The 72,089-nt window shown below is 37.1% G+C and overlaps 2 long non-coding RNA genes across 2 annotated transcripts; one reads left to right on the top strand and one right to left on the bottom strand.

The window, feature by feature from the left end:
* Positions 1 to 22,233: 22,233 nt before the first annotated feature.
* Positions 22,234 to 70,837, bottom strand: LOC138104672 (uncharacterized). The gene is made up of 4 exons (XR_011148212.1): positions 70,709 to 70,837; positions 63,538 to 63,657; positions 23,310 to 23,379; positions 22,234 to 23,199 (listed from the first exon to the last, which is right to left on the bottom strand). It is a non-coding gene; the product is annotated as an uncharacterized lncRNA (long non-coding RNA).
* Positions 38,173 to 44,745, top strand: LOC138104671 (uncharacterized). Its single transcript, XR_011148211.1, has 3 exons — positions 38,173 to 38,352; positions 38,814 to 38,933; positions 44,078 to 44,745. It is a non-coding gene; the product is annotated as an uncharacterized lncRNA (long non-coding RNA).
* Positions 70,838 to 72,089: the final 1,252 nt, after the last annotated feature.

Genomic DNA, 72,089 nt, shown 5'->3' with positions numbered 1-72,089 from the left:
GCAATGCATATTTGTGCGTTAAAATTTGAAGTAATTTCCACTTATTACACATACCAATATTGATTGAATTATAAAATAGTCTATGGCTATTGTGAGCAACAATATGGAAATGAACTGTCTTATTGTTGCATTTTAATTTAATATGTAATTAAAATTACCAACAGCATTGCGATTTTAGTTTTAATATGGTTTTGGGAGTGATGCAAAATGACAGACAACATAAAAGTGAGATGGTTTGGAAAAAGAGTCATCTGAATCTGGTTGTAGTTAAGTAAAGCTGGGAACATCCTGACCTTCCACACAGCCAGATGTGGAAAATACACTTCAAAGTCTTCAAGACAAACCTAATGGTATACAAGATTAATGGATGCTGTTCCTGAAGGACATAAAGGGCCTTATAACCTTGGAATCCATGAAAGCAAGGCATATATGTGAAGTGCAAACTGATATTTTCTAAATAATCTGGAAGAGATTATATTTCTTATCTATAGCTGGACAAATGCTTTAAGGGAGGTTACTACTTCTTCAATTAGTGTTTTCATTTATTTAATTTAGCAATCCTTTAACACAGGCTTCATCTTTTACTCAGGTCATGATGTGGTTAAGTTTTACCAAAGTAAACTAATTATAAACAAGTGTTTTTAAAATTTTAAGTTAAATATTTACAGAATTTCCATTATTTGAAGTTAATGCATGCAAACATTAATTTCCACTTACTGGTGTAGTAAACAGACAACAAAACAATTTCATTTAAAATCTAAATTCAGTTAAAATTTAAAATTAAAAAATTCTTCAACTTTTAGCAACAAATACAAATGAAGATTTTTTTTTTTTTAAGACAGGCTATCACTTAAAAAGCAGTATATATTGAAAAAAATTTTATAACTTATTTTATATTACATCCTGATAGAAAAAACTAAAGTTAGTAGAATTTCTTATTATGAATTTTTCTGCATTTTTCAGGCATTATTAGATTTAAAATGCTGGCATGTAGTAGGATATTCACCATGTTCTAATATAGCTATATACCTTACACAAAGGCATCTTCTCCTTCGGGTTTCATATTTAGAACAACCCCAGCCAGAAATGGCTACACAATATTCCTTGTTACAAGGAATAACATGGAAACGTGAAGATACAGTTCACAACCAGTCTGCCCAGATGTGCTATTAACATCAAACTTTTAGCATTTAATCCTTTTCTTTTTTCCACTTTAAAGGGGGGGGGGGGGGGGGGGGGGAGAGGGGTGGAAATGCCAAAAACCCCCCCACCAAAACACAAAACCCCCAATAACCACAACTCATATCCAGTCAGTTCTACTTTATTCAATAAAACGGAGGAGCGGGTGACTTGAAGAATTGGTAACAAGACATGAAGTTTTTTATCTCCATGGGAATGATTTGAACACAGCTTAGGTTAATAGTGACTGAAATCTGTCCCCAGGAGACTGTTGCTCAAGTGAAAAGCCTGTTGATCATTTTGGTGCAATGTCAGTGCACTGTGTAAGTGAATCTTAGTAACCAGCATCACAGCTGTCATCTCTGCAGCCTCTGCAAGGAGGATAGAAAATATTCCTGGGGAATGAAATACTGACTCAAATAAATCATCCCCTTGGGAGCCCTCAGACACACTGAAATAAAAATGCAGGTGAAGCTTTCATTATGGCTTTTTCTGATTTTGTACTTCCATGTTCACATGTGAATTTGCCTGGTTTTGGTCTAAAGCAGGAATGAGTGTGCCAGGCACAGCAAGGAGGCCTAAATAGTAACCCATGTAACATTACAGTGGGTCAACTTTGCTAAGGGATGAGCTTTTAGCAATTCCAGTCATCAATGCACGTATTTCCATTCGACTATTTATCCTATCCACATCAAGTAAAGAAAAAGTCACTCCTCCACCCCACCTTCTCTGTAATTAAATAAATGAATTTGAAATAGAATTATTGTCAGACAACTCAGCAGTTCTGTAGCTCTAATGGAAGCTTTTCCCCTTGGACCCTCCTTGCAAACACTTAAGTAAATTAACACAGGATAGACAAAGCCATACACAGATCAAGGGATCAAATCATACTAAATGGCATAGGACCATTTAATGTCCTCCTGTTAGACAGAAAATGAACCTTTGCTTCTGTTCTCTCAAGGTGCAGCCCCACTGTAAATGCTGTCAGATCAGAATAAATTAACTCTCTCCACCTGTCAGATGATCTATGCACATATTCCCCTTCAACAGGACATTTATCTGGCATGCGGAACCAGAAAACGTGCTCCAATTTGGCTTTTGAAATACTAAAGCAATTTAAAATAACCTAGTTATGATGCCAAGTTCTCTCCATCATATACCCACTTTGCCTGTATCTTCTGAAGAGATTTTCTTAGCCCTGTCTGCTCCAAAGAAACTTATTCAGAAAAACAAAAAATCTGCTGATAACTTCCACACTGTTCTGTATTGCTTCTTCACCTATTTTGACTTCCCTTCCACAAAGGCCTGGATTTCTGAAATGGTGGAGCTCTCCCCATTGATATCTTTATGCCTCATTTTGCCTTTTTTAGGTGATAACATACTGTGTTGCTTTTCCTTGTCTGTAGTTCTGAATTTTCAGAAGTTAATGTGGTTTACTGTCTAAATGTGGGTATAACTGTTCCACTGAGGAACAAGACAATTCATCAGCTGCTCTGAAAACTCCTTTACAGCTGCAAGAGCATAACAAGGATTGCCCTCTCATGAGCGATGCATGTGAGTGTACATTGCTCAGGAAAAAAAAAAAAAACAATAAACTACAAACAAAAACCACAGAAGCAGGGCTTTTAGTTATGGGAAGAACAAGTCCTTCAGTACATATTTGGCATCTCAGACAATCCCCATCAGCAGTAGAGGCATCCCCAGCTGGGAAATGCCATGCCGCACCCCAGCAGCAGAATTTATAGAGACCAGCAGTGGCTTTTGTCCCTTTTCAGGATAGAACCCAGTGATTCTCTGATAGCATCTCCAGAAAACATCATGTGAGAATGTCTGCTGCTGCTCCCAGCTGGAGAAGCACACAGCAGTGTGTGGGCAGAACAACTGTACACCTCACAGCCAGCCAGCTATGGAAGCAGATAAATGTCCTTCTCTGCAACGTGGGAGGTCGAGCCGCCTCAGCTCAAAAGAAACAGTCTTCCTCTGCTTAATAGCCCTTCAGCTGAGATTCATTAAGGAGCAGATAAGAACAGCATGATGATGGCTTGGAGAGGAGCATTTTACATCTTTGCCTCTTCTCTGTGCTGGAAGGGGCTTTGCTAAGCTTAAGGCAACTGCATGCCTGGTGCTGTGCCAGAACAGACAGTCCTCCCTCCCCAGCACAGTCAAACAGGCATCTGACTTACATTGCCCCAGCTAAGAGAGCTACTTGAGTTAAATACCTTGAGGCAGGGACCTGATTAATTTCAAGGCCTTCAAGGTCCTGCTGGTTACAGGAATCGTTTGTCTCACATTAGCAAAAGGCAAGGTCAAATGTAGGTTTGAATGTGTGGTATCCCTTCAGTGTTTGCTTTTCGTTAATCTGGCACTTCTTGCTACTTTATGAGAAATGTATGTAGCCAAAAAAGGGGACTCAGCAACTACTCACAATCACTTCAGCAGCATCTTTTAAAGAAATGGAGAAGAGGGTCACTTCTTGTTTGTGTGTGTGTGTGTTTGATTTACTTTTAATAATCTTCACATTTGCTAAGATGGTGGCACAATACAAGTTTCTTCAGAACGGTATCTTTGCACAGAGCTGTGAAATGTAAAAAGCTAAGATGCTGTGAAACAAACATCTGTAATTATAATTCATAATATTCCCTGCAAAATGCTTCAGGCCTAAAAAAATAGTCAAAAAAGACAACCAGACAAGTCCACTGCGATCTTACTTCAGTTTATGATGGCCTGGCCCCCCCACTGAACCATCCCCATCCTAAATGATGCAGGCTAACCTTCTTTCTTTCTCATGCTCTTTGTTTTGTGCTCCTCTCAAATCAAAACTTGTCATCTGCTGTTTGGCTGCTGTCTTTGGGGTGGGGGAGGTTTAGTTGGTTTTGTTTTCCTACTGGATGTGTGACTTTAGCAGCAATCTTTCTTTAAATTATTGTTCTTCATTTTTGAATGACTGATTTCTTGCTGCATACATGACTCATGTCAGCACTCACTTGTGGGATACAAGTGCTGGAGGCCTTGGAAACAGCAAAAGTGAGTCCATGCCAGAGGAGGACACCCAAAACTCAGGTGCTGTTTGTTCCTTGGGACATTAGAGCATTGAACAGGAAGTGAAACAACCTCATTTGCAGCCTTCCAATCTCCATATTTCTCTTTCTGCTCCTATTACACAGAAGGAAAACCAGCTGCTTATCAGCTCATAGTTTGCTTTGCTGATTGTGGTTTTGGCAGATGAATGGGATTTCCTCTTTTGTGCTTCTTGTATTTCCCGCAGTACCAAAGTCTATTAGAGGGGAAGAGTACTGAATATTAATTCCAGACACTCCATTGTAAAGTTGTACCTGGCACTCCTGTTCAGATGCATTAACATTCCAGTTCAAATACATTAACATTCCCAGACCCTGGTCTGACCTCATTTGTGCTGATTTTACACTTATATAACTGCTGACAGCTCAGGAGTTGTCCTTAATTTACACTGAGCTGCTTTTACTGTGTGTTTGCACTGTTTACAATGCTTGGTTATTTACTGTACTTCTATTTATCATCCTATTTTGTAAAGAAGATTTGTATCATTTATCTTGCAAGGCTGTGGCATGCATCACAATAGATAGCATATTTTTAATTATTTTCCTTACAGTTTGATTTCTTTTCATTCTTTCTTTTAATATTCTTTCTTTTATTCATTCTTCTTAATCAATATTTGCATAACTTATGTAAAACATTTGCTCTCCATTGTTCTGCATCCCTTTCTAGATCTGCTAAAACATTTCTCATGTGAGGATCAGAAATGTCCAATGGCATTTTTCAGTCATGATGAAAGCCAGCAGCAGAATAGGGACAACCAGCTTCCCAACTCTGAGCCAGGAGACCACTTTTCCTTGCCCTTTTCACTGTTCTTGGCTGCTTTGAATCCTCTGAACTTCTGAGTTGAATAAGTATTCGCTAGAAACTGATGAATAAATCTAATGAACGTTCTGTGACCAGTCAAATTCATGTGCTCTTTGCTTTCCTTCATTTATTTATACCCGGGGGAATAAAATTACTTTTTTTTCTAAGTTTTTAAAGCAAATTAAAGGTAATTGACAGCCCTGTGCTTCTTGGTACTGATGATTATTGAATGAGAGTGAAATGAACTGAAAAGCAGTATTTCCAGACTGATCTATTCTAATTTCCATTTTTCTACAGCTAAAGAATTGGATTTATTAGCACTCTTCAGCCTTTAGCTGAAAGAGAAGGAAGCAGAAAAAAAATTATCTGTGAATATCTTCAAGTTTATTTTTTATATATGTGTTTTGAACACATTCTAGAGCTTCTGATAACAACATGTAGACCAGATAAGACTAGCAGGAAATAACAACAAAAAAATCTGAGACAAAATACTAGATAATTCTTGGGAGTAATTTCCTCAGAATCAGACAACTCCAACATATATTTTATCTTGTTTAGCATGCTTTTAAAACAAAATATAAATTGTCTCCATGCAAATGCTATTTCATGACAAGAATAATGCTAAGTAGTTATGTTCTTATCATAGCCCTGTATTGTCTTGTCAGCTGCTGGCACTCTTTAAGAATACCTTTTTCCCTGAGTTTTTTGTGTAGTGATTCAAACACAGCTACTGTTTTGAGCTGCTTTGTGCTTTGATTTTAAATATATTCAGCTGTTTCCCGTTGGTTTACAGTGGCTGAATTCTGTAATATATGCTTCTTGGGTTCTCTGTTTTACCAGAATTGTCTAAATTACTCCCCAAATCACGAGCTGCAAATTTGCTTCAAAGAAATCCCTGCTATGTTATGCATTTCCATTTTTGTGTTTCATTGGGGATTTTTTTCATTTTAAAAAAATCCATTTTTTTCCATAGGGTGAGCATACAGATTCCTGTGCAGATTTATGCACCTATGTATGAAAATTCAGACTCAGCAGAATTCCCAGCCTGCCACCACCCACAATCCTGCAGTCAGCTATGAGTAATTACAGTTGATCAAATGTTTTCCATATACAATTTGTGCATAGTAAGGGACAGATTTGAATGTGGTCAATCAAATTCCAACTCTGCTGACATCGATGGAATGAGGTGAATTGACAACAATTATTGATTACAATGCTTTCCCACTAAAGTTTTTGACATCAAACTACTAACCACTGGCAGGCACTGATAACTTCTATTGTATTTCACAGGTGTATATATTCGAAGAATTCTTTCCATTCTAAAAGTGCTAAAATATTACAAAAGATCTTACCAATAATCTCCAGTAATCATATTGTTCTTTTAGTCATTATTGTTATTACTGTTAATATTACTGCTTCTAAAGATAATTTTATTCTCTAATCTGTTGCAAAATCATGAACAGATAATGCAGAATTCATTATTTCCTATCTTGTCATTATTTCTAGGACTGACAGCAACTTATTTTAAATTACTGGGTCCCAAGAACACCCATTTTCTTTAGAGAGTTTATCAAACATAGTAAACTATGATTAGCAAATGCTAATCTTTTGTATTAACTGAAGAACTGATGTTAAATCAAGTTAATCTCATTGTCTATAAACAAGTCTTTGACACCTTTTTAAAAAATGATTGTATCTTTTAGGGAATTTCGTCTCTCAGGCTGAGAGATAAAAAAACAGGCAAACTTGCTTGTCTCTGATTGTTGACAATATTAATTCTGATGAATTTAATTGCAAGATGCACCTAGGTTGGAGTTGGATGGCAAATATAACTCCTGGCTATTAAAAGGGATGTAGAAGGCATCCTGGGATTTAGAGGCCAGTCTGTAGTCTATGGTGAAGCACAAGAGCACTGTGCTCTTATTCTCTGCACACACACCTGTTAGTGAGATATCTGCATGTTGTGGGGGAGTTAATGTATGAGAGACGATCATCATGCAAGGCATTTCTTAGTAACTTCATTCCATTTAGCCAGATAGTTTGCCATAGAAACAAAGATATAAATCCCAGCAAATCTAAAGAAAATAATTAGCTGCAGTTTAATTTGGGATTAATAAAATCATTATTTACTATTTGCTGTGTTGTTGCCTCTGCTGTTTGATTTATGGCAGATAAATTGGTTCTCTTTAATACTACATTTTGAATTTTTTTAGGCAGACTTGCTAATGTCACATTGTACCTAAAAGCATGTTGCTGTACAGTGAGCAAATCTTTCCTTGCCTGGGGCTGTGGGCCTTCAATTTCTCAGAGTCAAACTACATAATCACTGCAGTCCCTAAAATACATACCTAGTCTTGCAAGTTGCTCTTTCTACCACTGCTGCAAATTATGGTCCTTCATTCTCAGATTCTTTGAAAATTTACTTCCCCCCAGAGAAGAAAAGTTTTTTGTAATACTCCAGGGAAATGGATTAGCCTTGACCTGAAGGTCCTGGAAAGTTCCCTGCATGCTTGTGTGGGCAGTTTCAATAGTGCACACAGCACAGGTTGAGAAGCACCACAGAAATCAGGAGACACAACTCAGAGCTGTGAACCTGTTTCTATAGAATTCCCAAAAAAAGCTAAGATGATTCAGGGATATTTTGCACCTAGGAGCTTTGTTGCTTTGTCTCAGTGATTATGTGATTTTACACTGATAATCAATTAGCAATGATGAAATCACGATCATTTTTTGTTTTATTGATGAAAGAAAGACTTTCACATTCAAAACTAATAAAATGAGGAGAATCTAACTGAATATAGTTATTCCTGTTCTGGGGAGAGGATGGATAAGAGATTAGTGTGTCAATATTTTACATTTAAGTGGGCAAAATTATAATCTGATTTCCTTCAGATATAAAAAACCTTGCATGTGATCTGTGTAGCAAGGATCATTTAGGGTTTATGTGAAAACAGCTCAGAATAGCATAGTTCAATCCTTTCTTCTTTCTGACTGGATTGGAGCATATTTGGCATTAGCTGAATTTTTACTTCTACAACTATTATTATGACACCTAAGAAAATTTTCAATAGAATACTGCTGAAAAGCTCTTTCCACGGAAAAAAGAAAGACCATTAAAAGAATCCAGGAGATTAAGAAAATCCAGTGGTCTACTAAATAGCTTACTGAAGGACTGATCTTCAGAGTCCAGAAAACAATAATTACAAAGCAAAGGCAATAGAATAGCATACAAACAAAATAAAACTGCTTGGAACAGATTACATGGAGGTTGAACGTTTGCATTCTAATTTCAGTAAAGTCACTGGCAGTGCTGTCACTGTCTTCAAAGACTAAAGAGCAGGATTCCTGGAAAAGAAATTCCACTTTCTGTAAAGGGATACAAATTATCTAAAACGCATGGTCACTGCAAATAACAAAGTGGGATAACCCACATTTTTTTACCATTAATGGAAAAAAACTTTGCAACTTTTCAGTAAACAAAGGCTGTATTGTTATTTATGCTGTTATCTAAAATTAAACTTTGAAGATATTTGTGCCTGTTAGTGGAGAAACAAACATTCTGACATTGATGTGGGGTCAAAGTCATAAAACTGTGTTTGCTATACTACATATTTACAGATGAGAAAGGGAGTAAAAAATACTTGAATACTTAAATATCCTTCATGTGTTGTTTATAGGAATTCTATTTAATGATGAAAAAAGAAAGTTTATTTTAGATTTAATAGTAAAATCAGTACTTAAATGCCTCCAAATCTCAATACATGTTAAAACATCAAATTGTTGTGAGTACTGGAAAGAGAACTTTCCAAAAAAAAGGGACTTAGCCAAATGGGACAAATATGTGTGGCATCAAAAATTATTTTATCACAAGGAGCTGGACTTTGGAGATTACACTTCTGAGGTCAATGAAGTCAGTTGCATCTTGCACTACATGCAGCTTTTCTTGATCCTGGGTCTCGGGAAATGAAGAACCTTGAAATGAGTTCCATATGCCAATGGACCTTGTAGGAGTATAAAACAAAGAAATGGTCCTTTTCAGCCTGAGTTCTAGTCCTCTAGGCCTACTTTAAGGTTTCAGATTTCTTTTGTCTCAGAAGGCAATAAATCAAAGAAAGTAGCTTGTAATATTGTTCTTCTTTGCACAAAAAAAAAAAAAAGAAAAAAAAAAAAGAAAAAAAAAAGGAAAGAAAATCTCACCACCACCAAAAAGACAAAAAAAACCAAGAATCACCTTGTCTAGCTTTATGCTCTTATCTGATGTGACTTGGACATCAGTGCTGGTTAGCATTTCTTTCTTTGGAGGCTAAAATAAATGCAAAAATTCCACTTCCTCAGTAATAATTTGATTTTATCAGCCTGAGCCGATGTGTTCAGTCCAATTGATTCTCCTACTAATAAGGAAAATGGCTTTCCTCAGACCTTTAGTGTGTTCAGACCTGGTGGGAGCCTGCATGGCCATCAAACAAAGACTACTACAGCACCGAATCTATTGAGCAACTATCACAAGCCCACTTCAGTGATCTTTAAATGAGGTTCCTTTTTATTACCTGTGCTCCCAGTAGGCAAAAAGTAGATTGAATCAGGATGAAGTAAACTGCTCTGTTTAGTTGGTGCAAAAAACTAGAGTGGCTGAGGTGGATAAATTACATTTTTTTTTAAATTAGTGCACAGCAGCTCTTTTTTAGGTAACAAAAGGAAGGATCAAAGGTTATTGCCCAAGAGATTGATAGTTTTTCCCAGTGCAGCAAGAAGGACTTGTGAAAATAAAAGTTCCACTTTTCTATGATAACTCTAGATGGAGGAAACTAACCTTGTGTCCCACTTCTTCTGTAGAGCTCCAGCATTTTGCTTCAGCAGACTTTTCAGAAAATGGCCCAGGAAGTTTTCTCACCCAGAAAATTGTTCAGCGAATCGAAATTGAAGACCTTTCCAAAGCTTAACCTGTCCCAGAGCTTCAAAATTTCATTAGGAATTAATAATTAGGAATGAAGAGCTGAGCCTACATGTCAGTCACAGAGGCACACTGATGCCAGGCATGGTGTCTGGCTGCCCACAGCTTCCCCAGCCAGTCCAGTCCCCTCTTCTTCCTCAAGACAGCTGGGCCATGCGAGACCTGTTTAGTTAGAATCAGCCTGGCAGGCCCTGCATTATAAAATAATCATAAGAAAGGAGATAAAGCAAATGAAAAAAATACACATCTGTCATTGTGGATGGACTTCTGAGGACAGGATTTTTCCACAGCTTTGCAGATAAGCACAGCCATGCATGCTCTCTCAGGCTGAAAGCAGACATATGAATGTTCCTGCCTTATGGATCTCCTCTTATCTGCTAACAGTTGATTTGTATAATGCTGTTTGGTATCTTTCACTGATCTCTATTCTCTTAGCAGCAAACAGGGGAAGGATGTGACATTTAAAGTTGTTTCTATTTTCAGGTGTTGGGAAGTGGGGAATCTATATGAAAAAGGCATGGGAGCAAGCACACTGGGATTAGGCTGCGAGATATTCAACCTGAATACTGACATCTCCCTTGAAGTCAGAGACAGTCTACAGAACTGGTTTCCTCCTCACTTGTCAGTGTACACAGACTAATGTCAACAGGAGTCTGAATCTTGGGGTTTCAGCTGCCTCACTCCATTTTTAAATTGATGTATGTATTTTCTGATGCTTTTAAATTAAAAACAAAAAATCTATGTCAGGTTCTCTGTAGCAGTATGGTAGCTTTCATTGATAAAGCTGGCCAAAAACCATCCTGTTAAGGAAGCTTTATAATTTTCCAGTTTATGGCAAAAAATAATTTTGGAGGGAAACTTCTGGGCAGTGAGAGGCGACCAAGCCTCAAAGTTAATGCCTCCATGTGAGAAATGAAACTCAAGACTAATATTTAGGAGAATTAAATAAATATACATAAAAATATAACATAATTTCCCCATGATTCTCTCGAAGTATATGCAGTTTGGAGACAATTTGGAAATCATCCATTTCATAACCAACTAATATGGAGCTACACAAAAATCAAAGAAACCCTCAAAACCCAACAAAAATGCAGCAGAAAAAAATACTGATTTAACCTAAAACAAAACTTTGGGACAAACATTTTCAGTCCCAATAATTGCCATTTAGTGCATTTGAAAGTCAAATCTCTCAAGTGCCACTAACTTTAAGTTCTGTCCTGAACTTTTATATAAACACAAAGAATTGGTAATGTTTAAATTTTGGTATTACAAGAAAATGAAAAACAAAATAGGAGAGATGATTATACTATAAAGTTTCAAGCCCCCATTATTTATTTTCTGTCATCCTTACTCTGCCTCAAACATTTATATTCTCAGAAGTAAAGATAAATGTCCTTTGGTATATGCATTCCCATATTTTTCCAAAAAAAGAGTTTGACCATAAAAATCAATATGTATCTGTTGATACTGGATAATGATTTACTATATTTTTTCAGTACGAAATTCCCTATTTAGTTTTTGAAAGCCCTGTTTTCAAAATAAAATATGAAATTAATTATTATTCATTTAACAAGGTTTGTTACTGTAATTCAGACTGAGTCTGGCTACACCTCATCACAAGTGTTCCATGTACAAAAATTTAATTTCTCTGTAAGGACGTATACTACACACCTCCTCTATAAATGTATCTAATTTAATGAGTTTTTACTACCTGATAAACAGTAAGCTAAAATATATTTCTTTCCAAAGCAAATGAATAGCAGTTTCACATAATTTAATGGCATGTAATAAAGCACTGATCTCTTTTACACACAGAGTAAGTGCATCACAGAAGATACCTGTTATCTTCATAATTTTACTAAAAAATCAAAAGTCATTATTAATTTTTTTCTACATTAATTATTATAGCCATTAATCACAATGATCTTGCTTAGCATTCAGATTACTAGAAAGTATATCATAGCTTGGAAATTCAGTATTTAATTCCAGGAGGATTAAGTCAATTAAGGAGACTCAAAACCATTATTTTCATAGCAATATAATGTCCAATTTTCACCTTGATTAATAGTTTATAGCTTGAACCTTTTACTAGGTTTCCACTTTGTTTGATTTGTGGAAAAATGCAGGTTTTGCAAATTTGGTTTTTTTACTTATGAATATTTCAGCCCAATGGGAAAAAAACAGTGCCTCTTAAAAACTGAGCACATAAAATTACAATGAGGCAAAACTTGCATGTGTTTTGTCTGGGTAGACCAGACAGAATGCTCATTACATAATAGATTTATTTCAAGTACATCTAGGACACATAGATAGAAATAACTCAGAAGTCAGGTCCCAGCCTGTTGTAGGACAGATAATACCATATCCACTGCATTTTCACATTCAGGCAGAGGCCACATCTTGTTAATTTTAACTTAAATTCTCTGTAAATACTTCCTGACAAATGAAATTGTAAATCTTGTAATTTACTATCATAACAAGAAATGCTTTGCTCCAAAAATATAATGGCAAAGAAATGTCCTTCAACAACAGGTGAAAGGTTGCATATAAAAAGACAACTCAAATGGCACCCCAGGCACAATAAATATTTATGATATCTTCTTATTTCAATTCCAGTTTTAGTACAGTTCTTACCTTCCTTCATTGCACACAAACATTGCTGATGACAGATTCTGCACCTGGGGTGGGGCATCCCTGGATGTATGGACAGATTGGGGAATGAGAAGCTGAAACAGTGCTGTGGAAAGGGACCTGGGGGTCTCCTGGTCAATGGCAAGTTGAACATGAGCCAGCAGTGCCCTGGCAGCCAGGAGAGCCAACCTGGGGTATCCTGGGGTGCATCAGGCACAGCATCACCAGCTGGGCAAGGATTGTCCTGCTCTGCTCTGCACTGGGGCAGCCTCACCTCAAGTGCTGGGGGCAGGTCTGGATGCCACAGTACAAGACTAAAAGCTATTAGAAGCACCCAAAGGAGGGCTGCAAGTATGATGAATGTTCTTGAGAAAAAGCCATACAAGGAGTGGCTGAGATCACTTCATCTGCTCAGCCTGGAGAAGAAGAGACTGAGGTACTTTGTAGCAGTCTGAAACATTCTCAAGAGAGGAAGAAGAGGGGCAGGTACCAATTTTTTCTCTGTGGTGACCAGTGATAGGACTCAAGGAAACAGCATGAAGCTGAGTTGGGAGGTTTAGTTTGTATACCAGGAAAAGGTTCTTCACCCTGAGGGTGGTTGGGCACTGGAGCAGGCTCCCCAGGGCAGTGGTCACAGCACCAAGCCTGACAGAGTTCAAGAAGCGTTTGACCGTTGCTCTCAGAGACATGGTGTGACTCTTGGGCTGTCCTGGGCAGTACCAGGAGTAGAATTTTGATGATCCTTGTTAGTTCCAACTCAGAATATTCTATGATTCTACAAGTCTATGAATGGCCTTAATAAAGGTTTTGCACAAAATTCAAATCCTCTGAAATTATTTATTCCTCACTAATACAAGCCTAGTTGTTCCATTTTGTCATGTGGTAATGACACCATCACAAAATCATCCATAATGAATTTGTGCCCCCATGTAGTCCTGTTTAAATCAATGTGCTCTTTCTTACCTGCATAACTAAGCATGCAAATTTGCAGTACTGTTGCCTGGTAGAACAAAATCCCGCTTGACAAAAGTGTTAAAAGTCAACATCTTATTTGCTGTTCTAAAATTTGGGATCAAATAACTTGTATCAGAATAAGTGATTTCAAAATTGTTTTGGAAGTGAAAAGCGAAGCTGAGAAACAGCAGACACAAGGTGGCATTTGAACTGCAGAGAAATCTGTACCAAATCCTCATTTGTTTCAATGGAACAGCAGTTCCTCCACACATTATAGTAAATCAGAAAGACTTACTGTGAATTTCAGGCACCCTACAGCTTTGCTGAACAGTCTGAAGTATTTCATAAAATCCTCCAAAGCCTCTGAGAAAAGGTACTGGGAAATGACTATAAAGGTCAAAAGTGAAAAGAGAAATGAGAGAAGGGAGAAAAAAAAGAGACACTCATCCAGAAGAGCGGACGTCAGGGTTGAAAACAGGTGAGGTGCACTGACAACTGTAGAAAGAGAGAGGTCTTGCTTAGTCAGAGCTCTTTTTTCCTGCGAATGAGCAGAAAAGAGAGAATGACTGAGCAGCTCTTTTCCACTTTTATTTAGGTTGCTGCTGAGATATGAGTATGTTTTGACTTTCAAGAATTTTGACATAAGTGAAATTAGTATGATGTAAAAGAGAACTTTCTTTATCTGAAAGAAAGTCACATGTATCCCACTTCTTATGTTGTAAACTTCTAAAGATTAAAATATGTAAATGGTCAGAAGCTTTATCCCTTGTAAATCAGATCTAGAATGGACAAAGGCACCACCAAATACATTGAACAATGCCAGATTGCACTGCTGAGAAGTTGCACTGGATGACCTACTTGGCCTTTGCTGCCTTTAAATTATGTAATGCTCCTTAATGCTTTGTTAAGGTTTTGAGACAAAGCCAAAGGTTCCTAAAAACATTTGCCAATCCTTTTAAGAGAGCAAAATAAATAAACCCTCAAAGATCCTCCCAGAAAATCTCTGTGGCTGGTGGAGGAGAAAGTGCTCCTTCAGGGAGGGCTTTCTTTTCTGCCTTTATATTGAACATTTCCTCTGTAATGCATCTAGGGCAATGTTTTATAAATGCCTCTTAGCTGTATTTTTAAATCCCTGCCAGAATGAGGTGCACAACTGCTGCTGGAGGGACATGAGTGGAACTGAGCTGAAGGGTACCAGCAGATGCCTGCAACAGTGGTGGCTTGGTGAGGCAGCAGCTACCCCCACAGGGTGCAGACAATGCAGAAGAGGGGCTCTGGAACCTCAGTGCCAAAAGCTGTGCCTATGGCCAGGAAGTGTCAGGGAGTGAGAGCCGGGGCCAGGAAGGGTTTGGAAAATATTTGGGCAGAGGACAAGGAAGGCTTTGAGATGGGAAGAGTTCAGTAATGGATGGAAAAAGGATGGGCTAGAAGGGCTTAGAGCAACTCTGAGGCTGAAAAGATAAGGGACACGAGTCCTGAGGCAACTGAGGGAAAGCTGGGAGGCCACTACTCTTTTCAACCTCTCAAAAAGATCATGCCAGCAAGAGCACTTCATGCTCATGCTTCATGTCAATGCACGAAATTCCCTGGGCATTTTTGGAGTAACTCAGACATAGCCAAACTGCATAAGGTTTTCTCATCAAGACATACCACAGGTCCTCACAGTATGTCTAGCAAGACACACTCTATACTGGCTATGACATGAAATACCATCTTAGTCCAAAATGTACCATCAACAGACCCTATAATGCACTCACTGCACTAGCTAGTATGTGTCACAAAATATCACAAATGAGCTTGGAAGATAGTGGGAAAGTAAAGGTCCTAGAGAGCATCATAGAAGAAAAGAACAAGGCATATTTTGTGGAGGACCCCATTGCTGCACAAGCTATGGGACATATCCAACCTGCTTGTATGTCAAGAGCAATAGATGAATCCAAAGATTCTAGGACCTACCCCAGAAAGAGGTTGCCCTGAAAGTGCAATTTGTCTTTGCTTTACTGATGGTCTCATGCATTTTTCACTCTTAATAATTGACTGACCTGTGCTACACCTCATGCAGATCTGTCCTTTAAACTGAAAGAGGGTAGATTTAGATTAGATATTAAGGAAGAAATGCTATACTGCAAGGCTGGTGAGATACTAGAACAGGTTGTCTAGAGCAGCTGGATGCCCAGCCCAAGAAGTGTTGAAGACCAGGTTCAGTGGGGGTCTGAGGAGTCTGGTCTAGTGGAAGGTGTCCTTGCCCATGGCAGAGGGTTGTAACTAGATGATGTTTAAGGTACCTTCCAACCCAAACCATTCTGCAATTATGATACGAGACTGTCACCTGAGACTACAGATTCATTTGTGGTGAGAAGGGACCAAAAATATATGGATTTGCTGAATGGACCACAGGTATTCCTTAAAGAGAGCCATCTAACGGGATGTTGTAGGTGCAGGACATCCCTTTTCTCTTTCCCAGGTGTGACCTAAGCTGGGAATTGCTGGGCACTTGGCACGCTCCATATCAGCGTGATTCACAGGCTGCCTAAGGACATTCTGATGGGCCTGAAAGGGCAGCTCCTTTCTCCAGCCTCCTTCAGCCACACTGTGGTCAGGATGTCCTCGAGAGCACTCCTGGAGTCAGAGGCACTCCAAGGATTCCCTTTGAAAGCCAAAGAAACCTTTGGGGGTACTATAGCTGGGCAACACAGACAAAGCCAGACGCTCCTCTGTTGCTGATATATCCAAACACCCACTCAACACAGACCCACTATATCTACAGTATCTGTGCCATGCAGAATTCCTCTAAAACTCCTGAGGCTTGCACTGCTTTCATTTTGAGAAATACCACATAAATAATAGATGCTTCATCTTGAAAAAGAGGGAATATATTTCAAGTGAGCCTTAATATATATTAATATACATCACTGATAGCTTCAAAAATGAACATTTAGAAAATTAACTTCTGTTTTTATTTACTTTTGTACTGTTTTCTCCAGAGAAAGATAAATGTTGAAAGTAGGTTCAGGAGTAAGTACAGTTATTTGATGGAAAGAGAGGTGATATTTTATATCTAAACACATATAAATAAATACTTTCTATGGAATCACTGGTGTAATAAAATTCATTTAATTACCCTTATAACTGTTTGCATATAAGCTGGAGGAAAGACAAAATGTATATATTCCTGCATGTTTCTGCAATCTGCATCTGTATCCCAAAAGATCCCCTCACAATCCCTATGTTGTAGTCTGTGGCTTCATTAAAACAGTGTACAACACTCTTCCATAATGTGTGTGTGTGTGTGCTGTTGTGAGGAATAGAATCCTTTTCTCTGTTAAACAGACTGCTATATAAAGCAGGAGAACTGAAATTAGAGGAGACTTATTTTCTTTGCTCCTTTGAAACCCCAACACCACATTCCTCTTGATCATTATGCTAAACCTGAAAAGGAAGACTTCTATTAATAAAAATTAAAACTGGAGAAAATATATTACACCATCTCTATGCCTGTTAAATTAATAATAGGCAAGTGATGAACAAAAAATTGTGATTCATTATGCATTCTATGACAAAAAGAATAATTTATAAATTCAATGTAATGTTATTTCTTCTGTAATAGCAAAATGAATCATCAGCTTTTAATTTTCTGCTATAGCTATCTAAACCCTTTTAATAAGGGGTTTATCTATCTCTTGAGGTGTCTAGCAAAATCTGATGGAAGTTCTCAAATTTTAGTTATGACACTACTTATCAGCTAAGAAACTGCAACAGGTTAATTGCTTTCAAATTCCATTATCTCTTAATTAACTACAGTTATATATTACTCCCTAAATTTTCATCTTAGATTTTACCATATGTCTAGCTATATTTGATCTACTGGACTTCACAGAGTATGCCTCACAGGCAAGTAACACACAGGATTTTTTTGGTGGAAATAAATGAATTAATTGTCATAAACTCCAACACCCAGGTATATTTAAAAATTTGACACTGTGATAAAGCTTGTTAAAAAGCAAACCAGTAATAAATAAATATTGCACTGTAACCTATTATATATTTTGGAATGCCTGCTGCTTGTTTCTTAATGCTGCAGCTTGAATGTTTTTAGTTCCTGTAGAGGTCATTGGAATTTTAAAGACTAGTTAATATGGCACAGTTCTAGCTCAGTCTCCAATACAGAAGGACTTACAGCATCCTCCTGGCAAAGTTTGGCATGCCAGTCATAACCTGACTGTGTATCTAGCAGGCCCACTATTTTGAATGGGATATTAAACAGGATTTGATATATCTATATTTTGTGTGTGTCACACAGAAAAGACAAAACCAAGCTGGCCAAAGACAAATCATATGGCGTGTCCTGTAAGAAAAAATACCCAATATTGCAGAGATTTTGCCCACTGTTATGACCTGTATCCCCTGCGACAGTCGACACTGAGACTATATGACTACAACCTGAGAGATCAAGAAAACAATCATGATGGATGGATAACAGGTCTGGGATTTGTACCCTGAAATTCCTAGGATTTTATCTGATTTTAGCCTTGGATCTTTAAACTAAATCTCTTAGAAAATGATGCTTCCACATACTCTAATGAGAAAGTGTGAAGTGCCTTCCCACAAAAGCCCACCTGTAGCTGTAGAGAAAACTTTATCTCTCCACCTGACACACATAGAATAGGAATCCAGATGCTTAAAAATGCTTTTGAATTCTCAAAACATTTCATTTGTTAAATGTTTTCAACTTGTGATGGAAGCCAGAATTTTTATTCTGGGAAGCTTAATAATTAAGGCACCCTTTAGAATCAGAGAAGATACCAACATAATGTATTAACATTTTTTCATTTCTAATGTATTATGTACTTGTATTATACATTTAATTACTGAATTATGACTGAGATCCTAGTTTTGTAGCAGACCAGCAGGGGAAGATACTCCTGCTCTGGTAGAACTATTAGTATCTTTGACAGTGAGGAATGAATAAACTCCCCAGGGCAGGCTGTGCTCTCTTGTTCTGTATTTGCATTCTGCATTGCATACTCGAAGCTCAGCTGAGGACCAAAGGTTCTTCAGTGCATCTCTGGCACAAGCAATGCAGATAATCCCATTATCTTCCACCTCGCAGTCTTTTTCATGTTTCTGTCATCATGGAGAAGTATTTAACATAAGGTGGAATTTATCTTGCCTAATTTTAGCTCTCTAAATGTCAGGAATCAAGTATAAGCTGATTGCTCAAGGCAACCTGTAGTCAGAGGAGAAAGACAGGCTTCTCCACGCAGCAATTCTTCCCACCCAGCTGTAGGAATCCAAGTGAACTGCCATGCTCTGACAATTTCCATCTCTCTTTCCCTGTTTTGAAATAGGAGACCAAAGGCCTAAGATTAAAGTGACTGCTCAAAAAATTATGTATTCCCCTAAAACTCTAGTCTTAAACCTTCTAAAATGGTAAAGGAACTGTATTCTTTATTTTTATCTTCCATATCTACCAGTTTTAGAAATATATTAAGATTATTAAAATATTTTTCTTTTTCACTTTGCATGGCTGTTGTGTTTGATAATGTAATTCCAGCACTATTCTCCACTGCTGGAATAGCTGAATAAGAGTTTTTTCTTTAAATAAGAATCCAAGATGTATTAGGATATTTATTAATGCAAGGCCACATTATCCTAAGTAGCATAATGTTTGACTTGGAACATTATACCTGGGAATGCTATCAAAATTAATTCTACTCTGGTGTCAATGACTACTGATGGGAGCTTTTTCAGTCATAATGAAGGAAGAGCAGTAAAATGTTAAAAAACAACATTGATCTTCAAGAGCTAAACAAACACTTTCTAAAAGACTTAGGGATGCCATTGCTAGCTTTCCTCAAAACTCTGGTAGTTACAGAAGACATAATGATCTGCTTTATCCAAAAGTAAATCCCTTTGTTTTGAAGGCACTAATGCACCACAGTAACTCTATGATGATAAGGTCTGTAATAGCAGTGTAATAATAAAGGCTCAAAGAAGTAAATAAATGCTTTCACATTGGAGTGGGAAACATCATTTTTCTTCTGATTTATGATCTCTAGTGAAAGGCCCGGTCCCATGGAGCTGAGTAAATAGTCCCCAGGGGTTGTTTTACCTCTCACTGTATTATTGATGTAATCAGATTTGACCTTGATATTTGACACTTTAAGAAAATTACAGAAAGGTCTTGCCCAGACACTAATTTCAGTTTGACACCTCACTGGCACTTTGTAGACCTTAAAATTTGCATTAGGTGCTTCTGTTTCAATTACAATAAAAATTGAAATTCCTTGATCTAAACTGCTTGATAAAGGTGTATAGTGAATGAACACACATACAGTAAAAAAGAAAATATTGCACATAAAAAGAGGACACATAGTGATTTATTTTGTTTTAGGTCAAGAAAAACAGCACATATTGAATATATATTAAGTCATGGCATATATTCACAGAATAATATTTGGAACCTGAACAGCATTTGAAGGCTTTAAATTACATCATTTTTTTTAAACTTTCATATTTTCAGCAGTAACTGGGGATATGAGTTGCTTCTGTCCTCCACTTTTTTACTTACAGCAGCACATTTTTAAAGTGAGCATTATTTACTCTTATAATAGTTGCTCGTATGTTTTAAAAATTTTATTAATAAAACTAGATGTGTAAAACTCTTGCCAAATTTGCAGGCCAATGGGTAAAGCACAATTCTGAAAAGAAACTTATTCTATTTAATTATTGTGGAAGTTGAGTCTGGCTCTTGTTTAAGCAATTTTTAAGCATAAGTAAGAATTATTTATAATACCAGAATCTACCTTTTCTCCTTTGCTTCCATTTTTCTTGCCAGAATATATCTGTGTTTTTGGAAGAACAAGAATAAGAACAGGTTCTATCTCTTAGAGAATACTGTAAAATTTATGCTATTTCCACTTGAAGTGAAAGGAGTGCTCAGCAAAGCCAGTTTGGATCGTCTCCAGTATAAGGAAAAGTTTCCATCAATTCTCATGTTTGTTTCTTGCCCAATGTAAACGAGGCATTACAAGACTCTGTTCAAGAGCATTTGGGAAGTGCTTTGAGACCTCCAGTGGAAGCCATTCTGACCATGCCGACTACTCTTAAGATAGACTGAAAAGCCAGTTATATCAGACTAAAATACTCTGTGTTTCTATATTGATTCTCTCACCCTTGGCTAAGGAATTAAGTATTTAAGACAAAATGCGTGCTTCTCTGCTTGGTTTCTCACCTGTCTGCTTACCAGACAGCCTGAATGGTGTGTCAGGATGCCATTCTTTCAGCTACAGAATTTACACCTGCCTGTGGAGTCATGTTGCTGGCTCTTCAGGGATTTAGGAAGATGGGATGTCTAGCTAAAGAAAAAGCTGAAAATGAGATGGTTTTCTGTTTGTTGTTACTTTTCTTCTTTAAAGGATTTTTTAAAATTATGATTCCTCTTTCACAAAAAACAATAAATCCAAACTTTTAACTATTTCCATTCAAGGATATTATTACTTAAAGTGAAATTTCTTATCATATTTCTGATGGACTATAGGTAATACCTTATCTTTTATCTTTCTCAGATCCTGATTGTGTGGGAAGCCAGTAGAACAGTCAATCTTTTAACACAGAATCTTAGGCAAGACTTTTGAGCATCTTGTTCTGTACTTTTTCTGCTGAAATAGATACCTAGTGAAATACAGGAATTTGAAATCCATTTCAGATATTGACCTCAGTGGTGACCTTCAAAATATTCATTTTTGTCAGGTTTACATGACAAGATTAGTCTCACTTATATTCTTCTAGACATTATTTTTGTATAAGTGTCTGAAGGCTGACACAAATTGATTGAATTCCCACCAACTACTATTTTTCAAACCATTCTTCCAGTGGAAATCACACTTTTCAAGACAAGTCCATACCTAACTCTCTTTAAGTTCCCATACATGCAACATAGACCTATGATTTGGATATCCTTGTTTTTCCTGCATCCTCCAAAATCTGAAACCGCCACAGATCTTTGAAAAACAGCAATAACTCAGCATGAGAGCTAAAAGAATGAGTTTTCCAATTTGGGTTCAGTTGTTCCTATATTTTACCTTAAATGCTGTTTAAGTCACTGTGGCAGTAACTAACTAAAAACTGGATTTTAAAATATGGTCTTGTAGAAGAAAGTGAAAAAGTGAAGAGGATAGCAGCTTCTAAAGAAATTGTCATATTTTACAGATTAAGTACTTACATAATAACGGTAGTGAATAAAAGTATGTAAGGAAGACTATGTAAATAAATGTATGAGAAAAGAGCAGAAAGATAAATATTTCACAGAAAAATGTCATTCACAGCAATATGAATGGTAGTTAACTTACATTTAAAAGCAGATGGGTTCAGAAAAGGAGATGAATTAGAATATGGCACCATTTTTCAAATGTAACCCATAGTTATTAGCTCCTTTTAACTCATCTTTTTTTTTTTTCCTGTGGATGCTTATATTAAAAGCCTATTTTAGGTGTTCATTACCAAAAAAAATTGAAAATACTGATGACAGTAACAGTAAATTGAGGTTAGATGTATCTACATTTGAATGCTAAAAGAAGGAAATAGTGAAAATTTATTGTATTAGAAAATACATGAGTAGCAAAAGTACACAACGTTGTTCTATTAGAGTGTCATAATTTCTACAAAAATACATTTCATGGGGAACACAGAATAACCATGGCAGCCCATACAGACATCATGGTAGAGTGGGAGGTGTAGCTGTACAATGATGTCAGAAAAAAGCAAATGTGCTGATCCCCTGGATGTCTTTCCTAAAGAGATTAAGAAGTCAGCTTGCCCAAAATATTACTGGCTGCTTTCATTCTTGCTTTCTTAAAAACTGAGCTAAATGTCCTCTGGCGATTTTCCTGGGCTTTGAAGTTTAGTTAAAAATCACAAATACAACCTACCTAATACAAACTGGAAACCCAGATCATGTTAGAAAACATTCTATAATTTTAAAATGTTTTTGACCACCTCCTAGTCGAGGCCACTTCAGGCTCCATCTGAAAAGTAATACAAAGTTCTGTGCATCTACATCTTCACAAATTGTCCTAAGTTCAAAGAGGTTTGAATTGGTTTAACCAATTTCTTCTCTGAGAAGTGTTATATGGGACAGACCACCAGAGGGAAGTACTGAACACTCTTAAGAGACACAGCATTTGAGCAAGTTTTCATTCCTGAATGAAATGCCATATGGCTGGGGGGTTGGATTTGCATCTCTGAGGAAGCTGTGACAAGTGGTAACATTTATTTTTTGCCTTAATCTTTCTATGGCTTCAATTCTTAAATCAGACCTTTTTCCTGGAGAAGAAGTTTAGATTTTCAGTCTCTGCTGCTGTTCACATTTGCCTGTGCTCTGTGCAACTTATTTCTAGACCAGCAAGAAAATAACCTCTTGATCTTGATAGGTCAGCATTTTGAGAAAATCAGCAATATTTTACACAAGCCTTCTGCAAAAGTAATTTTTCATTTATTACCAAAAGAATAAAGAGATTGTGCAGATAGGTGAGTCAGGAAGATTCAGCAACCACATGAATTCAAGCAGAATGCAGTACAGAGGGGTCCATGTGTGCGTCCATCTGTCAGAGGAGGGGAAGAGCATCTTTGGTGATAAGATTGCCAAGCTGGTGAAGAGGGCTTTAAACTAAAGATGCTGAGGGAAGGGAACCTTAATCCATCTCACCCCTACCAGTTTGATGCCAGTGCCAGCAAGAGATGCCCAGAACCTGGAGAGGGATTGCAGGTCATCAGGAGAGTACCTAAAGAGAAGCACAAAGATATTCCTGCCAGCAAATTGACTTCATAAGAGTCCAGCTTAAATGCCCCTATCAAACTCACATGAAATGTGCAATAAACAAGAAAAGTTAGACACAACCATAAGGGCTACAATCTTATTGCCACAGAGTTGTGGTGGGATGGTTCCTGTGACTGGAAAGAATGCCATGCAATAAAACCCTGTAGGGAAGAGGGGCACAAGAAAGCTGATGAATATTCAAGGATCACCTCCTCCAAGCTCAGGAGGTCAGATTGGATAGGGATTTGAGCAAGCTGGTCTAGTGAAATGTGTCCCTGCCCTTGGCAGGGGGGATTGTAACAAGATGAGCATCAAGGTCTCATCCAACCCCAACTCTTCTATGCCTCTATGATTCTGTACATCCAAAGGTTGGGAAAAAACACCTCTGTACCTCCTGAAATTTGCAAGTGTGCTTTGTCTGGTAGTGCAACTTAATCAGAAAACCTTTCAAGGGCACAACAACTTTATTGATCCTAAAAACAACACTATTTAGTCTCATATGACAGCAGATGGCACTCTAAAACTGTTGGCATGTACATGTATGACTGCATATATGTATGCATACACAATCAAAAAACATGTTTCTTTACAAATAAAGAAGCCTTCGAAAAGTCTAGGATCTAAGATTGCAATGCTATTTTCTCTCAAAAAATATTTGAAATACAAAATCTCTCCATGCAAGGTTTTAGAAACATTTTCACATTGGAAGATCTCCAACAGAAGGAAAACAAAATCTTTTTCTAACATTTTACTTTGTCTTTACTGTCTTTCCATGTAATAAAAGTCATCTTCCTCGAAAATAAGAATGTATTTATTTATAGATGAAAAAAAATATACATAGATGTGGGTTTTTTTTCAAATACCAGACTAGAGTATCTGCTCAGTATTTACCAGGGATTCCAAAAAGTATTTAACATGTTAAGACTGTATGAAGAAGAGGAAAGAGAGGAAATATGGAATCCATTTCAGTCTTCTTAGCATATGTAAGAAATATGATAATAACATTGTATGAATTCTGTCACCTCATTTTGAAATTTTGTCAAGTTTCATTTTCTTTTATATAGAAGGAGAAAGAAAAATAATTAGTAGATTTAATAAATTATTAAAGCTGGAGAAATCTGAGAGAAGAACAATAATTATTCAAGCAAGAAGGAACAGTGGGGGGAAGAGAACAATGCCACTTGAGAATAGATTGTAACTGGATGCCAAATTACACTACTATTTTTGACCGTAGTGGGTGGTTTTGCTTGAATAAGGACTATAGCATTAAAGCCAAATATACATGCAATGCATATGTTTGAACAACCAAAACACTTGAGAGTTTGGAGCACAGTCTGTAACTGGAGAATCAGACCTAACTTCCTTTGTAATATAAACAGTCCTGAAAGAGAACTGGCCAGTTCTTATAGTAGCTGTGCTAATGCCAAAAAATAAGGTAACCTCAGTGGTGGCTAGGAGAAAAGTCCTTTTGGTTATTCTGGTTTTCAGGAATCTCTGACTAAACACAGAGGCTCTAGTAGCCTGTCTTGAAGTACTGAAAACCAAATTCACCAAGATAATGTCCAACAATAGGACTCAGACTAGTCATGATTCACATGTAGGGGCATAAGCACACGTGCTTTCATCTAGGTACAGGTTTTATTTGATCCATAGTTAGGGGAAAACATCTGAGACTGTGCTGCCTCTTATTAAGGTCTCGAGTGGACACCGTGGAGGGGGCTAGATCAGACCATACAACAGGTCCTGTTGGGGTGATACTGCAGAACCAGCAGTGACTAAAGGCTCTGGGCACGTGAGATGGATCCTGACATTATCTGTTAAGTCAGGAAACATCTGCAATCCAGTCTCAGTCTTTCTCCACACTACTAAGTAATTCTAGAAATAAGATATACATGGTAGTTGAGAACACACTAGACTTTATTCTGCTGGCTTACCTGATGCTTTGATGAAGGCATACACATTTTTACTTAATTTAGGATCAGACCTACTAAAGGACTTAAGCATTTAAAATCTGAGCTGGGATCCTAAATTTTTCTTGCAGTCCCAAACAATGACTGTATACATCAGTTTAGTTGCTCTCTAAACCCAGATGTGCCCACCTGATAGATTTTTAGTTCTTCCTCAGTATTGACTTGCATGAGAAGCTTGGTGCATAAGGCGTGGCTGGGCCTGTTACTTCTCGCTCTCTGTTTCTAGAAGGAAATGGCTTGGCAAGCTTTCTCCTAGCACCTTTAAGCATACCCCAATAGGGACAACAAAAAGACAAATTTAATTTTTGCTACTGTCTCATTTTATATCACTGTGTATTTGCTGGAATATCCATAACAAAATGAGAAGCTTGGCTTTTGGAGGATAAAGGCACACTAAGAAAATATTTTAATGCTCCATGTAGCATCCTATAAGAGTGTCTGGGTTTATCTGGAAAGATATTTAGGAAGAAATATAAAAATTCTGGAGGCTATTATGATGAAATCAAGCTATAGAGTAATAAAAAAATGAGGATCAATTGGATTGGAACATTAGAAAAAAAAATAGGCAGAAATTTGTCTTTGGTTCATAGTTTAATGGTTAAGACACTGGCAATAGGTTATCTGAATCCTAATCCTTTTCTAAACAGTCTTTACACAGTGATTGTTCCTTAAATCTTTATAAAGCCTCTGATCAGGACAAGAAATCTATATAACTGCCCCTACGGTAAAATACAGAAAAAGCAGTCTTGCTTTGTGTTGTGTCTTGCTTTCATTATAGAACAATAAATCTTGTGTTCTTTTTCACAGTAAGAATGTTTCAACAGGAAGAGCTGAAAATGTTCCCTCTTTCTACCACAGTGCATTAAAGTGTCTATAATGGTTGAGAAACACTAGAAAATACAGGTGTGTATCCTGTTGGGTAGATAAGAGCATGAAATAAGCCTTTCCCTGCTTCTAGATGAGAACTCAGATTGTATTCTCAGGAGAAATTGTTTATCTAGCTGTCAACTAAGAAAAGTCAACTTTATAATATTTTTCAGGAATCTGTTGTGTGCTGGATACACTGCAGAGTGGCTTGTGAAATAGCTGCTGAGCTATCCAGGGGCACAGGAGGCAGAACATCTCTGGGCAGTAAGGGTCATGCCCCTACTCTCTGGTAGCATCTGAGCTGGGCAGGACTTGATTTCGGTTTTGGACATAGTTGTACTGGAGTTTTTCACTAATACATGAGGCCTTGGATGCAGGATGCTGGGGACTGAGGGTCTGACCCACACCTTTGATGGCAAAAAGTCATTGCCAGCAATGAGTTTTTGGTATAGCTCAAGCCACTATACCTCTTTTCTAGAATACATTCCACAGAACATGAAGCATTTAGAAATTGGCTGAGGAAACCAGAATGGTGAAAGTCATGCTGGTGTTCCTCTCCTGCAATTATTCTCAAGTCCTATTTTCAATCTGCATGCTGCTTATTTTCAGCAATCCCCCCTACCGTGAGATTCATCTGGCTTGGCAGCTGGTCTGTGTGCAGTACATTTCAAGAAGGAAGGGGACAGAAGCACAGGCATGTTTCCAAGAAAACAGATAAACTGCTTTGGTGTCACTGACGTGGAAAGTGGGTTAGTCACACTGTAAAAGACCGATATTCTTGACTGGTTTTTCTTGTCCAGAGCAACACATGGCCGTGCTAACCCACCACTTGGACTATAATTCAGTGGGTCTTCCCTTTCCCTGAGAGTAGAGCAATGAACTTAGATTTTGGAGTTTACTATTTAAATTATGCAAAGTATTCCACTGTTTTAAGGCAGCATGTAAAGCTGATTTAGGGATTACTGTTATGTCGGTTCTCTTTTTTTAGATACACTAAGTATTTATCTATACATTTAAACCTTTATCCAGACAGAGAAAAGGTAGGCAGATTAGATGATAGTGAACTAACAATTTTCACTCTTCCAAGCACAAAAAAAGCATTATTCAACTGACAGGTTTAAGAGGAATTTAGCAAGCTTGTAGTATGGAAAGGTTAACTGGAAACTAATTTTTTTTAGGATTCAGACTTGATTACAAAAACTAACGCAGTATAATCAAAACAAAAGATTGCAGGTTTATAAGACGATGATATGAAATATATATAGCTGTGGGTTGCAAAGAAAAGGAGGAACATGAATTATAATATTTGGTGGACCTGAAAATAGGAGGAAGCATTTTCTTTTTGCTTGCTAATGTTCATACATGTGCTTAGCATTTACCTGACAAAAGCTAGCAATTTCTTTGTCCAAAGAAACACAAGAAAATGAAAAATCCCAGAGTAATAAAATTTGGTAAGGTTTACAGTAATATATCACATGCTTACTAAGCTAAGGTATGTATAATGACTCTATTTAATTTCTCTTTCTCTCTTCCTCCCACTTCTGATTGAGTTGATTGGTACAAGCTTAAACTGAGAAACCAATGACTCAAAGAATCACAGTGTTAGGTCTTGAAGTCTTCTCATTTGTGCTATTCTTAGGTTGTTGCAACTGCATTAACTTCAGTGAAGATACTTCTGATTTGCACTGGTGAAACAAAACTGATATTTCAGTTCAGGAATCTTCCCGTGCAGGAGGTGCATATTCCATTTTCAAACGTTTAAATAATCCCGGTTGAAGAAATATTGTTGTGGTGATGAAAAAGAAGCCCTGCTTGAGAATGCAAAAGTTTGTCTAGTAAATTTGAGGAAGATCAGCAGACACAAGAAAAGGAAACATCTAAGAAACTCTAAAGCAAAGGAATAAAATTAATTTGTGAATTTACTTTTTTTCTTTCTCTAAGAGCTCATTCACCCAGAATGAGAACACATTCAGCTGTACTGGAAGCTATGACAGGTAGGTCACTGACTGGGGGATACGAGTTATTACATCGTAAAAAATTAATGGGTGCCATAACCACTTTGAGCTATATGCAATTATACAGCTGCTTGAAATCAGTGGATATGTTGAATAAATGTAAAAGGCTCAGTAGATGTACTCACGCAGTCCTACACAAATGTCTTCAGCTCTCCCCTCAAAGCCAAATTCCTGAAGACCCTGTGCTATCTAACCATGGAGTGAATGTCAGAGTATGCCACTTGATAAAACCAGGAAATGCCACAGGATTTTCTTATGCGAGTGATCCATGGGATATAAACTCAGGCCTTTGGTGAGGACATCCTTTCATCTGCCATTACAACCCCTACAGCATAACACCCTCTCAGCTTGCCCCTACCCCCAAGCCATGCTGCAGGTGCTGCTCTGTGTGTTGGCTGATGGGTACAGGATGTCCCAGCCCCTCCTCCACCAGCCCTGCCGAGCTTGCAGCCTCCGGGGTATGCAGCCTGCCCGGGCACATCTCAGTAGCAGCAGCACACTTCCTTTCCTAGCAGGTAGAAAAGAGTGTTCTCTACACCAAAATTTTAGAAAGATGATTCTTAACCACTATCTCCTTTTTTTGTTATTATTTCTGTCACAAGAACAGAATATTGCCACTCAGACACCTTCTACCATATCAAGAGTTTTCACTTGCCTTGACAGGATTGTTCACCTGACAGAGGCATCTACCTGCAATGAGCAACGTCTCTGTTTACCTAGAAATTTGGTAGAAACTTGCCACCCTCCACGTATATTCATCCAGCAATGCTCAGGGATCAAAGAGTGTGTCCCTGACCTCTTCAAAAGAGTACTATTTGTATTAAGTAAGAAGAAAAGCACTTGTGAATCTATTTTGGGACAGCCTGATTATAAGTGGAAGGAGGAAAGGTGGGTAAATCCCTTAACTGGACTGTAGAACACAGGTTTGAACCTCCAGTTACCTAAGGGGAGGGAACAGAAATAGTGTATTCTTGGAATTGCAGGATCTACCTGACCCTGGATTTCATATTAATAGTTTTCCTTCTTGTTTTGGCCCTGAAAAAATATTCTTTCTCAGAATGGCCTCAAGCATTGCACATGTACCTTGAGCATAGAGGTTGTGCTGGATGTGCAGCTGCTCATCTATGAGGTTAACATGTGCTATGGACTCAGGGGGACCACAGTACTTCAGAAAAGAATGACAGCTAAGCCCAGATTTCCTCTATAATATACTCAAAAAGCAAAGCCTTAAACCTCCATGAGATATTCTTATCCTGACAAGTCTATGACGGAGGATCAAGAAATAGGAACCACAATAAGCCTGCAAAGGTCCCTGTACAGGGATGCATGGGCCTCAGACAGGATGAATGGGCCCAGCTGCAATGTAGGCAGTTCTGTGTACGTGACAGAACAGCTTGAGAAAAAACACCAAGGCATTCTTATTACTAGGCTTTTAGGAATCAACATTGTCCCAAAAATCTACTTGACTGTGATGCATGCAACTATAACAATTTATCTATATGAAGTGAAGGGTTGGAAATGAAAAAATTAGCCAAGTAACCACATCTTCTGGTGTGGGGAGAGATAAGACAGAATTGGGTTGTGAGCTGTGGGATGTGCTGCAGAGGCACATGGCAGCACAAAGAGCACATGGCAGCACACAGAGGCTTGTCTCCACCAGGCCCTGGGGAGAGGAGGTGTCACACAGCAGAGCCCTGCGGAGAGGAGCCTGCCGGGAGCTGACAGACTGAACAGCGAGTGGTCACCCCATAGAAGGACACTGAGAAAGTGTGCTGCTGATGTGGCAATATGGGGTAGGCCACATAGTGAAGATTGCCACATAAGGAAATGCTGTGCCTTGGAAAAGGGTATAAAACCAGCTCATTCCTTTGAATGAACAGTTCAGATTCCCTGCCCGTCTGGGTCCGTGCCTCAATCGCTGCATTCTGGGATCAACCTGAAAGTGCATTTGTGATGCATTTCACATTGGCTGTAAGCACTCCTTGTTTATCATCTCGACTCAATAGTGATGTAACAATAGGCAGAGGCTCAAATTTATCCATTGTTTGGCAAAGAAGGTCTGAGAAAAGATCAAGAGCAACAAATACAAGGAGGAAGATGACAGGGAGTTTAAAAGTCCCATTTGATTAATACTTATCTTAAAGGGTTTATTTATGCACTGATAAACATGTTAAGTAAACACAGTACCTGATGAATGAGAACTACTCATCATGACCTCTGCCCTTTAATGTGATACTTGAATGAAGGCTGTAAACTCATGCAAAGCCTTATTAAAGAGCTGTTAAAGAGATGCTGGAGAGATAGAGCTACTAGGATTAGTGGATTATAAAAGTAGCTATGCTCCATACTGACCTTAAACTACAGTCATGTATTTAACACTGGCATTCCTTATGGAAGTGGAAAAATGGTGCTATCTGTGACCCCATTCATAGTTTACCAGATACTGGTTTCTTAGAAATACTTTCTCTGCATATGATGAACTTATTCTTGAGGGGAAAACGTTGGTAAGGTTTTATGGCAATCAAGAGACACTACTTACTGCAAATGTCCTTAGCTAAAGGGCATAACTGCATTCAATTTAAATGCCTGATTTTGAAATATTTTGGAATTCCACTCACCTTCTAGAAGAATGTGTGGCTCTATAGTTTCAACAATCAGACATTATGCCTACCCCTGTACTTATTTACATTTCAAATTATAGCAAATTTCAATTCAAAACACTGGAGTTTCTCTGTAATTATTCATGTCTCCAACAACAGAAGCTATGCAGGGAAACACAAAAGATGTCTAAAGTCTCCACAACTTTTTTCTCAATCATGGCCATAGTCCTAATCCTGAGGACAAAAAATGTAAAATGTTAATAGGAAAATAAAGAGAAAACAATGCAACTTATATTGCATAGTGGAGATACTAGACCTCTATAAACACAGTTAGGAGTGGGTTTGATTTGTTTCTTAGTGAATACTACTTCTTATGTTCCTTAAGGAAAAGCAAATCCCCTCTTGCAGCTAGAGTAGTAAAGAACTTCCTGAAGATAGTGGTTATTTTTAACAGTAGTTAATTCCTTGTGGCTCTGTTCAAATTTTCTACAAATTCTTAACTGAGAGGCTTTGTTAAGCTAGGAAAAAAAAGTCAATGCACATTACCAGCAAATCTTCTTGAAGATTATTTTCAAATGGCTATTTGAACTTGTCACATATTTATAATTAAAGAGCACATAACCCAATTTTCTTTTCTTCTAACAGGTAAACTTTGTTTCTTTATACTAAAGACACTGTGAAAGAGCTTTTGCTTCTCCCTTCTAAAGGCTTTCATTCTCTGCTATTGTTAAACCATAACAATATCAGTAATGTCATGCCAGAAAGATTCATTAACAACCTTTTTTAGTGAAAGTCACATCTCTACTGACTAAAGCCAAAAAAGAGAGAATAAGGGATGTCAATAGAAATGTTCATACATCCTTTTTTTTCTCAAGTATGTACATGGGTGCTAAAAGGAAGTAATCAAGCAAAGCTGTTTTCAACAATGCAAAGGAAAATCACACGTCTGTCTGTTGTAAAGAAACTGATTACTTTTGAAAATTCTGGAAAAAGAAGTATGCAGAAACAAAATATGAATTTTTCATTATAGAAAAGCCAAGCACTTCTCGTTGGCCACCACCTTCCCTATTTCTGTTTTCTTAACTTGTAAAAAGAGAATTAGTCCCCTTTTTCCCCACATAATTTTTCAGATTTCTACTATGTACTATAAAGAAAGCAAAAAATCGGACTCCTTCCTTTCAGGCCATGTGTAGACTGCCTTTAAAAATGTTTATTAAATTAAAGTTGTTACAATCTAGCATTACAGTATTTTATCACAGTGGTCTATTTTCTTAAAGATTCTAAGTAAAATGCAACTGATCTTTTCCACTTATCCTTTCTTTCACACATCTGCTGTGGATGCTGTTTTACTCATACATGTGAAATGATAACCTGATTGTCACAACCATAGGCTACATTGCATTTCTCAGGGGTTAGGAGCAGAAACACACAACTTGAGGTTTATTATTCCATGTGGATTTGGACAGGAGAAAAATCTTTCCTGGGACACAAATATAGTCATAAAGGGAACCATCTGGACTCAGCACACCTGGTTTACCTCACCTGCTCTGAAAGACTGGCATTGATCAGAGAATGTTAGAATTGGTTTGCAATATATATTAAAACAAATCAGTAGGACCAGATGACATTCTTCTAATGAGTCCAAAGAAGCCTAGATATAAAATTTCTGAATTACATGTCTTACAATTACTTTCTCACTCTTATGCCATCTACTGTAAAAGGGAAGGGAGCAATGATAACACGATTTAAAAAGTGAAAAAAAAAAAAGAATGAGACTTCAAATAAATAGGATCACAAACTGAGGAATATGACTTTCAGTCCAGGTCTATTAGTAGAAATTTTATTAAAAATCAAGCAAATAAACATAATATAATTGAGGAGATTTAACCTCTGAAGAGCAAATTTATGCCCCCCAAGTTTGAAAGGTGTGAGCTCCTCCAAGGAGTCTGTAATTGCGTGGAAAGAAGGTTTCCCAAATAATGGTCTTGGATTTTCAAGAACTGTTACAATGTTTTTCAAAGAAACTAAGCTCTCCTGTGGAAAAGTAGTAAGTTGTCTTGTGGATCAGTAATGGGTGGAAAGCAAGTAAAAAATAACAGCAATAAAGGCTCATTTTTCAAAAAGAAAAAGAGAGAGGATTCTTAGGGGAGTCCCATATGGAGCTGTCTCAGGGACCAAGCATATTCTTAAGTAATCCACAAAAGAGACTGAAATATTACACAAAAAATATGCAAATGATACAAAAATAGCCTCAGTGATCAAAATTTAAATTGACCATAGTGTTCTGAAAAAAAAACCCAAACATTTTGTAATATTGAGCAGCAGATTAATAGAATGGAAAATAAAATTCCTTGTCAGTGATTTGCATAATTCATATGGTAAAAACACCCTCAACTAAACATACAAATAGAATTTCTACCACTGAAGAAGGAAATCTGTAAGTCACAGCTTTTAAATTTTCATAGCAGTGTGTAATCAAAAGGAAAATCGAATGCCAGGAATCTGTAGAAAGATAATAGAAAATGAAACAGAAAACTGTTATATAGATGTACAAATTCCTGATGAAAACACCTTTTAACTATCATGCCTTGTTCTGGTCATTCAACCTCAAAAAAGATACAGTAGAATAAGATAAGAAATGATACAAAAGGCAACAGGAAGGGTCAAAGAAATTGGAGAGGCTTCTTTCTACACAAGCAGAACCTAAGCTCACTAAAATTTAGTCTAAAAACCCCGAAAGAAACATATAACAGAAACCTGGCAAAGAAGGTAAACATTGAAAAATTTGTCATTGTTTCTCATAATACCAGAACTGGAGTGAGCTAAATGAAATCATGAATCATCAAGTTAAAAGCAAAGAGTGGAAGTATTTTTTATTTCAAAATAAAAATGTGCATAAGAAAGATTGATGGATGGCTAATAAATGCAGTGATGAATAGGCAGGCTCCGCAAAACTCGTGTCACAGTTTGTATCGTGAGGAAAGTATCACAATGAATTTTCCTGCCTTATCCTCTTTTCTAAAATAGTCACTTTGTTCATTTTTACTGAGAAGGGACAATGGGTTAATTTCTCTATGCCAGCTCTTCTGAAGCTGTCAGTGCCCTCAGTTTATACACAAGAATAGGAAAAATCTCCCCAGCCTGTTATAAACACGGTGAAAGAAAGCTGGTTGAGTTTTCCCCTGGAACCCATGCTACATTCAAGATCCATCCAAACCTGTAAGTTCTCCCCAAGAGGATTTAATGGGAGTAAAAATCACTGTATTAGGAGTCAAGAGCATTTGGCAGTGTGCTCAGTGTCACAGTCTCACCTTATGAGTACCAAATTACAGAATAGGTATACAAATATTAACAGGACCACCTTGGAGAAAGCTGTCGGCCTTTCAAAGGGTAGTGCCAAAAGCTAGCTTAAGATCAACTCTGGTTTTATTGGCAATTTCTTTAACTTCAGAAATTCATTTAGAATGTAACACTATATATAGTTCTATCTAATCTTATTTTTTAAGTAACTATGCTGAATTCAAGTATTTGTTGAAAAGAAAGACTCTTCTCTGCTATTGTAAGGAAGTTGTCATTGTCAAGGGATAGGGGTCAGCTCTAGCCATTAATCCACATTCCAAAATGCTCATTATCAAGAAATAGGAGCTCTGAAGACAGAATTAGGACAGAATTAGGTCTGTAAAAAAATTTGCTAGGAATTTTGCAGATTTGTCTTGCAACACATCATAAATATAAAAGGCATGAGGTAGTATCCTTGAAGATTTGGAGGATTTTACCTTACCTCATCTGATAGGTTTTATACCATTGTCAAAAAATCACACAGGGAATCAAGAAAATCACTGTTCAACAAGACCAAGATACAAGAGAAGGCAGTGATTCAGGAATGATAACTATAGATATTTAATGGTAACAGTAAAAAATGCCATCTCTTCATACAGCATCTGAGTACTGACCTAAATGTTATTGGCAATGCCAGGCACTAATGCACCTGCTAATGCACCTGCACTGCCTCTCCACTAATGAATGACATGAACTGGGAAGGCAGACAGTATGTCTACAGCTGCAGTCTTTACCAGTCAGTCAGAAATATTTCCCACAACTCCTCTGAGCCCTGGAAATGCTGCAGAACAAAATTTCACCCATGGCCGCAAAAGCACTACTGCACTGGAAAACCAGAGAGAAATGGTTTGCGATACTTGTTTGAAAAAGAGAAACGTCTTATTTTTACTACTTTTAGGTATTGCAGTCACACCTAACTTTCAAATTGAGCTTTGCAGACTTAAATGGGGTTATTACTCAGGGCTGACTTTTAGAAATGCTGAACTTCCACATCTGTCAATGGAAGCTGGACACCGGCAAGAACTAGATTTACACTTACCTGCTTAGAGTCATCATTTCAGTTGCTCTGACAAAATCTGGTTCCAGTTAAGCCAACAAGAACCATTTTTGGCTCAGTAGGGCCAGCATTCTTCAGAGACAGAAAAAACCTCCTTTGGTCCCCAGGTAGATTATTTATCAACTACTTTAACTTTTCATTCCCATATTCATTCTCACACGTTTACAGGAAAGCACATAGATTTCCACACATGACCTTTCATGGTGTGGAGAGTCTGTAGTACTCTTCTAGACTATGCTGGTAGATACTCCCCTAGGCATCAAGGGTAGGATTTATCATACCTAACTCTATCTCAGAGTAGTTGTTTATTCTAACCATTTAAGTAAGAAAAAACTTCCAGAATAGTAATAGTTATTGTAATATCCAGAATTGTAATATCCAGAATTGTAATAGTTATATTTAACATTTACATACCAGTCCTCTAAAAGCTGTTTTAAATGTCATTTCATGCAACTGACCATTATCTCTGAGTCACCACTGTAGACCTTGAAAAGAACTTAAAAATAAATTACATACTGCACAATTTTTATAATCAAAATTACCTGCAAGGATGATTTCAGTGAATCAAATCATAGCAGCTTTCTTCCAGGCAAATAAAAAAATCCAAAGCTTTTTGAAGTTGGAAACAGGTATGAAAACTTAAATGGCCAAAAATCTATTGGAAAGGCTCCTTTGAAAATGTTTGGAAACCTCCTAAAAGCGTGTCATAGAAGGCTTACACTAAATCCCCTAGAAGTTCTTCCCATTCTAAGTTTAAATGTCTTCCATGACAAAAGTGAACAATTGATTTTGGGAAGGAAATAGTTTTGTGCATGGATTAACTAAAAGAAATATTGATAAAACACAGATCCATTAAAATCAAGTACAGTCAGGCATCTGTCTTCAAAACTTGAACCCTCAGCTCCCCTTCTTCTTACCCAGTGCACAGGGTGCCCATAGGTATAGTCACGTCAGATCTCAGTGTCAGTGCTCCCCAGATGATTAAGCCCCTGACTGTGGGCATCAACAGAAACATCACAGTCATTACACAGCTGACCACTCAAGCAGCTAAATGTGGAGCATCCTTCTCCATCAGTCCCTAACCCGGTGGTTGTTTCCAAGCACATCCACAGTTCTATGCTCTGCCCAAGGATAGGGGTATTGTAAGCTATCTTTATACCACCTGCCTGAAAAGAGGAAAAATCTGCTCAGTAGCCTATGGGTTTAGCTGTAGTAAAAAGATTTGTGAACCAGTCCTAGACTATGGATAGAGCCTGCTTGTTTATTCCTAGAGGGACTATTAAAGTGAAATGCATGGACAACCCTGAAATCAGTTGCTGGAGGCTTCTGTCTATGAAAGACCTTGTCACATAGCATGTACATTTCTATGGCTTGGGGTTTGAACTTCCCCAAAGAGACATATAGGCACTCTGAGCTGGGGGGGAATAGAGTTAAGAGCAAGGATAAGGCACACTGCTCTCCGTGACCTCTGTGCTAGACAGCAGTCCTGAGCACAACTCTTTCAGTGGTCTAGAAGCAGCCACTGAGCAGTATTTGTCACTAACCTACCTGAAGTGTCTCTGAAGCAAAGGGATCGCTGTGAAGAAGAAGTGCAGAGCATCTCTGACCAGATGGCTGCATGTCCATAAATCTCAGCCATACCCACAAGAGCAGAGCGTGTCTGACACCTCTGGTCACACAGCTGACAGTGGGAAGTATTGATGCTGCCAGTAACACAAGTCTTGAAATACCAGACACGTTCTGCAAAATCCCTGCAATCAGGATTTATGTTAGAAAGAGGATTCTATTAGAAATTTAGGCCTACAGTAGGCCCATTTTTAAAATCTGTATTAACATCTTACATATTTAAAGTCCACCTTGGTCCTACTAAAACACTTCAGTGTTTGGCTCTGGCCTCTTGCTGCTGCGTGTGGATGTGTTGGCTCAGCAGTGTTAACAAGAGTAGAAGGCAATAAAAGTTTGTTTTTGTTTTAAACAGTGTAAGCCAATCTGCCCTAGAACACGCACAGAGAGTTGTTACATTATTTAACAAGGTGCCACTTTTACTTGGTCACTATTTTAATAATAACTACATTATGCTACTAGATGTACCAACTAACATAAGTTTTCTTTCCTCCAACTAAAGATCACACTGTGAGGACTTTCTTTGCCAGAACATGGGATTATTTATATCTAGTAAGAACTTCTATGAACCAGTTGGTGTTGCCAAGCACTTACTCTCTTGCTGCAGATGGTTACATTAGGGCAGAATTACTCTTTTTAAAGTTACTTTTATACTTTAAAATATACATTAACAAGAGAATAGAAATTAGAAATAAACCAAAAATGTAGTTCCAATGTTGTGGTCATCCAATTCAGAAGGGAAATATAAGGGCTTATTCAGATTTGCTGGAATGCTTCCACAACAGAGTTAGAGTGCTCATTTCCTTAAAGGTAAAACCAAACCCATGAAGATTAGTCTTTAAGGGATGAGCATTCTAAAACGGAAAGATCTAAGACCCATGCTAAATGACTAATAGCCTATTCAGCACCTATTCCTCACCCAGATGTATGGAGAAAATTACATTCCTGTTTCAACCAGCAGAGAGAAAAAAAATATTATCATTGACAAATTTGCTCCTCTTGCAAGCGAGAAGCAGCACAGGCATCCAACACATGTGTCTTTACACATTTTTTCCAAACTGGCAAATCTGTTTAGTTGGGAAGGGAGCAGACTGGGTTGAGGAACATCTTGGAGTGCGATGGTAGGAGGATACACTACCGGCATTATAGCACTCAAAAAGCACTCCTCAAGGGGCAGAGGAAACTTGCCTGGCTAAGGAATGCCAGCGTCTGTAGCCAACAGCATGTAGGACAAGCATTATATCCAGCTGCTTTCAATTCCCCAGCTCAAATGAGCAAAACCTCATTCATAACAGAGGCAGCTTGTAGCACGAATCTGGGGTAAGGTGTAACCTCAGACCTCTGCTTCTGCATGCAGTGAGATTTTCACCTCTCTGTTCTTAGGCTAGAGCTCTTCTGAACCATGTGCCATTTTTGTCACACCATAGGCAATGGTAAAACAGGCGTGCATGCTGAATGTAAAACAGAGTAAGTACTTGGGCATGTTTGTGTGATTCCCCCTTTAAGTTGTTGACTGGTTTAGTGTTCTTGCTGCTTCTCTAAGACTAAAAAGAGTTTATGGGAAGTGTAGTTGAATTCATGGAACTTGTCTTGTGACATTGAAAATGTCTTTAATAAAGGGCCTCTTTAACTTCTGTTTTGAATTATGAGAACTGATAGGCATTTCTGAAGGAAAATAACTGGGACTCAAACTGGATGTTAGAAAACACCTGTCCTGGGAGCACAAGGTAACACTGGCAATCACAGAGGTTATAGGATCTCCATCCCTGGAGGCTTGTTGAAAGCCTTTGGGGAGTTCCAAGGTTCAGCTAGGCAAGGCTGATCTGATCTAGTTTTGGCAATAGCCCTTCTGTGATTAGGCTGTTGTGACTTATTTATCTGAAGACTTTAATAACTGAATAGCTAATAAATGTAATATTTGTTTTAAGTATTTTTCAGAGACTCTGAAGCATGACTAAGCCTCACCAATTAAGTGGTTGATGAGGGCTGATTTCTCTGCAAGTGAAAGATTAGCAGCAACTGCTTCCTAATGTTCTTGGCTCTCTCTGGTAAGAGTGCACAGCACACAGAGTACAGCCTGTAGATGCTATCAAAATGAGTTTAGAAAAATAAAAAATATCTTGTCTCCCTTTGCATTGCTTTGAGTCTGTTAGTAATTGTATCCTTTCTTTGACTGCTTTTTGTAGCTTCTCCATTTTAACTGATATTTTGCATGCAATACCATATTTCCAATTTGAATCCTTGGTCATCTCTACTTGTCCACTGGTACCACATTCAACCTGCTTACATTCACCCTTACCTACACTACACTATCCATACTTATGTTTTATTTCCTCCCTTTGTCTTAAATGCTCTTCACTATCCCAGAGGCACACCTTTCCTTCCTGCTGCTCCTATCATTTGACAATAATCAAGAATGTTCATTATTTGTTTTATGCTTCTGTTTTCTTTAGTAGTACATATTAATTTAATCCCTGTTTTGGTTTGGGTTTTTTTCTCTCATTATATAGTTCTTCAAGAGAGGAGTTATTTTGAAACCAATGCACTTTATTTTTTTCTATTTGTGACTCGGGATTAGCACAGTAGAGCCTGTCAGGACAGAAATAACCCTTAGATTGCTCCTTCTTTGTCTGCTATTCTCACTGAAGCATATGCCATTGTCAACTAGTACTTAGAACTTTTCCCCATACTCATGTTCCTATATCATCTCCCCTAAAATATCTTCAGCTAAATCTGATCATGACTTTTATGTTTGCCTTAACTGCTAATTAGTCCATTATGTGTAGACCTAAATATTGTATTAAATATAAAATCTATACTATTTGGATATTTTACTTTAATGTGATATGTTGGATATAAATGAAACTGTTTCAGATTTTAAGCATTTTGGCAAACACATTGTATTGCTATGTTTTAGTCAAATGTGGCTCACACTTGTGATACTCTGCAAATTTTTAAAAATCATTTCAGCTTTGGTAGGACTTATTCTTCAATCTCATCTATTCCTGGATTTGAAGGGAGAGAAGCATACTGTACACTTAGACTGCCAGGGTGCCATGCTTGACAAACATAAGCTTTTAACAAAATCCACCTCAGTTTAAGCAGCATTCGTAAACCTGCCAACTGTTTACTTGAATCAAAACCAAATTGTTCAACCAGTCTTCTTTTAGCCAGAAACTACTAGCTTTGTAAAGACCACCATGGCACTGAAAATTGTAAACTCTCTGATCAGCTGTCAGATGCCAGCTGCCAGCTTATTACATGCTAGAAGATAACTAGAAATTCTATATCTAGTTTAAGGCAGTTTCATGCCTTTAGAATGCTGGGTAGCTCCAGCAGGGGTTTCTTCCTGTAAACTCACCTCCTCCAGAGGAGGCATTTTCTTCATGGGTTCTTCAGGGACTTCACAGGTATACAGTCAATAGTCTTGAACTGTAGAAAGCATTTATTTTATATGTCAAATCAGTTTCATCTAGATGCAGTTTCTTTGCTGCTAGAATCAGCTATTCACTGACTAATAATTCCATTTTCTTAATAAAGAGCTATTTGAACCTTGGCTTATAACACTGTGCTTTAATGCTTCTTCAAGGAGAAGGTTTTCCCTTGAACAAAGATAAAGCTTAAGTCACAGTATAGTGTCAGGAAAGCATACCCATCTTTTCCCATTATCCTTTCACAATGCAAATCAAGGAACCCAAATGATTTCTGCATCCTTCTTAAACTCTAAATGGAAAAATGTATTCAGAGACAGATGGAATTCTCTATCCACATGGACTTTTTGTCTCAGCTGCAAGCTGTTCAAGCCACTTTCCAGTAAGACCATTAGACCTCTCAGCTGGCACAGCTTTTACTTATCTTGTACATTCTCTAGTCCTGTTCCAGTGTCTCTGGTCTATTATTTAATTTGGCAGACAAACACACTCAACTGTCCGAAATATATTTTCTGGCCTCCTGCATTTTATTAGCTGCCAAAATGTCAGCAAAGGAAGTAAGAAGGACTTTTTGTATTAATGTATCTTATTCATTAATCCACTGGGGAAAGTTTTCTTGTTTCTTTCTTAAAGAGTGAATTGTGACTCATTGACATATTCTGTGTCCTAATATAACACCCACTTCTTGTTTCAAAAAGCTGACCTAAGAGATTGTGACATACTGCTCTATAGCACCTTTAGGAAGTGGCAGTTCCCAGGAAACAGGAGGAATTTCTGGAACACAGAAGGAAGGGCTTTATCAACAACTCCCAGAATGCCATATTACAGTATTCTTGTAATCTTAGTTGAGCTAAGAGATCTGACTACATATTATTTTGCAGTTGTACAATGGCCAAATATCTCCTTCTGTGTTTCCCACCAGGCTTCCATGTAAAGTTGATCTAATATGACAGTATCTCAGTAAAGGGAAGAGTTTAGCTGAAAACATTTCACTGAAAAGCATTCTTAAAAAATACCTTTTCTGTCAGCCCAAATGATGAGCAGTACTAAACTTTTCACCAGAACTTCTTTTTTGTTGTATGAATATAAGAAAGTACATAATGTAAATAGTGATTTTCTTCAGAAAATATAAAGGATTTTAAATGCTATACTCACAGCTTTTTTCTCACTCCTTATGGAGCTACAAAATAACAACAGGTTACATTAACAGCAATGTACAATAACAACAGCATACATTAATTCATGCATGACATTTGGCACCTGTGGAGATACTTCCTAGAGAAGAATAGATATATATTGTCTTGAATTTTTAACATTCAGGTTTATTTAAAAAAAAAAAACCAAAACATTTAGGCAGACTGTTTCATCTACAATGCTTATTCAATTGCTTCTGCTTGCATACAGCTGACTTTTCTGGAAAACGAAGGAACTAAAAACACATCCATTTAAATACTGTAGACTGTTATTCCAGCTGAGCTAGAAGTCTCGATCAACTTTTATCAGTATGTTGGCCTGAATATGGAAACATATATTTATGAGACAAACATCTTTTGACTCTGAACTGTGGGTTGCCACTACCCAGCATTTTGCTCCATATGTATTTTAATATAAGACAGGAGAAGAAAGTATTGTGACATCTGGTAAAATCAAAACACTAGTGAATCGCACTTAAGAAGAGAGGCTCAGTGCTTCTACCAAGGCAATATCAAAATCTGTTGAGTTATTTCTAGGGGTAATAGTAAGAGTACTCACATTGTGATAGAAAAGAATGTCTCACATGGCTTTTTGAAAGAAATAAATTATGATCAACAAAGCAGCAAAAATAACACATTGATTTTCAAAAGTTGGCTAATGCTAACTTCTTAACTACCTGCCATCCTTGTTCCAAACCATAATTAGAAAGTCTTATCAGAAGCTCTGTAAATTAGCACTGAAACTAATTTGGTCACATGGCTTATAATGCCTAGCGACTGGTTTAGACTGGTAAGGTAGGCTGGCAGCCAGCAATGTGTCCTCACTATGTTGTTGCACTGCAAGCTCCATTCTTCCCACTCTCACACATGAAGATGAAATCAATTTTCACTGGTTTAATTGCCATTTAATCATGAAGATTTTTCCCTACAAACTCATTTGCCACTAGATGCCACTAAAGGTCAAACAGGCTGCACAGAAGGCTGGGCATTGACAGCATTGTACTGATAGCCTCTTGCCTTGATGTCCAGAAGATGCACATCTTTTGGGGGAGAGGCAAGAAGTCACACTTCTATTGTACATGGCTATGAAGTAGATGGAGCTGGCCACATATGTTTAATCATAAATGTTACAATGTCTGGAGATGATTTAGGGATTTACTGAATCCTAAGCTGTAGAAAAATGAATTAACTCAAACATATCAGGAATTCCTGTGGGTTCACAGCTTCTGAAGGAAATTGTGCCACTGAGATGGAAAGAAGTATAAGAAAGGTGTAAATGAGACAGCAGCTAACCCCTCTGAAGCTTGTTTTAAACCATAAAGGAGTAAAAATATATGTAAAAGATGGTTATGTAAAAATTCTCAGCATAATAGAGTCAAGGGCAGTTAAAAGGAAATTCTATAAAGTCCTGGTATAGGTCCATACTGCTGCTGAGAAAAAAATCTCGTCTCTGCTGGTTTTGAGGTGAGAGAGAGTTGACAGGAGGGGAGAATGCAGCATACTCAGTATGTCGGGTTTTCTCTGTCCCCCAGAGCTCCTTCTTCCTCATTCTGTTTTATGGGGAACCATTTACACTGTCTTCAAATCGCATTGCACCTACCTGTCCTAATAGCCATGCAGAGAGTGATATCAAACTGCATTGTCCAAGATGTGATGTTCTTCAGAAACACATGGTTTGGTGTTTCTAATACTGTTAACACACCAATAAGAGCTTTGGCTGGGTATGGGCATCTTGTTGCTTCCCAAAGAAGGTTAGAGATGCCCCCAATGAAAGGAATCTGTGGCCAGCAATTTTTAGTGTGTGCCAGGCCTTCAGTTTTCTTTAACCTACGCATGGGGTACTCCTCTCAGAAATGTTTTATTGCTGGAATTTTGGGTTTAGGACATTGCTTCTATAGTCTAATGTAACTCAAAGCTAAGACAAGTAATGCTAATACCATCACTAATATTTTGTATGTTCAAACTTGTAAATAATTTGGGGAAAGTTATATGAAAATGCAATAGACAGAGAGTGGCAGTCTGAAAAATGTTTATCAAATTTTTAATTGTACCAACAGTTTGAGCAAACCTGTCCCCTCTGAATTTTTTTCAACTAAGCTGGCTTTTTAAGATATATTTTTCATGAAGCATAAAACTCCGTGTTTGTTAATGGTTCTATGCATGGAGACTGAAGAATGACAAAGCATCGTTTGGTATTAGCTACTACTCTACTGATTGGCTTACATTTCACCAGAAAAGACCACCATAAAAAAAATACTGTGATTTGTGTCTGTTGTCATGACTTATGGTGGTTGGCCTTGGCAAATAATTTAAATATGGCGTAAATAAGCAAATTCATTTTAGCAATGTGGAAGGAAAGTTCTATAGGGACATACTTTGTTATTTGTTATCAGAGACAAATATGCAGGTTATTTCTTCAATTTCACCCATAAGAGTGCTAAAATGTGTCCTACAAAAAAATGTTTAGGACATGTTTGCCTAAGTCTCTGTACAAGTCAAAAGAGCAACCAATCAAGTAGAACTCTATCTGTAGTTTAAAGCAGAGATGAGTAAAATTTTCTTTTATAGGTTAGCACAATGTCCAGTACTACGGAAATCCACTGCACTCATGTAAACTTCCTGTGTGCAAGCTGATTCCTGCAGACCTTTCTGCCTCCCTGCCCTTTAAGTGATGAAACTCTGCCCTTGAATCTTGGTCAGGGAAAACACAGAAAGACCAGTGGTTGTGACTTAAATGAGAAGAAGGGAATAGAACTCTCATGGACGCATCCAAATCATCACTTACATGACAGCACATGTAGAAAGAAGGAGAGGAAACGAGTGCCAAAGACATCCAAATAACGGCATTATTCACACAGGCCAAAGAGGAGGAAAGATTCGGCACATCCAGGACTAGAAAGTGAACTATGGCAGGGAATGTCTGCTAGGAACAAGTGTGTCGATGAGAAGCTGCCTTCCTTGCTGCTATGTAAAAGTAAGAGATATTGGTAATCTGGAAGTGAACTGTATTTGCTGAAAAATCATTTCACTCAGCAGTGTTGGCCAGTGGGGAACTGGGAAGGGAAATGCTTTGGGAAAATAAAACTAAAAACTGTAAAGTAACCAAGATCTAACGCCTTTGATTAATGATTTATTTATTTATTCCTTTAGTGTTGTTTCCTTTACTGTTTTTAAGATTTTGCTTTCATATTTGGGAAAGTTTGGAAAGTACAGAAACCTCTCAAAAATAATTTTAATTTGGGAAAAAATAAGAAAATAAAAGATTTTTAGCTTCTGTCCAAGTGGGACTGAAGATGCAGTGTCTGTATTTACAGATCAATCTTTCATTACAGCTCTTTGAAGGACATTTTATGGAATAAGGACACAGGACATTTTATGGAATAAGAATTATTTGGAGCTTTTATGGCATTTGCCCTTGTTTTGTGTAGCAGAGATATCAAGATTACACCTGTTGTTTGTGTCATTCAACAAATTACTTGGCTTTGGCAAAAAGAAGAGTAATCACAGCTAAACAAATTTCATATTCAGCACCTAAAAGACACATTTTTATCCTATTTAGGGGGAAAAAGTGTAAACACTATGTTGCTTCTCATCATGGTTGTCCTGTTAGGAGACATTGGCACAGCAATCCACATCTGAGAAATGGCTTCTGGCATGTCTGACCAGTTTCACTAACCCCGCCTGCAAAACCTGTCAGGGTGGATCCAAACACTCTCTTCTGTCTGCCACTTTCAGTGTGCACTGCAGCCATGTGTGGTCTTCAGCTGAAGAACTTGGGGTGTTTTGTGCCTTTTCAATCACTGCTCCAATTGCCACCACTCAGTCAACTAAAATTGGCTCAAGGAAGGTCACCTTAAGGAACTGCAAGACCAGCAACTTGCCATAGACTTTCAGCATTAGATCAGGCAAATAAGGGTTCTCAAACAACCTCTGAATTATACAAATGTTTTTCACGCTGATCTTTTCAAACACAGAGAAATGCACTTCCTCTGTGTAAAACAGTATCAATGAGATGTCAATATCTGTTGCTACATTAAGGGACCATGTTGTTTTTTACCTTCCCAGTGTCATAAGGTCATACCTTAATTGTAGAGAGTTTGGTAGATACCTGTTTTTAGATGCATGTCTATAATTGCATGTATGACAAGTATAAGCAAAACAGAACCTAAGGTGGCACTGCCTTCAAAGCACCTCAACAATTGTCTCAGGTTAGCAGAGGTAAAAGATGCAATAGAAAAATATAAAGGAAAAGGCTATTTTACATCTCTGGAAAGAAAAACACTTCTTCCTCACACATACATTTTAGATTCTGTGATTATAGAAGTCATTAGTTCATATTGTTTAAAAGTTGTCTTAACTTCAACTCCCATAAAAAGTCCAGAAGTGTGCAATTGGAATGAACTGCAATCAAAAGAATAAGAAACTATACAGAAGGATCAAGGGATTTATGTTCTTTTTGCTTATAAAAGAGATGACTGGGTTGTGGAAGGAAAGATGGGCCAATGGTCTTCATATATTTTATGTGTAACTGTCAAAGAAAAAGAATATAAACTGCACTCTTTGTTCTCTGAGAGAAGAACTAGAAGGAATAAGCAAAAACTGTAGCAAAGAAGCTCTATATTAGACATTATAAAAGAGATGTATAACTGTCTGGCGGTTATTTATTAGAACAGTTTACCCTGGGACCATGAAACTACTATGACTGCTAGGTCTCAGGAAGCAGCAAGATGGTCATCTTTCAGGGGTGGTTCAGAAACAGCTGTTCTTGTCTTCATCTTTGACTTGCAATGTCGTGTCTGGCCTTACTTTCTGAAATTCCAGAACTGGCCCAGTCAGAAGCTTCAGAAGCTGGCAGAGCCTATGCTGTTAGAAGCTGGCATTGTGTGCCTGCCAGCACAGAGTCTCCTATGTAGGAAAGCCGCCATAAAGTATATCTGGCAAGTACTGCTGCCTCAATATATCTGTCAGCTTCCATATATACTATGGCAAGGATTTAATAATTAATTCATTTGAAGAAGTGTTGCACAAGAGGCAGAGAGAGAGAAAAAAACTCCAAGAGGACAGGCAAAGGTCTTTATGAAAATGTGGAATCCTTTTCATATTATTTCAGATTGGGAAAATTCTGATAGCTGATTCTCTGAAGTGCTCTGGCAGGGGAACGGATTAGGATCTTCCTTGTCTGTCTGGGTGTAGAAAAGTTCCAAATGTTCACTGTCATATCAGTAAATCTAGTAGTAGAAAGGGTCAATATGGGGCAGACACTGGCAGTTTTTCCTGTCCAGCAGCCTCTTTAGTAGTAGGGAAGAAGTTGAGTGAACTTTAGCTAGAGGCTGAATTAGGGACATAATATCAGCAGGACTGGTTATCCCCTCCACATCTTGCACATCTTGGACAGCCTGCTCTGATTCCAATATTCCAACAGACACACTTCCACCATTTCAAAGGAGCTTTTTCTTTTAGTTCTGCTATTGGGTGTGTAACTTAGTGTTGGTGGACAATTGCCTTGACACTTGAGTATCACTCTCATACCTTCATATATACAGTACTGGAAACTGAGGTTTGCTCTCATGCATATTCAACTGATTAACTGTGTTTCTACTCAGTTATCTATTTGTAAACAACTAACACTGACAAAATAAAACATTAATTTAGTATTTAAATTTTTGCCCCGGCCTGATCACCATCTTCCATTTCACGCCAACGAAATGGAAACAGAAGTATCTCTGTCAGCAAAAGCTGTAGGGGTGACAGCACCACTGCTTCCCAGAGGGGAGAAGATTCAGCCTCTGCTGTTAGAGATATTTGGGAAAACATCTGACCAAGGTGTCTCTGGACTCCTCCTTTCTCTATCTTGTTGTGTAAAAGGCTTGTCTGAATCATAATCTTCAACTCAAAGTGCTCTTTAAACACCATTAAAAAAAAACATTACAAAGTCCTCTATAATACACATACAATCAGTCTGTACTGCTTATATGTGCTTTCATGTGTATTTAGTGTATTTGGTCTAAACTGGGAAATAGAGTTTTTTATGGATATAGGTATTAATTTATATATGTGTTTGTGTACTAATTTATATACATACATGACATAAAACAAAATTTCCTAGTCATTATTGGTATGAAACTGTCCATATAACTAACTATACGTGTACCTATGCATATATAAGGTCTATATGTATGTATACACAAACGTGTAATGAAGTATTGCAGCTGAACACACTTTGTCTTTCAGATTACTGTTATTTACAAATATTGTTCAATGGATCCAGCCTCAGAAAGAGCTTCACATACTTTCATGAGACTTTTTGGACTGCTCACTGCAATATACTTTCTGGCTTTTCAAAACATTAAGGTCTATACAAGGGTCCATTCTGCTTTTCTGTCCCCTCTGGGGTCTTCTTCAATGCCCCAAAAATAAGTTTTACCTTCAGTTTAAATATTTGATCATATTTCTCTTTTGTCCATCATACCAGACTGTTAGAGGGACAGGGCAGCCAGATCATATTTTGTCCAAGTACCTTTTACATTGAAGATCTCACTTCTAGGACAACCAATAATCACTGTACATTTAGGTCAGTATCTTCTTATCATTTCAACCAAAAGGAAAACTTATAGAATCCTTTTTGAATAGATTTCATATTGGGTTGAAAGAAATAGTTCAGAAATACTGAAGCCAACTGTTCCTGACATTTCCAGCACATTTCTTTTTCAGCCACTTGTGATGAAATGAAACAAAAAAAGCACAAAATAAAGTATGGGAAGAAAGGAGGACTAATGCTTTTGAGCAATAGCTCACTGCTTCGAATAGAGGGGGTGGGAGACAAGTATTCAATTCACTTTTTCTTCAAATCCCACCTTTCAGTACCTGATAGGACTACACTATGGGTTGTTCCAGAGGAAAACGTTCTTGAGCTCTTCTATTCGTGCTATTCCTGTGTGTACAAAATGCTAAAGTATTCATGGAGAAACATACTGGCACCTCTCACCACCCCACTGTGGGAGCACGAGATGTGATGTCTCTCAGCAGCTGAGACAGAGAGGACACATACAGACACACAAGAAAGAGAGCAAGAGGTAACACACAGGGCCCTAGGCCCTGGTGAAGGGGTACCCATACACATCTGTGGGTCTGCCTGTACACTGCAATGTCTGCTTCCTGCACACCAGAGCTTGGAGCAGGGCAAGAGGCAGTGCTGATGTACTCCCAGAGCTGATCAACAGTTTTTCTGTTTATCCATGCTCTTTAAGTGGATGATACCATACTTTTTCTCCACCTTCCACACATGCCTTTGCCACCAGTGGTTGTCTGCAAAACTTCTGAGATCTTTCTAGGGCAGCTCCTGGCATTGTCTTCCAGAAAGGAGCATGGTATCTGCAGGCCAGCAGAGCTCAGAGTGAATCCTAACTGCTTACAAGTGCGGTATCAGCAGCCAAGGTGATTTTTGTCTGCCAAATTTAAACACCTGTGATTTAAAAATACCTTTCTGAGCTGTTCATTCTATGTTTATGTCAAAAAGACATAAATTGGCATACATAGAGCACAGTTCACCTTATTTATTTCATGCTTGAGTATGTCTAAAATAATAAGATTAATCCAGTCTATCTAAAGTTATTTCTCCTGTTGACTGTAAAGGGAATTCAGGTGCCTAGTGCAGTACACAAATTTTCTTTATACACAGCTGGAGAAATTACTTGTTTCTCACTCCAAATCCAGACTAGTCTGTGAGGTTCTAGCAGCCCTGATAATAATGACCACCTACCATTTAGAGGACACTCACTTAGACTCTCTCTCTCCTAACCACCAGGCTCTGAACAGTGGACACTGAAAGGCTGAGGAAAAAGCTCAGATTTTCATGTTAGCATGGTTACCTCTTGCACTGTGATTCAAATTCTGGAGGGCTTGTTTGCAGCTGCTGTACTTAACCAGCTACATGGTCCCAAACAATGTTGGTTTTATTGAGACAGATCAGGGAAGATAGTGGATGATTTTTCAAACTTAATTCTCTCCTGACACTGGTGTTAACATGAAACCTGATATGATCTGCTCATAAAGCACTTCTTTGGGATGTAGATGTTATGTTCAAGAACTCACCCTTTACTGTGAGCCTAATACTGTAAAATGCCTTAAATGTAGTGCAGGGTAGGTTAAAGCCCAGATAGGTGTGGGTAAAGAGAGGGAATGTTTACTGATCCGCAACTTTGACCAGCCTTGGCTCCACTACTCACCCTGTAGCTATACATATTCTGCAAAGTGAATGGGGCACACCTCAGGGTAACACCTACAGTTCAATGATTTACCTGAGAAAACAAGTGAGTATGGGTTCAAAGCAGAGGGAGTCATAGCACTGTGTGAGAGGCCAATCCAGAGAATGAGAAAGAGCTGAAGTACTAAGGGCACGTGCAGAAAGAAAAAAAAATTAAATAATTTTTATAAAGGGTAGAAACTATCACAATATTTTGTATTTAAATGATCTTGTTGAAGGTTCCCAGTGAATTTTATTTTATCTACAGACAATCTGGGTTTTCTTCTTTTTTTCTAAATTGATTCTTTATAGGATTTATGTGGGTTTTCTCTTGTTTCCATGGTATTTATTATCCAGCCATTTGCTTTCTATTCTGGGTTGAACACAGAATGAAAAGCTTGAGTTGCTGGGAGTAGACTACTACTTGCTGTAAATCAGGACAGTAGTATCAACTTCAATGAAGTCACTGTTTATTTATATCATCTGACCTTTGAAATTTTATGATGTAGAACATTATGAAGAAACCTTGGAAAGGAAGTCCATTTGTTTGTTAGGCATCATTGTGTTTGTTTGTATTGACTTTCAGAACAAATGGATAGTATAAGGCAGTAAATGCACTACCAGAATTCAGAATGTAATGCATTCATAATGCATTAAAAAAGAGAAGGCAAAATAAGGACAAGCTGGACAGCTCCAGGCTCACTGAACAAATGGTAAATGCAAGAACTTGATGATGTTTTTGTTTTCACAGAATTTAAAGACATTTTCAGCATTTTCCTCTCTTTTCAAGGGAAGGTGTAGGTCCTGCAGCTTAGGTGCTACAACACTTATCACCAGCAGTGTCTTGCATCTTCCTTGATGCCTACAACCTGTGAATTCCTGAATTCAGGGATGTGCACTGCCACAGACTAAATCAATGCGGATCTTTTTGTTTGTTTGTTTTTTTAAACCTCCTCCCTCAAAAACTACTGTCTGAGTAATCTCTGCTCTGAGACATGCTCAAATGGACAACTTACCCATCAGTGTGCTTATTTACCACTATGTGAACTGCTTGCCATTTGTGTTATAATGTCCCTATAGCAACAGCAGCACTTGCTTACTTTGGAAAGTCATTTTAGGAAAGTATTGAATTTATTTTTAGCTTCTTTTAGTGAAATCTAGCAGCTGGAAATGAAGTGAGCCAGCACCATGTTACTAGCCAGAGCTGTGCAGAGGAAAGAACTACTGGTTTTAATCATATTATTTTCATTATTATTTAATTATTTCTTTACTCTGCAAAATACCTGACTCCTTTCTCTGTCCTTTCTCTATCAACATATATTTTGTCAAAGGGCTGGCTAAAATTGCAATTGGAATTTAAGATATGGTGACACCACCATCATAATTGTTTTTATTGTTATGTTTATTATTAACCTTAATTCCAAAAGACTTGATCATAATGACAGTTCAAAATCATAATTGATATTGTGAGAAGAACAATTAAATGAGAAAAAGTGTAAGGAAAATTGTCTTGTTAAAACAAATAAAAATTTCTTCAACTTGGGTCTATGTCACAGATTTGTATGTTTAGGATCAGCAATAACGAAGAAACAAAAATCGGTTCACATGTCACTTTTCCCTCTTCAATGTATATTGTGATAAAGGGAGAAGTAATTATGAAAATCAACCATAAACTTTGCATGCCATCAAAATCAGCAGGCATTAAACTCAGAAGCTCATTCTTTTTTCCTGGTAAAAGAAGAGTCCCCACTCAGTCTTGCCATAATCTGAGAATACCATTTATAAAATTATAAGATTGAAAATCACATTTTCTAGTTATTTCTCTCTCCTGATACCTGTATTAAGTATCTTATCACACATGTTTATGATTTACTGCTCTCTCCCATGTGTTGTGACTGTATATGATCCAACCTGCTTCACAGGGAAGCTTGGAAATGATACATAAATTAAACTTGTAAGAGAAATTAATGTGCCTGCTTATCTGTCTTCACAGGCAAAAGGGCAGATACTGAACAAAAACTGTGAGACACTGTGGCAGGTCATGTTGTAGTGCTCCAAAGTTAAGAGCACACTCTGAGTTGCCGAATTCATAATGCCAAGGTAAGAGCTGAAGATGCTGTGCAGCAATCAGACAGAGGTTAGGCTCCTGCATCACATATCACAAGCAATCTAAACCCTGAGACGCTTTTACCAGACCACAAGAAGTAATAAGGAGGAGAATGCATCTGAAATCCTTTTCCATAGATGAAAATAAAAAACCTCATGTGGCAGCAAGTTCTAAAAGTTTGATACCTGCTGTGTAAAGTACTTTCTTCTAGCTATTTTAAGCTCACCTCCTCCTACTGCCACTGAATGCTCTCTTGTTCCAGTATTGTGAGATTTGGTAAATATCAGTTCTGCCTTCACCTTACCCACTGCCTTCAGGAATTTTAAACCTCAGTCTGTCATCCCTCAGACTTCTCTACTCAGAAAGAGGTCCCAGCCCTTTAGACTCAGAAGATGGCAGTACCACCTCCCATCATCATGCCTTGTCAGTGGCCTTTAGTTTCCAGGTCCTCACCTGGATCTCTCAGTCTTGATTTTTTTGACCCTTCAAAGGACTAACTTCAAGAGGAAAGCCCCCATAAACTGTTGGTTACAGTACTGTTTTGGAAATAGCAGACTAGGTGTAGTTCCTAGGAGCCTCTGCCTTCTTCATGGAGGTTCTCATTTGAAAGCCACATTGCAGCAACGTCAATTCACTTTTCATCTCTTTCAAGACAGATCCCAGGACGCCTGCTCTGTGCATTTCAAATCACCTTCATGAGGACCTGAGCCAGCTTAACATTGTCAGGAGTATTATTTAGCCATGTCCAACAGCACACAGAATTTTTTGTGTCATTTTGGATTTTTAGCTTGTCTTAAACACTCAAATATCTTTCTCTGAGCCTTTCTCCTGAACTTAAAGACCCGCGTGCTTTTTAAGCAACATGATGCTTTCTTGAATGCTTGCCAGCATGCTCAGAGCCTTGCTTATTGTGCATAAAATAACCATAATGATTTGATATACTTGAATCCTAAGAATAAATATACTTTTTTTTCTTCTCTAAGCCCCCTCTATGTATAGATTTAGTGTGTTTCATAATGCTCTCAGCTTTTTTTTGGCAGCTGTGCTCTGGAGCATTTTTGGCATGAACACTTACTTCTTGGCAGTAATGCAAGCTTTTATTACACTATATATATTATTTATTTTCAATTGTTCTGGTTTACTACTATAAATGTGTGTCCCTTCCAGTTTTCTTTCAGTGGAGTACAGTCAAAATGTTTAACTTCTTGCATTAATAGGCAAGGAATTTCCATGTACATGCTTTTCTTGCATTCAAAGTTCTACACATTTGTCTACTCCAAGTTCTTTCACTCATAAAATGTGGGAAACACAACCCTGGGAGCAGTTCCATCATTCTCAAATAAATTAGTTCAATAAGCTTTCTCTCTCTGATTTTGTCAATGTATTTGGTAATTTTTTGGGAGCATATACTACTGGGGGAAAAAAAAGTCCTATTTCTTCTCATCTATTAACAGGCCAATTGATTTAGATAATCAAACAGATGCTCCATAGTGTCAGGTTTGCTGATAGTATTGGGAAGTAGATCAGTAAATATTAGAAAATGAAGAAACCATTAATTCACATGTATAAATACATTGTCACTATTAGTGTGTCCTGTGTTAATATGCCATATTGTCCAATGGCAGATGTATATAGTGTGTTTTGGACACTGTACGTAATATCTGTGCAGTAACAGATTGTAGTAAGTCAAAGCTAGTACCTCTCCTTATTAAAACAGGGAGCATACATTTTTTGACAAATGCATATTGGAAGTTAGCCATCTTCCTTTTAAGTTCTGTCTGCTTACACGTTCTGTTAGTTTATATACAGTTTACTTAATTATTTGCTGCAGCACTTTCCATGAATTACAGTTTAGCTGACTGTATAATTTTTCCCAGCTCATCCTTAAAATGAAAATATGGATCTGTTTTCTCTATCTTCTGGACACTCAGTCATGCCCTCCCAAGATCTGAAAAATACCCATCTTCAACTCTGGAACTGCTCAGTCCAGTTCCTAAAATATAGTTGGGAATTATGCTCAATATTATCTGCTTAAGAGATTGTCAGCATTCCTCTACATATTTTTCCCTTGGACTTTCTCTGAAGGGAATATTAGTTTGCAATTCCCCAGAGTTTATTGAAAACTATTTTAAGTCTTCTGCGTTTATTACAACTTTTTCCTTATTTTTCTTCCTACCTTAGTGATTTTGGATCACTATCACTATTTGTTCATTGGTTTCATTTATTTAGGTTTTGTCACGTCTAGAACAACTAGGTGCCATTCATTTTTTTTTTCCTCAAGTTTGAAGCATTGTAAGTTCTTGCAAGCCTCTTACATTAATAGTGGACATATTTCATTCCCATCTAGCAATTCTATATTCAAACCTGAATTAAAACCATCCTCATTATGGGACAGACACATGTTTTAACTATCCTACTCATCAGTCCAATAACAAGTGAAAAGCGAAAGGTGATGCCACAAGAAGGTATTTTCAATAATGTTAAAGTTTTGAAAAGAAATAGATAATCAACTATATTGTCAGAAAAAGTTTTACTCTAGACAAAGTAGACATTAATTTATTTAAATTAGACATTAATTTAGTAATTTAGAAATTGAAAAGATTAATTTATACAGACCCCGGTGGAATATGTCTGAGAGATCATAAGGGGAAATGTTAGGGGTTGAAATTACTATAGAATATGTATGGAGAGGATTAATTTTAACCATTAAAAAATAATTGTGTAATAAAATCTATTTGTGTAAACTCCTCTGATAATCAATATAGAAAAATAATCACCACTACAGACTAAATCCTCCCATCCTGAGATATGAAACATCGTGATTTGATCTCTCAAACTGCCTTTCTTTTTTAACTTCAAAAGTACAAAAGTAGGATGAGGAACTCAGGCTGCTTCCTAGCTTTTAGACAGCTAAAATTAGGTAAGATTAGTCTGGCCTAGTTAACAGCAACTTGGAACAAAGGAAATTAAAAGACTCAGGTGTTCTTCAACAGGAGAAATAACAACTAGGGAAAGAAATTGGAGGCTATATGAAGAAAATGTGATAAACAAAGTAGTATAACAAAAATACTACTTTCCATAAGAGAAAACAAGTGCAGATTCAATGTCAGATGAGGAAATTCAGGTCAAAAATCAAGAGCCAAGAGGTGGAGGGACCAAGACATTTTGTACATGTGTGAAATGAAGGACATAGTAAGAAGAGCTGAGGTATCAACATTGGCTAAATCATGACAGTGGTAGGTGGGAGGCAATAACAGTTTTCTGTGCAAAAGTGAGAAGCAGGAGAGGAACAAGAGTCTGTCTACAAGGGAACCAGAACCTGGTTTAGTTTTAGAGAAGGCATAGAAGAGATGGTAGAAGTAAGGAGGAGAGATACTAAAAGAGTAGTGAGGAACTATGGAAGAATTTTAAAAGATTGAAAAAATGAAACCTAAGGGAGGATTAATAGCAGAAACGGTCAAGTGGAATGAAGTAATTAGAGGTTTTGTATAGATGGACAATGCCATGTACATACAGAGAGACTGAAAAATACTATGAGAACAGTCTGTGGAATAGACAGGAGCCATTTGGACCTTGGGCAACTAAGAAACATTGTCCCAGGGGAAAAAAAGATGTCCATGTTTCAGTATTTAAAGCCATCAGAAAAGAACTGCCACCCTTTTCAGAAAAAAAAAAAAAAAATCCTGTTTTTCAGATGAAAACTAAGGTGTTTTAGCAAAGATATTTTGTTGTTCAACACTTCCACAGTTGTCATAAAATAACTGCAAATGATATCATGTTTTCATTATAAAATGTAATTCAGAGTGATTTACTATTGAAAAACAGTAATAAAGAGAGGGTTGTCAAAAACATTCTGATCTACTCCTATAATTTTACTCTGTATTCTTATAGTATGGTATTAATTAATTAAGGGTAATTCCCTTCCCTTCCTCTCTTCTGCTAAAATATGGTAAGATAGCTGTGACATAACATTCATATTTTTGCCCTGAATTATCTTTTATTAAATGTTTTAATATGTGCTACTGCAATTAGGAAAAATTTATGGGAAGCTAAACAACATGAGCCTCAGTGATACCGACATTATTGTTACCTGTAGAAAAGACAAAATATAGCAAATGGAATGCAATATGTTTCTTTTCCAACAAGGTGTAGAAGTTTTGTAACATAAATGCCAAAGTAGAAGCTAAGCCCTTTTTCTTTCTATCAACAAGGCTACAGGGTTAATCTGTTGAATATTAACTCTGAAAATAATCTGCATGGAGAAGATTTTTCAAAGGTACAAATTGGATTTCAGAAGTTTTATTGATCTTAGTAGAAAGTGAATACAAAACCAGGCTCTTTGAAAAATCTTGCCATCTCTGTATGTGTCTGTATGAAAATGCATATATTCTAGTGTGTCGATATATGCAGGTATGTGTGAATGTGTGTGTGCATATATATATATTTATATATATATGCTACCTTCAAATGGGGCTATGGGAAAATCAATATCTCCGTCAATCTGGAAAATTAGTGTTAGAATTTGAGTGGAATAAAAGATTCATTTTTTCCTTTTAACCTTGAGTTGAAGTAATATAGATCTAAAAGCAAGAACAAGGATATTTTAAGCCATAAACTTCAAAAGATTTAATTAATAGTACTAAAAGTAATAGGTAAATGACTGCCATCTACCACGAGCAGAAAATCAAGTTTGCACCCTAGATCATATCCATTTGGAAAGCAACTTGGGACAGAATCAGTTTAGGCTATGAGAAATTTAGCCAGACAACTACTTCCATAACTTATTTGGCATGCATTGTGTTTGTAATTTTGTACATATTGAGATTGGATTTTCAGTACTTCTTGGCAATAGGCCATTGAAGTCTCTATATAATAACTCTTAACACCTGGGCAGGAAATGGAGACAGATATTAACATTTTTCTAGCTAGTACAATATTGTTTCTGGGTAAAATTTTCAAATATCTGTCAGGGTAATTGCTCCTGTTCAGAGGGATAGGACATGAAGATATTTCCTCTCAACTTCAGCATGTAAAAGTTCTTAATTAATGTTTATATCTAGTCTAAAATAACATTTCTTTTTCTGCTTAGCTTGTGGCTCTTTGAACTATTTGGAGGTAGAGTGATGTGATTTCACAATTATTGCACTTTAAGAAGCAGTCCATATAACTAAGAGTATAAATCTTTTACACAGATGCATGACATTCATACTACTTCTGAGTATTAAATAAAGAGCAAATAAAAAACACTGGATGCAGGAGTTAGGAAATTGAGGTTCAGAGTGTGGAACAGAAGTAACTTCAGGTCCCTCGGCCACTGACATCTTCAAATATACTGAGAGGACAATCCTAAAAAAGAAATGTTTATATTGTCTGCTGTCCTATTTTTTCTGCAGCCTAATTGAACAAAATAGTCTCAAGTGAAAACCAGCTATTCCTAGAGAGCAGAGGGGAAGCATATTAGACTGCCATCAGGAAAAGACTTTGATGACTTTAAAAGAACTTTTAATGTCACAAGTAGTGATATGGTTGCAATTAAATGTTCCACACCCAAACTCCCCTCCCGTGGACTGTCAGATTTACAGATGAATGATGACTTCCAGTTCCTGAAAAACTAGCCATTTCCTAGTTTTTATTGCTAAACTTAAATAAGAAAGAAAAATTTGAACTGTGTGAACTTAGTGACTCATTTACCTGAAAATAATTATATTTTTACAGCATTTGTATGTGTTTTGACTGACTGATTTTTATGCTGCTCTCTTTGGACTCTGTTAAATATTGTATTTTAAAAGCCTTGAGAAATTTGTTATCATAAGCCAGAGACATTAATCTAAACTGCTTGTGTTATGTTAAATAAACATTTAATAAAATTACTCAGACATTACTAAATTCACCTTTAATGATCTTTGGTGGTATAAGAGCAAAAATTACAGATGTTACAAAAATATATATATATTTTGCAAGAATGACGAAAGATGAGTTTTTAGTTGTTTGGAATACTCCTGTCCAAATGGCATGAACAATTTTAGGTAAAGACACTTAGATATACAGGCTTTCTGATAATAAAGACTGATGATAATTTTGTTCAGAAAAACAAAATCTTGATATGATCAAAGTGGCATTGTGTAATCCCTGTTTTAAATATAGCCACTTAGCATTGACAGCTTCACGAACTAGCAAGTAATAGCCAGGTTTCTGTTCTTAACAGAGCAATACGTATTGATATATGAGGATCATAAAGTTGTTCCATCCTTGTCAATACTATTTCAAGCAATTATATGTGGAAAAAAATCAGAGAATTCAAAAAAGTAATTATTAGGACTGGAAATTTCTCTGACTTTGAATAACTCAGGTCTCAGGCCCAGTCATAAGCTTTTTTGTTTGTTCACAAAAGTATAATGAAATAAAAATGCCTGATACTCATGTTTACAAGGCATTTTAAGTTTTAAAATAGAATATCCCAAAGCAAATTTTTTTAACCCAAGGTTGCCAGTATAGAAGATGGAAATTCCTGAGGAATGTAGTGCTGACAAGTGAAAAGACTATTCATAAAATACACATTTTTCTTTAAGCCAAAAACAGGCTCCTGACAATAAAATCATACATAAGAGAAAGAAAACTGCATTGTGAAAACTTAAAGAGTGGGAAATGAGGAAAGACAAGAGAAAGAGATTGCCTGTGTCAGGACTCTGAACACCTCTGCAGGCTCTGAAGTCTCCTCCAGTGCCAAGGAGGTTGGTTGCCCATGCCCTGAGGTGGTGCCTCCAAGCAGCCCTGCACCACCTCCTGGGAAAGAGAACCACAAGGATCTCAGCCGGGCTGTGGCTGTCTCCAGCCACTGCCACCATTCCTGCCCTGCTCACCTTGTGCAGGTGCTGCAGGGCTGCACCCTTGCTGGTGACAGTGGCATTGCCTGCCCTGCCAGCCCCACAGCCCCAGAACAGTCTTCTTCTGCCCACCTGTTCCTGGACAGGTAAGAATACACTGAGAGAGAAAAAAGCAGTAACCATTTTAGTAATTTCTATTCTGAAAGAATGGCTTAAAACACAGACATATTAGTCTTCTGCCTATCTATAAATAAAGCCTAATATCTGCCACATCACTCAGAATTGCCTGCAGGGCAGGCAGAGTGTGCCACAATAAGGCAGTCTTTCAACACTTCTGGCAGCAGTTTTTGTTTGAAATCTTGGTATTCATTAGAATATATTTCCACGTACACTAACACATCAGCACAGTCCTGTTTCTTCACAAAAGAATTATTTCTTTCTCTTCAGTCTTAATTCTCCCAAATTCAGATTCAGGTCTTCTGCTAACATTCCTATTTAGTGCATTATTACATGCTTAATGTACTGTAATGGCAGATATGCAAAAAGGTATCAGTCAGTCAGCTTGCTGTACATGCAATACTTTTAAATTTCCTTTAAAAGTAAGTTCTGTTCTCTAACAGAAACACATAAAGTACTTTCTACCAATTTATAGATTAAATTGTTAGACTGCATTATTACAACTGCATTTGTTATAATAAGGCTCTCTGAGGGAAGCTAATTCAGATATAGAATTATGAATTCTAATTTAATTTGTGGAGACACAAAAAAGATGTATTATTGGGTAAATAAAGTGGGATGAACAAGGCCACTGGCAACTGCTATTTTACAAACCCATAAACTGCAGAACTGTGGAAGTTTCAAGGTCCTACTTTGCAAAAAATTATCAAATACAAAGGCTACTTTAAAACCTCATCCTCCAAAAGTAAGAATGTCAAGTAACTTTTTCAACTGGTATTTGAAAACACAAAGCTAGTTAAACTCTTAAAATGTTTATCTATGTATCCATGATGGATGCAAAATAATATGTTTAACAAGAGGAGTGATTCCGAGCCAGGAACTTGTTTCCATCTCTGTTGCTGACTTTGCTACATTACTTTCAGTTGACATTTCCGTTCTGCTATGTAGTAAGTGGCATTTCTCTGTATCTAGAGAAATAACAAACTCTTTCAATCATTAAACTATCACTTCAGTTGTTCTCGTCATGTAAAGAATTCCATTGAAAGCAAAAATACTTTTAGAACTGACTATATTACTACTGTTGCCAACTCTTAAGCACAAAAGACCCCGTTTGGTGAGACATAAGTACCACTGCTAATGAATTTGTAGTCTAAAGATATCTGTGAATTACCTGGAATCTCAACCTACTTTTTGTTCCCCTTTGTCCCCTTTTGTACTTACTCAAATTTCATCAAACTAAGTTATTTTTTCAGGTAAGGAGTTCCCAAACTTATCTGTCAAAACTTCAGATCTGTCTGTGCTTGTCGATTTCTTTTTTAATGTTTGCTATAGCATGACTGGTTCTTCTCTCAAAACTGCTCTTCATTCAAACCCACTTTTTTTTTTCCTTTCATCTCTTATTCTTTCAATGCATTCATCACCAAATAAATATTTAAAACGTTTTCACTCTTTTCATCTTTTTCCTTAATGGAGAAATGTATCCACTTTTATTCTTTCATTTTTTCTGAATGCTTTATTCACAATATTTACTTGTAGATAATAATCGAGTTTTAAATTTGTTTGTCTGACCAAGTTCCCCCAAAACCTGGAAGCATAAATTCCTTGACATAGCCTTGCCAAAAATTAGGAAATTTTTAAGGCTTGCAAAATTACATATAATAACAATTTTCTCAACACTATCACATATACTGCTCTTTGCTTTCTGAAAAGCAGCTACCACAAACACCATTTCAGTTTGAGGTGACAGAATTCAAACAGTTTTTCCGCTGTCCCCGTTTTGGGCTCAGTTTCTGTTAATTATCTCATTTCCCATTGTATGACTCACCTACTTAGATTCTAAAGTGCAGGTTTGTTTTGCTGCTAAACACGCTCACTTGTCTTGTCACCATGTTTCATATGTGCTGGGTAGTGACACAAAAGGCCTATGTGCTTCTGAGAAAAACAGACCTTCTATTCCATATTTACAAGGATGTCCTATTTACTGCTGGTGGAGCTCTGAGCACCTTGAGGCTTTTTTCCATGAGTTTCTTACAAACTGCTACAAACAGTTCCAGCTAACCCAAAGTGAATCTTTGGAGTTTGCTGTACATGCTTGGCTCCACCAAAGGTTAATATGAGATGAGCAGCATAGTTTTCCCTGCAGAAATGATGTAGTCTGAGAAGGAAACAGACCGCTGTTTCCTAACTGTGTCATATCGTCACGGAGTAGGTAGTAAGATAGTTCACCATCTGAGCTTCAGTTGAAGGCTGCCAAAAGTGCTCATTATTATCATCTTTAATTGAATCTGACATCAAGAAGGAGACAAATTTGACTGAATCTTCCATGCAACAGGGGACTTCTAAGGGCACTGTCCTGCTTTAGTTATTTGGTACCTAATCAGATATAAGTTCATGTGTCAATTTTACTTTCATTAGGACACATACTCCTCTACCCGACCAGATTTGAATGATGTACTTTGGAATTCTTTATGAAAGCTCCACCTCTGAATCGAATTAGTCTGAAATCAGTTAACAGACTCAAAAGTTATTAGAAGGTCAGGAGCACATGTGGCAGACAAACCTGTTATGATGACACAGAATAGGAAAGTCTTCCTAAATAAGCACAAATTTAAAAGAGAATAAAGAATGTCTATGCATTTATTAAAATTCCTGGTCAAAGTTTGATTTTTTTTATGATTCATGAATAAGCAAATTTTCCTTATTAATATCAAATAATTATCCTTCTTGTTACTGTAATCTGGGAAAAAATTATAACATTAGTCATAACTAAAAGAAGTTGGAATTTTGAGGAAGATCTAATACTGGGATAAGTATTAGTGGGCAAAAGATGAGTATTACAGTGATAAAAACAGATGATACAAATGATAAATATTATTATCTCATTTCTGCACAGAATAGAGTGGGAAAACTGTAGAAACTGCCCAAAGTTTCTTTGGTTCTGTTATACAATTCATTTATTTGGGGCCACACTAGAGAACTCTCTACATGACAATTTGACTGTATTTATGTATTCCATGTACTACTCAGTAAATGCTGGTGTGGGATTTCATATTGAATAATTCCATAATGAGCTTTGGAAACATTACCCCTTGGGTAATGGCAGTAGCTTATGACAACTATTCATATTGAAGACAACTGTTTAATTAAAAGGGGTCTTTTTTCCTTTAAAGATGATGCCTGGCAACCACAAGTTTCTGTATGTTAACATAAGACACTTACAGTTTAATATAATATATCAAGTATAATGAAGGTACATCCTGTAATTGAAGAAATGAGCTACTGGTAGAGTGAGAATTAGACTGCACGAACAGCGAGAGGCAGTGAAATGAAAAACATATTTCCTACTGCTTTTATTAAATTGAAAAGTCAAACATTGGCACTTGAATGTTTGTATAATTTCTTTTAAAGATCAGCTAGCAATATTTAATTTTCATTATTTAAATTTTGCACAATTTTCTTGGTACCACAGGGTTTTTTTTAAGTATAGAAATAACACATTACATCTTTCATGATTTTCTAATATATGTGTTCCCAGCTCCTGTAATGTTTCTGAGGCCTTCATTTCATTAAGGCATTTTCTAAGACATCAGCTCTTGGAGATGAGGAGCAAAAACATAATTCCAGTGTTTTAAAAACTAAAAAAATAGCATTCCTGCCTGAAAAAAAAAATACTTTGAAAGCATGCTATGAGCACACCTGCAGCCTCAAAACCCAAGAGGAAAAGCAAAAAAAATGTGCTGTTGGCATTTTTTGAGTATTACTTTGGATGTGTTGAGAATGGACTTAACCCATGATTTCTGACTGTCTAGAGCTGGGGAAACCGTAGCATTATCTGTCCATATCAGAAGGGAGCTCCCTATCAAAAAATGACTGTGGTTATCCCCTTCAACTATACTGTGAGATGAAGCTTAACTGTAATGGCATATTGTCTCTGAAAGTCAATTTTATCTTTTTATAAAAAGCAATATAAGATTCAAAAGGGAGAATTATCTTGTGCTTGTGTATTTGATTTATGCATTGGTGCCCACCAGTTTAGGCAGGGAAGTGTAATGGGAATAACCAAGGCAGTTATTTTCAGGACCAGCGTGAAAATCAGTGCAGATGAACTCATGCAACAGACAGGAAAAGGGTTATGAAACATATGTAAATATATTAGACAAGCCCTAAGAAGTTGTAGTGATCTGCCTAGGAATATATTTTTTGTTTGTTTTTTGATAATTTTATCATCTTGAGATGATGGAAAGACACATCAAGGACTTTGTAGCATATTTTTAAGTGCTTTATTTTAATGCTTTTTCCCTTTTTATATTTGCATAATACTTTTGAAGAGAACATTTCCTTCTCTTGTAGCTAGGACTGTTCTACTGTCATCTTGGCAGTTGATGCAAAAGCATTTCTAATAAATGCTCAAAATTAGAAGCTGGAGACCAGTTACTTGTCAGGTATGGTACAGAAGGAGGAAAAGCCTTCTGGGCCTCAAGAAAAGTTTATTTTATGTAATTCCTATACACAATACTTGAATGGGAATTGTGCCATCTTATCCACTGGTTGTAGAAGAATATAAATAAAATAGACATAGAAATGAAAAGAAGCACTGAGAAGTTTGCTAAAGGGAAAGTTAATGAAAATCACATGGCTCTGCTGCCATGATTTGTTTTGGACAAGATCAAGTACTAACCTTTATTAAGAAGTGCAAGTTGTCAGGTTCAAAAGCCTTATTGCAGGACCATCTCCTAAATGTTTGCTCTACCAGGACTGTTGTTCCTAAGGGTTGCCAGGTGGAGATAGTCTGCTTGTTCTAGGGAAAAAAAAATATGAGAGATGCCATTTATTCAAACTTGTCTCTACTTTGCCTTTGATCCAGATTGGAGGTGAAAAGCCAGAAAAGCTTTTACTGTTTTGGAATAGAGGCAGATTTTACATAAATGTCACTCATTATATCCCCAAGTTTTCAAGCTAAGATTTTTTTTTAGTCATGTGCAAAAAATCAATCACTGTAAGGTTCTTTCTTTTGCAGAGAAATAAAAGAAGAAAAAAAGATTATACATCAATAGAAGTCTTTAATATAAAAAGGTCTTGACAGCAGTTGCTGAATAGACAGTACTGAGTTTTTAAATATCTCATCCATTCCCAAAAATGTGAACATATGAAGTGAATGGCCATACCTAGCTTATTTACACCCTAATATCCAAGAAGTACTGGTGAAGACAATATGAAATTAATAGCAATATCTATTGGTTTTTTTCACATCCTTTTCATAAGTCTTTTCTGCACCATTTTCTTTGGTAATTTTGGTATAGACTGTGCTTTACTATAATCATATCAAGCATAGACTGAAATTTTTAAATAAAGAAAATTATGCTGTTTCAGAATCATTTCTGTTTCAGAAATATAACATTCTTGAGACCAAAAAAAAACCTAATTATCAATTTAAAATCAAGGGTTCAATCTCTGAGTCAAGACAATTGCATCTATTCTCATTGTCTTTGCTCTCAGATTAATGTATATTTTTACAATAGTTTCCTTTGCCTCACAAGAAGGTTCTGGAGACCAAATCAATATTTTTAGCAGAAGTGAGTTTCTGAGGTTTTGAAAAATTTACTTGTGTACATTTATTGAAAATGCCAGCCAAATGGTGAAGACATTATTCAAACTTCAGTCAAATATTTAAACTTCACACCCAGTTTAGACAATAATTCAGACCAAGAACTTCACAAGGCTGTTTTGCAGTTCTGGGATCTTACAAGGATAATATTTGCTGTAGTCTACATCTGCTGCACAACACCAAGTGTCTATGTAGAGATAATGAACCTAAATGGACAGGATTCACCTCACTAATTTTAGTTATCTAAAATGTGACTCCAGTCGAAGTTAGCCTTGTAGTTGCCTCTGTATTTTATATTGATGCTTGAGCACATGCTGAGAGATTCTTCTACTCTTGGAGAGAGATGAAGGCAGAAGGCATCAGCTGTCCTCCAGAAATTACCAGTGACCATGGAGACAAATTATGACTCTGAGTCTCAAAATAAATGAAGAGTGAGTAGAAACCCAGCCCACATGCTTAATTTAAGGTGGGCTTTTAACTTTCAGATTCATAAAGGACAAGATAACCCTAGCAGCCTGGGAACTAATTGAATAACAAAGGAGCTGCACAGACGTGACTGAATTTCTTTTCTTTTAAAAGGGCATATATCCATACACATGCATACATATGTGTGAGAGTACATGCCTGCTTCTAAATAGCAAGATAGATGTAGCATTTTAATATAATATTTAAACATACATTGTTTTGTTGTGGAGGTTTTTTCCCGTTAAAAGTAAAATAAAAGGACTTTAATTTGGATCTTAACTGCAAAGATAATCTGTACTTCTCCTATTTTTTACCTCTTTGACCATTCTTTATTGTGACACTTTCCTAGAGTTGTGGAGCTGTAACTGATGGACCTCTGAAGTTTAGCAGGTACAGGAATGGCATAATGAGACTTTAAGCAAGTTGGTGTAGCAGCTGCTACTTATGCCATAGTCTGAATTATACCCTTGGGTGAAACCTTTTGTCTTGGCATTACCTTACAACATCACCACCACCCTTTCAGATCTCTCAAATATCTAATCAGTTAGAGCAGAGAAGCTGTTGTCCTATACCTATCACGGCTTCTTATGATCTGTTTTGTCTGTAATTTTCTTAAACTTTTGCTGAATGAGGGCTAATGTTACAACCTTGCCAGAGAAGTATATTTAAGAGTAAGTAAGTCTTCTGTTAAAAAAATTAGGTGAAACATTTGGACAAAAGGAAAACAGTAATAATCATCACCAGAATTTTTTACATCAAAATTAATGGGAATTTACAGACAAAATTCCCATGTAGCTTTGAATAATGGCATTCTGGTATAACAGTTCAACTAAATTCAATAGAATTGCTTTTATTTAGAAAGCTTTTGGTTTTAATGAATGTTCTACTTCTTTTCATGTCTATGGTGTCTTTTCTCTCCCTTACACTGATGAACTATCCTTATATAGGAACAAACAGTACGCCCATGTCCATATTGATGAATAGTGACTCTCTGGGTTGCTCACTGATTACAGTGGAACCACATACCCAAATGACAGGAAGGCCCTGTGTAGCCACAGTTCATTAAGCACAAGGAATGTGTTGGAAAAGCTCCAGGCTGGCTTTCCACAAGTGTTCACAGGGTTAATTCTTTTTAAAAGGATGATTGCTCAAACTACCTAATTTAGTAATGGCACTTGTTTTGTGTAAAGTACAGATGCCTCCAAAAACTAAATACAGAGGTTTGCATCATTTACAATGACTGATACCTTAAACAAAACATTTGATTTTGAAATGTCATTGCTTTTCAGTCAGTATTACTTGCATGAGATTTTTCAAGTCAGTTTTCCATAGTCTCATTTTTGAGAGTGATGAGGCATAAAATGGCTCTTCCTGAAGCCATTGGAAGTTCTGAGTACACGACACCAGTAAAGATCTGACATAAAAGAAGAAAAATGAGGTTTTATATGTCTAAGTTCTGTTGTTTGATCCATGCATTAGTGTCTAAGGTTCCAACATTAGAAAGTGATTTCTGATAAAATATTCTTCTGGTCATTAGTGAATGCAGATAACTCATTACAATAGTAGTGTTTTGCCCAGTAGCGTCCCTCAACAGAATCTGATGCATGCACAGATGTGCATCGCACATTTAGCTGAGAGTTTTTCAAAGGCATTTTCTTAGCTTTCTGGAGATGATAAGTTACACAAAGTCCCCACAGTGCAATAATTTTCTCTGATATTTATATGTGAAGAAAAATTATTACCAAAACCTCTTTCCTATATGCAAATGGATGATTACTGTCCAGTACTAAAATGCCATTCTCTCCAGTCATTACAGCTGCTTAAGGACACACAGCATTTCTATGGGAATAATTACCAAACACAGGAATCACATGGCTGAAACTATTGTGAAAGTAAGTGGATGGGATGCAATTATTTAAATATGGGAGATTTATAACACCATAGTGTTCTACTTTTTATGTTTTCGTTTTACTTTATAAAATGAGAGTTTGTATTTTACACGTGGTGGTGTTCTTGAATAACAAGAATGTTTTTGTAAATGAGTTTACCAAATACACTATGAAGAAACACACAGCAAATTAATGCTGAAATAATTTTCATTAGGAAGCACCATTTTGACCAAATTAGGCAGATAAAGACAAACCAGCTGAGACACATTTAAAAAAAATAGTTGGTGTACCTGTTTTTTTTCTTAATTGAACTCACTTTTCCATAATTTATCACCTTTATTGTCCTCCTCATTTACCCTGTTGTCCTGGACTATCCTTTGTTCTAACAGACAACTTTTTTCTTTTATTGCTTCTATTGCCCATACCCTTAGAGAAGAGGATGAGGGTAATGTGAATCACCAGTCTACCTAGGGAACAGAGCAAAGAATGAGAGCTGGTTTTCTCTCTTGAGGAGACTAATAATTTCTGTGATTATTCTGCCCTCTTTCCTTCACTGTTGACTTATTTCACATGAAGTCATATTGCAGAGCAATATAATAGCAAAAGATTTTGATATCTAATTTATTTTATATTTATTCTATATTATAATTAACGTTGGAATTTCTTCTAAATAAAAAATTTCTTAAGTCCATGTTGTGTTTTATCAATCTTTATGTGATTTTACATGCAATTCACCTCATCAAGCTTTAATCATCTAAAAGTTAGATGTGACATCAAATCTAGGATGGTCATCTAGGCACCATCTGCCTTTAATTGAGAGGCAGGCATCTCGGGAGAGCCATTCATCCCACTGGCCCAAGACACTTGTATTAAGATGGTGTGGAGGTGTTTCAAATGGAGCCTGCTTGATTAGTTTAGATTAAATGTGTGCATATTTCATGGATAAAATCTGGAGAGGTGAATACGACCCCATGTCAAGGGCTTGAGTTCTTCCTTCATGAGAATTGATGCAGTGTGTTAGATATTAAGAACTCAAAAACTGTACAATCAAATGTGAAAAAAAAATAATAAAAGCAAGCAAGAAAAGAATCTCTTAATTACATTTTTACTGTGGCACTCCTTTGTTCTGGTTCAAATAAAAGATTTAGGGTGTGATGATAATTTTCGTCTTTCCCTGTTAGAAATTATTATTAAGTTACTGCCTCCAAGCCATTTCCACTGGGATTTTTAAAAATAATATTCAGGGATAAATATATTATTAAACTAAGTTGCCAACAGTATAAAAAAAAAAAAAAGTTGCTTATCTCTAAAGAATGTATGTTTAGCATCTCAAAGTGAGATTCAAAAGTTTATGGTTTTCTTTATCAAGTAAGGTTCCTAATTAGCAACCTGTTAGTGGTTGGAAACTGTGTACTGCATGCTACACTACCCCAGAAGCAAAAGGAACAATATATCAGGAATGATTTTAAATGAATGAGAATGTCAAAATATAGATTGCATACAGAAAAATTCTGGTTTTGATACATGGACATCAGCCCTCTTATCTCAGCTCTTACAGTGGTGTCTGCAGTTTGTCAGCCACCCTTCCTTTCCCCTCTCTCAGCTACAGCCTGACTCAGTAAATCAGTGATACCGAAGAGAGTGGTAGAAGTAAGGCAGCTTGTGCTACATTATTTGAAGATATTAGAAAGATACACTACCTTATGCTGGGGGCTAATATACTCTAGTCACAGCCTAACTTTTAGCCATCTACCCTTGGAATAGCTCTGCTGCCTTGAAGTTCAGTATTTGGCATATCTTCAGTGATACAGTGCACAGGTTTTCATACATAGCAACCACAGGCAGAGGGAAAAAGTGTTTGATAATGTGTGCAGAAGTAGTATTATAAAATGCTTAAGCTCTCCTGGCATATGCCACATAAAATATAGGTCAGGAAAAAACCAAAAACCAAGCAAACAACAAAAAAGGCCATACATTTTTTCATGTAATCCCCTACACGCATTGCTTTATGCAATGCCCTCAGTGAGGTAAGATTAAATATGTCTCTACAGTTCTGTTTGCAAAGCAACTTGCACAGAGTGGTCACAGTGGTAACTGATGCAAAATGAAGAGCAATTCATGTCTGAGTTCTGCCTTCACTGTGCAATGACTGGATAAACCATCCAAACAAACAGCATACACTTTCTTTTTCTTCCTACGTGGTCTTGGAAATTACCACTGTATACATCAGCGAAACACAGTATACTAGTATGCTCTGGGGAAAAAAAAATGCAATGCAAAATAATTTCTGAGCAGAAGGGAAAAGAAAAAGATCATATTTTCCAGAACTAGAAATAGCATATGGCCTGATTTAATGCAAATTCAAGGAGCAACAGTACCAATTTTTTTTCTGCAAATGGTGCTTATCCAGAAAAAAAAAGAAAAAAGTGGTAGTTGAGAGCCATCACTGGAATTTCTGCAAAAAAGATCTGAATTAAGATCTTGTATAGAATTATACTTTTGTTTTTATCTTATTCTTTCTAAGGAAATAGTTTAACAAAGTTATTTCAACACACCCAGCAGAGGGATTATGCATGTCGTCTTACAGGCTGTGGATACTGCAGCAGTGGTGTATGAAGAAGGAAGCACAGTGATCACTTCCTTTTTACCAAGCTCAGTCTTCCCATCTAACCAAAAAAATAAAAAGAACCCAAACCAAAACCCCTGAACTCATTTGCAACCAGAGTATTGTGGGTAGATTTTAAACAAATAACTCACCTGAATAATAGACAACAGAGAAAAAGGACAATAAGCTGAAACATGATTTATGATGATGAGGTAGGTTTTAGGGAGTGCCAATTTACTGTCTGTCTAGAGGCAGTGGTGGGTGAGAGGATGAGATGGTAGAGAAAGAGAGAGAAAGAGGATTGTATCTCTCTGCCTCCAGACATTTAAAATTAATGACCCACAGTGTGTTGCATGAGTTTATGCAAAGCTACCTGAAGGATGTGTCACTTCTATAAAGCTCTGTATATGTGCAGTAGTCCTTTAGTGTACCAGATTGCAGCTAAACTAGTCATAAGCAGCAGCAGAAAATGTGCAAATGAATACATAACACCCACTTAAAGCTTATGTTAATTCAACTGCTGCTTTGAAGAAGAATTAGCAATGGGTAGTATGTGCTCTGTCTTGCTAAACAGCTAGTGTCATGCTACAGTTGTCTGAAAGTCTAAAAAAAGAAGAAACACCTGACGTGCATATTGTGCAGCAGGCTGCAATGTTAGTAGTGGAAGAAACAATATGAAGCATAAATTAATTAACTTCTGGGGAAAAAAATATACTTTATGCAGAAAGATGGAATCGGGATTTTCTACGTGAAAAATGCATCATTTCACAAACTCCATTGGCACTGTGGTCTGAACAGATGTGTGTCTCAGCTCTGTTTCCTTGGCCTTCTCTGAAGCTCGTTTATTCCAGACAGGTAAGCAACCGCTGTTAAAATTAATTGGCCCTTGAGTGGGCCAAATGAATTATTAGGAACTGGAAGGAATCTGTCCCTTTCTCAGCTCACAGTTTGGGTCAAGGGTTATAAGCACAGCAGTGCACAGCCAATACTGAATGCAGCTCCTGGTGGTGCTGATATTCAGAAACAGTTCTCTTCCTTAGCCAAGAAGCAGAAATCTGCAGGAAAATTAGAAACGGCCTGATAACCGGGTTAGTAACTTTGGTTGCTGGATTGTAGCCCATTTCCACACTGTTACACAGTAGAGACAACTCACAGGTACAATCCATGTATTTTTCTGAATTCAAGAAAATACATACAGCAAAAGAGGCAATTTCAGACAGAAGGTGAGCCTGGACTCCTGCTTTCTAGGCAAAGCTGTTACATTGAGCTAAAGTAGCTGTGTTACCTTAGGTGACCTTCCAGTAACTCTCATCATCACCTCTCCTGTTTCAAGCGGCAGGAAAATCTTGGCTCACTTTACTCAAGACTGTAGTACTTCTCTGTAGAATGAGAGAACCCTTTTTCCAAGCACAAACATCAGAATTAAACCAGAATGGATTTAAGATAAGGTCCTGCTTCACAACTCAAGTTGCTAGCTGTCAGATGGTTATTTCTGTCCCTGCCCTGTGCAGGCACATGATTGCCTATGGTTATATATGACAGTATATTGATGATAACACAGTGTTCTGATTAGGAATCTGGCAACAAGCACACGCTTTCCACAGATCAGCCATAAGGGAGAGCTGTAGTCTACCACCTATATACGAGAACAAAAAAAAAGTACAATCTTTATCAAAGCTTTTAAAGGCAGTATACTGAATAATTTTTGCAGTTACATGGCATTTTTATGTTGAACTGCTTTACAAAGTAAAATAAGGATTGTTATTTATCTTATAAAAGCACATAAAGACCTGACTTCAGTTCTAGGGAAAGTAGTTACCCCACAGCTAAATCACCAAAAAGATTGCGCTATCTGCTTCCTTTTTCTGCTGCTGACATTCAAAATTGTAATTTTCAAAGAATCCACAAACTGTAATCAAACAGTATAGATGTCTGAATTTTGTAAATGTATCCTCTTCTACAGGTTATACTTCCACAGCCTTTAACAGCAGAATAGTGAGCAGTTACCCTTAATAGTTACTATAATTAAAGCTGTATATCCAGGTTCCTGCTGTGAAGAGAAATAGAAACCTTCATCAACCACTCAACCTATCATAAGATGTGAGCCTAAGGTGTGTAGGATAAGTGACCCCCTGACAGTGCCTTCATTGACTAAAGGGGAGAATTCATCAAGTTCAGTCCCAGTTTGACCTCAAATATCTACGACCACTCAAACCACGCCTGTGTGAACTAAACATGCACTGAGCTAAAAATCCAACAAATGTTCCCTCAAGTTCTGGGAGTTCTCAGAACACTTCAACTGGACCTGCAATCCTACACGAAGAAAAATTACCAAGAGAGGTGCTTCACTGTTGCCATTAGAGCATTCAGGACAGTTTTGTAAGTCCTCAACTCACATTCTTTATCTCCCTCAGAGGTCTTGAACTCACTTTCGGCAAGCATGGCCTAATATTTTGTTTTAACGCATTTTGGAACAGAAGATCTGGTCTACCTCTCCAGCTGAAACAGCTTTATTCATATGCACTTATTTAAGTGTTGAGATAAACACAGAGAATAAAATCATCTTTTAGTTTAATCACTTGTCAGAATATTAAGAGCTTTATATTACACTTCTTCATCTAATTCATATTTTTTTTTAATTAAAAGTGAAATAAATAACTTCCACC

The sequence above is a fragment of the Aphelocoma coerulescens genome, chromosome 1A, assembly GCF_041296385.1.
Source record: "Aphelocoma coerulescens isolate FSJ_1873_10779 chromosome 1A, UR_Acoe_1.0, whole genome shotgun sequence".
Classification (NCBI taxonomy): domain Eukaryota; kingdom Metazoa; phylum Chordata; class Aves; order Passeriformes; family Corvidae; genus Aphelocoma; species Aphelocoma coerulescens.
The sequence above is the reverse complement of the archived record's forward strand: the minus strand, read 5'-3'. Positions and strand labels throughout refer to the sequence as shown.